The following is a 60,948-nucleotide window of genomic DNA, read 5'->3' as shown; positions in this document are numbered from 1 at the left end:
TCCGGTGATCAACTCAGCGATGTCTACACTAAGGCGCTCTAAACTTTTGTGATAAACTAGGACTTTTTGACATGTATGCTCTAATTTGATGGGGAGTGTTGAAAAATAAACATCAAGGGTATATGTCTTGATGTAATCTTGATTTTTATGTCTAACTATCTATGGTCCGAGTTCATATCAGGAGGACATGAAGAATACGAGATATAAGGAGATTAAGGTTTCACTTAATGTAAAAACATAATTATAAATTGTATTACCCAACACCCAATGCTATCTCTCTTGAGGTTTCCTCCTCTCCATCTTCTCTCTCTCTCATTTTCTCTCTTGTTAATTTTTTTAGGTTAAAACAAAGTATAAATATAATAGTAAAATCAAAATACTTGAACATATCGGATTTATGCAGAAGCTAAGACATCTCAGAATTTCGAGATGCCCACCACAGGTTAGATCGCCCGTGATAATGATTGAACTGATAAAATCGATCAAAATGTTTGGTAATGAATGCACTAGAATGGGCCCACTCCGTCTTCTTATCATCAAATATAAGCAAGCATCTTAAATAAGGATCCCTTGGACTCATGATTTCATTACAAGTTACAATACAGAATCAAATCCTCTGTGCATGTAAAACACAGGAATGAGCAGCCTTCATTTCCATCATTCTAAATTTTCCAGTTCTTGATTGGAATTCTCGGTTCAATTGATAACTGCCATTAATTTAAAAGAAAGAAAAGAAAATCCCTAGAAAGATAGGGAGTTCACTGGCGCACGGACCTGAAAATCCAAGACAGGTCAACAAACAATCGTTACAAACCAGGGTAAGAATGGGTTAAACGAGATTTGGTCAGTTCAATACATCCACCCAAAAGTTAAATAAATTAATTTTTATTTATGTTAGACTAGTATACTCACTTTTTGCCTTGTGCTGCATGCTTTGCTACAACCTGTTCTTTGGATAGAGGCAAGTAATAGATTCTTGGGGTAGATTTTGTTTTCTTGAAGAGATCATCAAGTGTAACAATAGGCGGATCTGGTTTCTTTGGAGGTGGTGGTAGAAGAGTAACCTTTTCTCTGGCTGGGGGTGACTCTAATATCGGTGGTGGTGGTGGTGGAAGAGAAGGTGGCGACGGTAGGTGCTGCCTGAGGGCATTCTGATGAGGAGTTTGGATTGGGGCCTCCGGTGTTGACGGCATTGTCAGAGTGCTTACTTGTGCTGGAGATGTTGGAGCTTCCAGATGAGACTCTACTTCCTGAGCATCCACAAATTCTGCCACAAGCAGACGTCCTCCTTTGGGAGGCCATTGCAGATTGTACAGGGCATTTCGGGTATCTATTGCTTCTTCAACTGATGAATACTACAAAAGGTGGAAAAAAAATAATTATTGAGCCTTGCCAGATTATTTAAACCACATGAAATACAATAAAAAATTAGTATGGTCACATTTCACAGGAGAATCCTAAAACCTTTAATTCATCTGCATATTCTACTTGTTGGCACAATTCTTTCAAAGAAGGAACATACCGCAAGCATTTCAGTACTAACCTTTCTAGTGGAACAGTATATAAACAATACTAAAGATCATTTACCTCAAGCATTTCAGTATTAACCTTTCTACTGGAACAGTATACAAAGGATCAAACTCTCATTGAGTAGATCATATATTATTTAAGAACTGAGTCAGACAGAAAAATAAGGCCCAAGAGCCAGTAAGTAATGATATCATACATGGCAGTCACTCATCCCCATTAGTACAACATGTTAATGACAACTTCATCGTTCTCATCATGCACTGGACAGCACTGCTCAGGCAACACCCAGACAAACCAAAAAAATTAAAAAAAAAGATCCATAAACAATAAGGTAACATTATCAAAACTCATCCAGCTGCTCTTGCCCTTTCAGACCTAAGTGGACTGCTGTAGGGATCTCACTAAAGCAATAAAAATAAAATAAAAAAGCAAGAATCATACTGTTACAAAGCAGTGAGTCTTAATATGATCCATCCAAAAGTCGGTCACAGTCCCAGTCTTTGCAAGTAGCTCCTGAACACCCTTCAGAGTAAATGGACGCAGAAAATGATCGATTCTCAAAAAATTTGTTGTTGGCTTCTGTGATGGTGGCACTGCAAGGTAAAATTAAATAAAAATGGAATAATGTCATGAGTATACACAAAATAAAACACCAAGAAATCAAAACCTTCAAAAAATAACAAAAAAGTTCTAAAAAAAATACTTTTTTGGATATTGATTACACATGAATTGAAAGAAATAAAATACTACACTTACTTACCGATACGCTCCTTTGGGGTATCTCTGCCATTTGTGGAGTTGAACCGATTAAATGTAAGCTTAGGAGGAAATGTATCATGAGGTGTACTTAATGGGGTCTGACTCAAATTTTGTGATTCAGAAAGTCTGAGTGCTTCAGAGTTCCATCGTCTCTGCCTCTTCACAGGCTCATTGTTCACCGGTGTTTCTTTATCTGTGAAAAAAACTTAGTGAGAGAAGTTCAAAAAAATGTAACATGAAACTAGTGGGACAACTCTTGAACTAGAAGCAGAAGAAGAACAAAATCAAGAACCTAACAACATGTGTTGAACATAAGCAAAACACAAGTACTACAACAATCAGACACTGCAACAGATAACTAGTTACTGAAAGATCCAGAAGTAATCGATAGTAAAGAAATTGTCTACTGTTGAATCACTATCATCAACTTAGTTCTTTGATCACTATACACCTATTATGTTTCATCAACTCAGGGATGAATACCTCTAAAAATAACAGAAATTATCAGTTCCACCTTTTTCTTGTCTATAATGCCAATCCACCATGTCAAGATCAATTGTTGATAACAACAGAATCACTATAATGGTTCTATTGACAATCTTGCCATTTATACCTTATATTTATTGATTACAACTGCTCCAAGAAACACTACTAAACCAATGACCTGAACCTCAAAACAAGCACAAAATAATTGTGACAATACAATCAGGGCAGGAATATTTTTCCGAATTTGATTTGCTAATGAGAGTTTTATTAACCTATAAACAGACACTTAGTACAGAAGCACGAGTTTTCACCCATACGATATCACAAAGAGATCTAGAAAGCTAACTACAAAGCTAAGTACATTTCACAAGACCTTTGCGTTTTGACAGACCAAGTAAAGCATTATCAATTGTTTCAGCATATGGACATCACACTTTGCATGTAATGGTTCTAATGACAATTTTGCCATTATACCTTATATTTATTGATTACAACGCTCCAAGAAACACTACTAAACCAATGACTTGAACCTCAAAACAAGTGCAAATAATTGTGTGCAATACAATCAAGCCAGGAATATTTTTCCGGATTTGATTTGCTAATGAGAGTTTTATTAACCTATAAACAGACACTTAGTACAGAAGCACGAGTTTTCACCCATACGATATCACAAGGAGATCTAGAAAGCTAACTACAAAGCTAATACATTTCACTAGGCCTTTGTGTTTTGACAGACCAAGCAAAGCATTATCAATTATTTCAGCATATGGACATCACACTTCTCATAGGACTTAACATAGGAACTAGGGGTTAAAAGCTTTTCAAGATGATATTCGTTGGAACTTGGCATCCCAAAAAAATAGAAGCATCCATATTCAAAAATCCAATTTCACTCCAAAGTTAAATGTGATGTAAAATACATGATGATGTGATAAGCATAATAAAAACGCATACAGAAATCGCCCCCACTTGGATTCTACTGATGCTTAAACCATTGCCCCCCCCCCCCCCCCCCCCCAAAATAAATAAATAAATAAAGAGATATTGACTGTCCAGCATCATCTTCAATCAGCACTCAAATCACCCCAACTATCCAGAATAAAAAAGGCAGCTACAGATTTCTTTCTCCTCCTTTCTGCTCTATAGTCATGGGCCTTCTTCATGTCATTACTCACTATTTCCAACAATATTTTTATTGGCTTTTCCTACAATCAACTGTTGTCTACAAAGCCTTACCATTACAAAGACAGTCATAGTAGTCCACAACAAGCTGGATGACTAATATTATTTTGCAGAAAGAAGACCATGACAGACAGAACAGTGCTATCATCATTAAGAAGATATATCAGATGGAAGAGTTCTTTAACTGTTTACTGGCACTAACAAACACAATCGCAATTTTATGTAGCCATAAAAGCAATTGAACTGTCACCAAAGAAAAAAAAAATTAGAAATATTTTCAATGTAAAATATAAACAGCAATTTTCTATGTAAAACATAATCATCATCAGTCATGAAAATATTCAAAAGTCAGAGTGGCAAAAAGGTAAATACATGAGACATATGTATCATAATATAGTTGCACTATGGCGTAAAAGATAAAACAAGCCTCACAAATGATACCTTCGAGTTTTCTTTTCTCAGAGGCAATCTCCTGATTGTTCTTTTCATTGAGAGCATTCTTCTTCTCAGGAGAGGAATCAGTCACCACATCAACAGAGCTATCCAACTTCAAAGCATGGGACTCGGCAATCTCACTTTTATCCACATCACCCCCATCTGCACCGTCATTTTTCTTGCTAGGGTTGACATTTGAAGCATTTATGTTATCAGTCATCCCTGCAGAAGCCTGATTTTCACCAGACTCTTGATCATCATCCAATGAAGGAAGAATGTCACCCACAGAAGGGGTCACATTGGATGATAGTTCTTGCACCACCTTATCCGGCTTAATATTTTCCAGTTCTAAACAGAAATTATCAGCATTCAAATTATCCTTTAGTTCATTCTTTTCACTAATTGATACATAAAAAGTATCTAAAACAGGACTAACCTTAGAGACCTGGTTATCATTTGGATCACCAAAAATGGAGGGCTTGACATCTTCAGAAGGGGAAGGGTTTGAAGTTTTTTCATCCTCTCTCAGGATGTCATTATTCTTCAACTCTTTTTCCCCACCAAGTTCTTCCTGGTTAAGCATACCTTGGTTATCAACTGCACTGGTTTCCATTGCCATCACATTCTCAGTTGCATCTTGAGCCACATCATTTGCATCAATACCACTACTTGACTCTAATTCTTGAACTTTAGCTTCCTGACCAGTGTCAGCATTATTAATATCTATGTCAACCATGGTGACATCATCATTAGCCTTTTCACTATTGCTTGCAACACTTCTCATAGAACTATCAACAGTTTGTTTATCAATCTTGTCTTCATTTGACATAACTTGGGACATTAAAAGAGGATTTACAACATCATTTTCCAATTTTTCTTTAACAGCTTCCATCTCACTCTGAATGGCTGCATCCAGTCGTCTCACTAGATCCTCCTTTAAACCCCTTGTCACCAGCTTCCGCCTCTTGAGCTCCTCCTTCAGCTCCGTCACCTTCCATTGATTAATGGGCCGATTGTCGAGCACCACGTAATTGGATGACATTCTCTCTTATTGTCAATGCTCAGTTCAAATTTGACCCAGATTCATCCTCACAACCCTAGCCATCAAAAGCAAACTTGATCATAAAAATGACTGAATGAATAACAAGCAGGGTGACCATGAATAATAAAAAAGAAAAAAAAAACTCAAATACAGGTTTTGACACAGATGCCAAAAGTTGAAATTAAGCAAGAGTCTGAAATCTCACACACAGCAAAGTGAAAAGCAGTAAAAATGCACAAAAGGTTACTACTAACAAAATGCTCAACCAGCCCACTATGCAACAAAGCATGCTTCATTTGCCTAAAAACAAACATAACTTTTTTTTCCTTAATGACTAAAAAATAAAGAATTGCCCGATAATAACCACAACAAGGGATATAGAAAAGAAACCCAAGGATTCATATAATGAAAAACATTTTCTATGAATTTTAAGCAATAAAAAACCACAGAAGGTTACTACTAACAAAACCCGTTATGCAACATAGCTTGCTTTGACTCCATTTCGTTTGTTTTTAGGCAAATGGAGCATGCTTTGTTGCATAGCGGACTGGTTGAGCATTTTGTTAGTGGTAACCTTCTGTGCATTTTACTGCTTTTCACTTTGCTATGTGTGAGATTTTAGACTCTTGCTTAATTTCAACTTTTGGCATCTGTGTCAAAACTTGTACTTGAGTTTTTTTTTTTTTTTTTATTATTCATGGTCGCCTTGCTTGTTATTCATTCAGTCATTTTTTTATCAAGTTTGTTTTTTATGGCTAGGGTTGTGAGGACGAATCTGGGTCAAATTTGAAGTGAGCATTGACAATAAGAGGGAATGTCATCCAATTACGTGGTGCTTGACAATCGACCCATTAATCAATGGAAGGTTGCCCGATAATAACCACAACAAGGGCTATATAGAAAAGAAACCCAAGGATTCATATGAGGAAAACATATTCTAAGCATTTTAAGCAATAAAAAAACACAGAAGGTTACTACTAACAAAATGCTCAATCAACCCGTTATGCAACATAGCTTGCTTATGACTCCATTTGCCTAAAAACAAACAATTTTTTTTTCTTAATGACTACAAAATAAAGAATTGCTCGATAATAACCACAATAAGGGCTATATAGAAAAGAAACCCAAGGATTCATATAAGAAAAACATATTCTATGAATTTTAAAATATGATACAACCTTTTTAATCGGAAAATACTACATGGTACATAATATCATTCAAAGAATATTATATACATTATATAGAAAACACGTGGTATATAATATCACTCAATAAATACTATATACATTGTAAAAAAAATTACGTTTCCATTAATGTATGTCCCTACACCGCAAAAATGCACCAAGTTAGTAAAGATAACAAAATAAGTTGAACTCAACCGACCAAGAAAACAAAGAGATAAAAGAAAGAAAAAAAGGGAATTAAAGGAGCAAATGCATTGACGTATTTCCATACTAATTTATTAATCTCCAAATCTTTCCAAATTCCCATGTACATCTGGCAAATTCAAGCCCTTCGTACAAGAAATAACCTTGGATACAACAAAAATCAAGAAGTAAAAATCTTTGAAAAGAAAGAACAAAAAGAGTACAAAAAAAAGAAAGAAAGGAAAACAAGAGAATTTCACCGTCTTCAAATGTAAGAACACTTTACAAACACCATTAAACATGCAACGAAGAGAAGCACAATCCTTAGCACGTTTCACAACACAAAAGGCAGCCATAACCTCCAGCCTTAAACAATAAAACAGAAAACGAAGAAACGCATTCAAAATTAAACAGGAAATAAAAAATGGAGACGATAAACCTCAGGTCGTTCTTTCCTATCCCTGGCACAAAAACATGGAACAACCAAAACATAAAGATAAAGGAAAATACGACACTGGAGCGAGAAGCAGGGAGAAGAGAGACTATTTCAAAACGTTTGTATAGTAAAATGAAAATAACGAGCTGAAAAGCCTAGCCTGCTTCACAACACAAAGGGAAACCACATTCACCGATCTTAAACGATAAAACAGAAAATAAAGAAACACATTCAACAAAACTCGAAAAAGCCCAAGGAGAACAAAATAACACAAACATGAAAACGAAACCTCACTTACCAAATGCAGCAAGAATAGAGGCGAGGCTCAAAACCCTGCTTCCAGAACAGAAAACGCACATTAAACCAAAAATAAACAGGAAAAGTAATTGGAGACGATAAACCTCCCCCTGTCGTTCTTTACAATCCCTGGCAAAAAAAAAAAAAAAAAAGGAACAAAGAAAAATAAACAAACGAAAATATGGCAATGGAACAAGGAGTTGAAAGAGAGTTTCTATTACCGCTCGTTTTCTGCAACCAAGCGAGGGACTCAAAATGAGCGAATGAAGACACGAGAGGGCTTTCCGACCGCCTTTGTACAAAAGTCGGGTCGGGTAGGCCGAGTCCGGTTGTCTAAACTCGAACAGAAGGAACTCGCCCAATCTGACCTGACCCGTTAAAATCCAGGTCGACCTGGTGGGTCGGAAAACCGTTATTCGTGACGAGTGAAAATTAGACAAATCAATCGCAGCGAGCCTTCAATTTGAACTGGTGTTGATCGTCAATTTGCAACTTCCACTCTAGCTAGAGGGAGAGCAGTGAGGCTTCGTCGAGTCCATTTACCAATTGGACTAGATTACCTTTAGCACACGGGAAAATATTTCTCCCCATTGACATGACTCAAGTCGATAAGTCCAGGTCAACCGGCTCAATGGTGAACTAGATGATTTGGTCACATAGGCCATTTTTTCTACTATTTTCATTTTAAACATTTCTTGACCCCATAGGGGCTCGAGTCTCATTGAACCCAATTCAACCAATTGATAACATTGAATATATCCCTCTTGTATTAGAAAAAGCCATTAAACAAAAATATTACTACTTTTTATAAGATTATTTTTTGAATATGACTTTATTAGATGTTGTACTTGCAAATGCAGCCAATTAGAAGTCATAGTTCTAAATATGGTCAAATAGAACTCTATATTGGTCCTCATAGTTCTAAACAAATGAGACTTCTTTACACATTTGATGATAAGCAATATATGAATCTTAAACTATATTGGTCCTCATTAGTAAATGTTGCAATTTTAACGCTATACTAGGAACACATAAAGTTGAGAGAAAATACAATGAAAGAGAAAGAGAGATATTTACTTTTCACGCAAATATTGAATTGCTATTTCTATTGAATGTCGATTCTCAGTTTGCAAACGGAAAAGAGCATCTGCGATCCGTCAGTTTCAAACGGCCTGGTTGAATTTCATATTTACTTGCATTCTTGTTTCTTTTTCTGTTCCTTTCCTTCTCTAGGTAACATGTTCTTTGATTTTAAGTATTTTCAAATTCAATAGTGAAATTGCCTTATACTGTTCAAGAACGTAATTTTTCTGTGTGAGTGAGCTGCAATTTCTGTTGATTTATCTTATCTCATATGGATCTACAATGGATGAAGTGATTGTGGTTTTGTTTTTTTATTTAGATGATTTGTTTAATATGAAATGTAAACAACGGAAGAAGAAAAAACAGCTTCTCTACCAAGAACAGAAAGAGAAGAAGTATTTCCCGGTAACAATTCACCTGACATGACAATTTACAAAACAAATACGAAGACGGTTGACTGTGTATTCAGAATCCACAAAGCGAGAAAGAGAAAACAGGATTGTAAGGAGCGAACCTGGGTCCGGCGTTCATGCCTGCAACAAAAGACACACAACTTGAGAAATTATTTGAAAGAATTCTCCATGGCCTGCCTCTTCCATCTCCTGATTCCGCTTCTTGAAAGTGAGAACCAAAGAATTGAAAAACAAGAAAAGCAAGACTGCGGTGAGAAAAGATTATCACCGGATCTCTTCTTTCGCATAAATTTGTTTCAGTCTCTCTTCATACACGGAGTGGCAGGAGAGGGAAATGGAACGAAGTGGCCACCATGGCCTGCTCGTCTATCTCCTTCTCCCGCCTCTCCGTGCATGGAAGACTGGAAGGCGAAAACAAGAACAGAGAAAATGCGTCTGGGAGAAATCTAAATCTCTGAGTCTGTGGTTGTTCGTTTTAATGAGCGCGAAAGTGGAGTAATTCTGTAAATATTGGAAGAGCATTGCCTCCCATTAGAATTCCGGTTTCACCCTTTCCTAGTTAAAATATTGCTTGACTAAAGCCTAAATTGCTCAACGCATGCTTAATTAATTCAATTTTCTAGGTAAAGCTGGCTAGATAGAAATAATTTAGTGGCTTTCTCTAAGAAAAATTGGTATCACTATCTAATTAAATTTTTTTGTTGACAATACACATAAAAAATAAGATTTAATTATCAAAATATCATGTTCACTTGGCATTGTCGATATGCCACACAAGTATCAAGTTGCTAGCATGATGCCTATAAAAAATAAGATTTAATTATCAAAATGTCATGTTCACTTGGCATTGTCTATATGCCACACAAGTGTCAAGTTGCTAGCATCATGCAGAGATTTAATTATAAAAATAGAAATTATCGTAAAAAACAAAGATAGATAAATTGAAAGTTTTTTTTAAAAATATGTAATACCTGGAAAATCGCTTAGGCTCTATTAGTGCATTTTCTAGGAAACATTGGAAAATTATTTTTTGTAAAGATATATTTTCAAGGATCATTAGTGCCTCATGTTTCAGGAAAATATTTTTTTAGCTAAAAATTTTTATAAAAAAATTATATAATTTTCTAGGTAAGATTTCCGGAGCCAAGAAGGTCTGAAAAACTATATGATTTATAATACTTTCATAACCAAGTAATTTTTCATGGTAATTTTATATTTAATATTTTATTTTACTAAAAATTTACCTTTAGGTTTTTGTGATGTGCTTTAGGTCAATTTTACAAGGTGAAAATGAGCATTAAAATACCTAACAAGAACTCCACCTGTGCCCTTGACTAAGCGTATGGACTGAGGTCCATTTTTTTTCCTTAATAAACATTAGCCAAGTATTTATGAGGCTTCCATCAGGACTCTCATGCGAAGTTCTTTCGGCATCATTCAGCGAAAACGAAATGAGAGGAGACTGTCACGTCAAAATTTTCCAGTCTTATTAATCTATGTAGAGCGGTTTTTCAGTTTTTCTTCTCGGAAGTCCTCTCAAACCGCCGCTCTCCCGAATCCTGAAACCAAAAACATAACTTCCTCTCTCTACGCCTCCTCCCATGGAGAGAACTAAACCTCCATAACTCCGTTGATCCTGCTGCGATCCGAACGGAAGTTTAGAAAGCGTTCCGGTTGCTTCGTCTCTATCGGCTATAGAGAGAGATTTCGGATTCTTCCCATCTCTCTGAAGAATGTCTCTCATGTGCCGCTGCTGGTGAGCATTCTCTTTGTCAAATAAGTTAAATGTGTTTGCACTGTCGGATCGCGTGATATTAACTTTGTAATCAGTCTTTAATCTCTCCTTGTTGAACTCTTTTGAGGCTCTGTTGGGCTATTATTGTTTGCTGCTACAGTTTGGATCGCCTTTGTGATCAGATGTCTGTTCGGTGAACTACTGCAATTTCATTGCATTGAGTCAATTGCTTTCCAGTTTATATTTTCCAGTCTCGCAAGTTTGCATTTCCATTATAGGAAAGAATTCTAGGGATCTCGAACTTTGTCCGAAGCTGGAACTAGAATCGTCACGTAGAATATAATCTATTGATTGTAATTGCAGCTATTTTATTTGGTTATATTTAGATATGTGGCGGTCTTCAATCTTGACGTGACATGCGAATGCAGTCTTTGATTGAATATTCCAATGTTTAAGCTATTATCTCGTTGTTTGGTTCTTCGGTTACAATACTTTTTAATCTTGTTTCATGCTCTTTTCTTAGCTTTTTTTGTGTGAAAGTTGAGTATTTTGTTCAACAGTAAAAGTTTTGGTCTTGTAACCGAATGAACCTACCTATCCTTTTTTGCAATGAGAAATAATGATTCACTAATGCAGCTCAACAAGGAGCAAAAATCATAAAAATATTAAAGATAAGAGAAAACAAAGGAAGAATAAAAGCGATAGAAAAAATGAGAAAGAGAAGACGAAGACAGTAAGATGTCATTCTTATTTTCTTATCTCATGCATATTCTGTGGTTTGCTATTTGTAGCTGCTATTGGGGCTTTACAATTTGTTGAATGGGGTTTAGCATAATGGTTTCTCCAAAGAGGGGTCAAGGACCTCATTTCCCACTATTGATACAGCAAGCCTCTGTCTACAACCTCACCCTTGATGAGGTCCAAAGCCAGCTTGGAGATTTGGGGAAGCCACTAAGTACAATGAACCTGGATGAATTATTGAAGAGTGTAATAGCTGCAGAAGACAGGCAGGTTAATCAGAACACTGAAGTTAGCACTTGTGCTATGCCATCTTCCTCTTCCACTTCTACTGTGCCTGGAAATGTAAATTTGAGCCAGACAGAGACTCAAAAAACTGTTGATGAGGTGTGGAAGGAGATTGTCAAGCAGGAAAATGGGAATGCCAGTGAGGAACCCTCCATGCAGAGGCAGCAAACACTTGGAGAAATGACACTTGAAGATTTTCTGGTCCGGACAGGGGCGATTACCATGGGAAGTCAAGGTATGTTGAGTAATCCGAGGTCAGTGATGAAAGTTGATTCTATGGATGGGGCTACACAGCCACCAGATTGGTTGCATTACCAGATGTCAGCCATTAATCCCCAGCAGCTGGCTTTGTTAGGTTCGAGTATACCTGTTGCAGGACCAGTTTTTGGGAACCCAGTATCAGATGATGTTTATGCAGAGATGCCTATGTCGGTGTCTATGCCAACTGCCAGTACTACTGCATCAGATTCACAGGCTGTGAGTGAAAGGAAACGAAAGTTTTCAGATGAGATGATGGAGAAGAGTATTGAAAGGAGACAGAGGAGGATGATCAAGAATCGGGAATCAGCAGCTCGCTCCAGACAAAGAAAACAAGTGAGTTTTTTTTTACAGTCTTAGAAGTTTTCAGGCAATTAAATTCATGAGATTGCTTTATGTATTTTCATCCTTCTTTAACCAAATATGCTGACTTTTTTTTTTCTTTGGTTAATAATTGTAGGCTTACACAAATCAGCTGGAGCAGGAGGTTTCAAATCTGAGGAAAACAAATCAAAGGCTTAAGAAGCAAGCGGTATAGAATTCAAACTGCAGTTTGACATTCATGTTGTTTTATTTTTTTGCTGTAAATACATAGACTATGGTGTGCTTTGTGTTACCAGAAGAGTGAATGCACAAACTACTTTTAGTACTGTGAAGTTGGGTCCAAGGCCTATCCCAAAATGACTAACCAACTTAAAGAAACCTCTTTCCCACCTAATAAACTCAAGATCTTTATACTCACTAATCCATGTGAGACTATTCCTTAACACTCCCCTTCACGTGTAGGCCCTCTTTTGTGGCTCTACAAGTAGATAATTTAGGTGTAGGCCCTCTTTTGTGGCTCTACAAGTGGATAATTTTAGGTGTAGGCCCTCTTTTATGGCTCTACAAGTGGATAGTTTTAGGTGTAGGCCCTATTTTGTGGCTCTACAAGTGGATAGTTTGGGTGTAGGCCCTCTTTTGTGGCTCTACAAGTGGTTAGTTTAGGTGTAGGACCACATATGAGTACCTACTTTGATACCATGTGAAGTTGGGTCCAAGGCCTATCACAAAATGACTAGCCAACTTAGTAAACCTTTTTCCCAACTAATAAACTCAAGATCTTTGTACTCGCTAATCCATGTAGGACTATTCCTTAACAAGTGCATTAGCATTGTATCTGGGAAACAACTTAGTCAACCTTAAATCTTGAATTGCACACCACCAGGTTTTGTTTGCTTTATCCATTTTAGTCATTTTAAACCATCTGACATAAATTTCGTGCTTTTCTATATCTTCTAGATGGAAATAGTATTTGAATGGAACATTTGTTTCACAGTTGCACCCTCTTTATCTTGTAGTAAAAGCATCGCTGGATCACTATGGACCTCATGGTGAAGTGGTTCCCTAGGGCTTTATCAACAGAATGTAAATATCTATCTTCTCTACAGAAAGATACAAACAATGGGCTTACACTGCTCAATCTTGTTGGTGGATTCAGCTTAGGAGATATTATTGAAGTAATATAAACTAGATAGGCAATTTTATTGGACAAGTCCCTGAGAATGGGAGTGAGTTGTGGATCAAACAAAAACTTGCTCTGAATAAATCTCTTTGGTTACCTAGACTCAGTAGTGTAGTAGAAGAGACAATTGAGGAAGATTTGTCACATTGAACAAATGCTAGAGAGCTACATCATAGGTGCATGCAAGAGGGATCAATTCAAAATGCTACAAGATTATTGTTTGACCAAGATGAGCAAATTTGTAGCAAAATAAAAGGATGATGATGGCATGCTTGAAAATGTTGAGATACATGTGTATAAAAAATAGGAAAAAACAAAATTAGGGACGAATATAGCTGCGGCATTTTGGACAATAAAACAACATAGAACCATTTACTGGGTGTCTTTAATGCAAGCATAGTACAACAGTGAAAAGCGTCTTGGCAAATTTGAAAAAACCCAATTTGAAAATTGAGCTTACCAGTGGGGAAGCAAGATGATGAAGGATCTAACATGAATGAGATAAGACTTAGAAGTTGCTCTAACAATTTGGCATCTATATTTTACTAGATATGTCTTTCAACCATATTCATCCGATATGCATTAAGTTGTTATATGGCAGAAAATATATTTAGGTAAGGATCAAGATTGTGATATTTGGATCATCATCATAATAAAAAATGACTTGGTGAAGTTCTTAGAAGCAACAGGTGAACTTTTCTTCAGGTCATGAGCTTTCATTCATGACCTGTTACCCAGACTTCAACTTAAAGATGAATTAATGAGACAAAAATTTGATTTGCAAACTAAATCGGCGGATGCTCATTTACCACAAGGACTCTCCCTTGCATTACCTTGTGTTTTTTTGGAGGGGGGGGTTTGCATGCTTACATTGATGGTGTAAAATCTATGTAAGTCAAGTCCAACATGTAACGTAGCAGCAATCAGGGCCAATGCGTTTGATGTTCTTTTGATGTAGCTGCTCTGCACATAATTTTCTTATAGTGCATTCGACCTGCAAGTTTATAATATTTATGTAAGTGAAGCCCCACACGTAATGTAGCTGCAATAAGGGTCAACGGTTGAGGCTCTCTTGGTTTAGCTGCTCTGCACATTAGTGTCTTCTCAGAGTGTGCTGAACGAGCAAGCAACACTAAAAATCCTGATTTTAGTATCTATTTACTATTTTCTGCTGCTCCAATTGAGTCCCAATTGATTCATAGATTCGCATATAAAAAACTGAGTTTGCCCTTTCTGTACAGGAACTGGAGATGCATTTTACATTGTGTCAGAGCCAAGAGCCAGCATACCAGCTCCGTCGATCGACCTCCACATCATTTTGAATTGAAGCTCTTTTCATACATTTAATTCTTTCCATTGATTTGTAGATTCCTTGAACATCGGCTTCCTGTTGCAGGAGAACTGTAAGTGAGAGAGAGAGAGAGAGAGAGAGAGAGATCTAACCAGATTATGCTCCTAGGAATCTTGTAGTTATTCTTTTTGTTACTATTCATCCAACAGTCACATTTCCAATTTGACTGTACTGAAAAGTGTGTAGGTTCTTTCCTTTTCATGAATGCTATTTAACAACATCTTGATGTATTTGTTTTTCTCCATTTTTCAGTACCACCAGAATAAAAGCTAACTTGGAGCTTACTGAAATCCTGTTTTGAGTACTTGCAAGTTCATATATTGAAGGTTACTTCCTTTTTATTCATTTTAATTCATTTTTTTTGTGGCTTATCTATAGCGCATTGGCTCAAGACCAAGCAAAGTCAACATGTTGAAGCTCAGAGAACTGGGATCGAGTCATGGCTCAAGGTGGAGGCCCAGCCTCGTACTTAAGCTTGAGCTCTGCGCAAGCATAATACCACAAGTGCAGTTTGACTTGCCAAATATTAAGACTCAGCCTAATAAAAACCATAGCTTCATTCAACTTCTTAGTTATATTTGGTTTGGTTTGATTACCCATTTTCTTTATTTATTTGTAATATTAGAGCTAAACATTATGTTTTAATGAATTATGTCCTTAGTAAGTATACAAATTATTTCAAGTGTTATCGTTATATGTTATTTATTTCTCCTAATTAGGAACTCGAACAAATCAGACAGTCGACACGTCAGACTTGCACGCCGCTCCAAGTGACAAGATGCGTCCCACAAAATATCTTACTTTAACCGAACACTCTTCTCACGTGTGAGCATCTCTGCGCAGTTACAGATCTTGTTCAAACGGGTAACATTAATAATGTTTTAAAAAGGGTTTTTCTTTGTTATTGTAGGAGCATTTAAACCGGAGAAGATGTTCTGGAGCGGCCTACGTGGACAGAGTGAGAAGGAAGACAGCCACGTGGCAAGCACTAGAAGGTGGTGGGCCCGGGTGAGGAATCATTTGCAATCATCGTCGTGGATTAGACAAGAGCACGACGCAGAGCGGAATAAGGTTCCGGGTAGAAACCCCAAAAGACAGCAGTAACGCTGCCCGGCCTCCTGCCCGGGTTTTTCTTCTCGCTCCCTCGGAAGCTGGACGTTAGAAGAACCTGCGCCTTGGCAGCTGCCCTGCGCGAGAAAAAGATGATACGTGATATTATCGCCTTGGGTACGCTTTCTCGTCTATCGTCAGACGTGACAATCTCGAAGTATCGAGTTTCTAGTTTGAGCGTAAATAGTGACTCATCAGCGTGGCATCCGGAGAGTGGGCCCATTTGAGCTCGCTGGGTCAACTTGTGAGTTGAGACTCAGTAGGAGAGTGGGGCTATCTGTGCTCGCTGAGACTCACTACATATATCATAAATTGTAGTACCTTCGTAGTAACACATATATCATTTTAAATCTTAATTAGATAGATATATTTAATTAACATTCAATTTCTCCTTATAAATACATTATCGCGATATCTGGCGAGACACTTGTTGAGAGTTCAGAACCAACAAAACAAGACGTCAACCGCAGTTCTTAACCAGAGCGGTTGCAAACTAACCACGGTTAATCACTGTTATACTCGAACCCCGCTCGAATCCATTCGTTTATTTGGGTGGATTAAGTCTAATTTCTCCAAATCATATCTTATTAAATTAATGCCCAAATTGCTCGTTTAAACTATTTGTGCGGGCGGAGCCAAACCACAGCCATCCCTCGCAGTGCTGCCCGGACTGACCGACCTGCCCGTCCTAGCTTCCCCCGTAAGCCGGAGTGAAAATCACGGGCAGTTTGCCGAGTAAAGCCTGCGTACTGAAGCTCCCTCAGCTTACTCCCTCTGAATCCGACGGCTGTGAACGAAAGGAACTCCCGATGCCGGATTAGTGACGTTTTAGAGGCGGAGTCGTCAGATCTGTTAAGGCTGCGCTCAGATCTTCGCTCCAGGTGAGTTGTGCTGCTCAATTTTGGAGTTCGGCTGGTGATTTTGAGGTGTTTGGAATTGGTTTTGTGTGAGTTTGGTGGTTTTGATGGAGTTTTTGGTCGGAAATCGTGAGAAATGGTGGATTTTTTTGTGTTTGTGTGAGTCTGCGTTGTTTTTCGAGAAGAGTAGGCTTGAATCTGTGGTTTGGACAGAAGTACATGCCGTTGCTCTGATTTAGGTGCTGTGCAGGGTTTGAAAGTTTGTTTCTCGGTTTTTTCTTGCTGTTTAAAACGTTTGAAACCTCTGTTGTTTAGAGGAACTATCTTGTCTGGGAAGAAGTTTTTCATTTTTTTTTTTTTCTGAGTTGAGGCGTTTGCACCGTTTTTTTGGGTCGGAAATTGTCATTTCTTTGGAAAAGAAGCAAAATTTTTGTGAGAAAAGTGGTGACTGTCCGGCGAGTTCATCGATTCCGGTAGGATTTTTGCTCTAAAAGTTCTATTTTTGTCCGCTTCCTACAAGATCAGCCGAACGCTTTCAGCTTTCCTATTTTTTAAAAACATTCTGGAACTTTTTGCTGAGAAAAAGTTTATTTTCCTTCAAAAAATACTCCTTTTCCGACGATTTTTTCCAGATCTTCTGCGTTTTCGCGATCTAACGGCTCTGAACTCGACACTGCTGTTCTCAGGTTCTTCGATACGAGATCTGTCCTTTCGGATGGCCACCGACGACGGCACGGTTGTGGTCTTCGCTCACCAGGGACAGCTAACGTGCGCCTTGTCTGGAATCCTCGCTTGTCTACTTGCGTGCGAACTGGTCAAATCCCAGCTCCCGACGCATGTAAGTTTGTTTAATGACTTTTCCTCCCCAACTAATTTTTAATTAGCCTGGAATATATTAAGAAAACCATGGTTTGCTCAACCGCTCTTTTGTCGTACTTTCGCTTCTTCTCGCCTTCGAAAGTCTTTTGGTAAAAATGAGGAAGAACGAAGAAGCATCTGTCGTGCTTATAGGCTCGGTGCTAACTTACGCCGTCGGAGTAACTTTGCTCCGCGATCCAGAAATGAGTATTTTTTGAGTTTTGGTATCAAATTTTCAAGGGTGACGATCGATTGGAGGAAACTTCTCGCTCAATTATTTAGTGAAAACTGAAAAAAACCTATTGGTGTGTGGTTTATTGTATCTTTTGCTAATTTTTTGGTTGAAAGATGCCTCCTTTGGGAATTATAAGCTGGGAGATATTCGAATATTCTGTTCTTTATCTTTTAAAAAGAGTTCTGTTCTTTATCTTTTAAAAAAGAGTCAGGGATTACGATATCTTGACAGTTGAACCGGTTTCGTTACCAATTCCTCTTTAGTGGATTGTTAAGCAATCCTTTGTAGTCAATGTAGATTTATTACTGACAGTTCAGGAAGCATTTGTATTCCCAACAGTCTGCTCCGCTTGGCTGTTTATGACATTATTTTACTAGACTGACGAACTGTCCTTTCTTTTTGCAAAAAAGATTATGTGAGTGTTCTTGGATAATATAAAAATGGTTTGTGATTTTACAAAACGCATGGTAATTAGATGCAAGTTTTTACATATTTCATCTATATTGTTAGTGGGTTTGTCGTTGTTCCTCCTTTTTTATGCCTTTGATTGAGGAGAGCTTGATAGAGGTGGCAGTGGTTTTGTAATTTTATAAAAAGGCAAGCTGGAAAGTACCGTCCAGAAATTTTCAGGGATGGCCTTACTGTTTTAGCTTTTGGTTCAGCCGATGTGGGATGATGGAATCCAAGGTTCTGCTCGTATTTTTTCTTGGGAATTTACAAGGGGTCCGTGGATAAACGTTCCATCCTTTCTTCTCTTTTTAAATACATATTCTAAAACAGAAAAAGCTTATGTTTCTAGAATGGCATGCACTGATTCATGGGTGGAATTAGATTCCATTTCAGCAGATTTTCAGTCCTCTTTTCGACTCTGTTGGAACTATTCAATCCCGAAGTTCATTCTGTTAATGCTACGACTTTCAATGTGAAAGAATCAGAAAACTATTTAACTTCTAACTACTGCACCTATCGTTTTGTCTGGAAGTAGTTTCAGGATTTATTTGGGAAATCAAGTCTTGATCCCAAGATGAAAGGCAGCCATGAGAAGGAAAGGGAACCCAAACCAGCTGATGCTGAAGAAAGTGATGAAGATGACGACAACGAGGACGGAGAAGGCGGCTTCGAAGGAGAAGGTGAAGACGAGCTCTCTTCAGAGGAAGGAGGGGGTTACGAAAAGAACCCCAACGGGAACAGCAGCAAGAAGGCGGCACCTCCTGCCGGGGAAGGCGAAGAAAACGGAGAAGAGGAAGATGAAGAAGAAGGCGATGATCACGACGACGAAGAGGATGATGATGATGAGGAGGAGGAGGAGGAGGAGGAGGGTGGGGAAGACGAGGAAGAAGCTGTGGAGGAAGAGGGGGATGAAGAGAACGAAGAAGACGACGAGGATGAGGAGGAAGAGGCTCTTCAACCTCCCAAGAAGAGGAAGAAGTGAGAAGAATTTTTACTGGATGATTCTTCTGGTTTACTCGCTCTCTTTTACTGCTGGCTGTAGCCGTAGGAAACAATATGTTAAGGGATGACTTCCCGCTTATGATGGGGTTTATTTAGAATCACTGTTATCTATGTAACTGGAGAGGATATTTAGAGCTTTTAATTCCCGGCAACAAGCTTAATGAGCCAAAGGTTGTTCCCACTTTTGTTAATTTTATTAAAAATCAACTACTACTGTTTAGGTTACTCTCGTTTGTTGTGCATTTCAGAATTTTCGCGTTCTTGAATTGATCAGAAATTTGCAGATTTACCCATATAATTGATGCTTAAATTAAAGCTCAAGAACTTGTGGAAGGATGGGTGAGGTAAGACTGGGTCAAGGTAGACATGAAATACAATATATTCAATTACATAAACTAGAGATATATAATCAGCAGTAGTTAGGAATAACTATTCAAATATTATATCATGTGAATCTTAAGGTTTTTATTTAATCAACTAAATATTATATAAATTATGAAAATTTTGATAAAAATTAATACAATTTTTATAATTAAAAAAAGATAGCAATCGCGACGTCTGGGTGGTGTAGTTGGTTATCACGCTAGTCTCACACACTAGAGGTCCCCGGTTCGAACCCGGGCTCAGACATGATATATTTTTTTTTCATTCAGGTCCACCATCCAATTGATAAAGAATAACGTGTATGACCCGTTTGAGCAATAAAAACTTTTAGATTCGTGAATATTTATTTATTTATTATATATCATTTTCTATGGAAATTAAGAATAATATATTAATTATTAAAATAATTATTTAGAATAGAGATTTGACTCAACTCGGTGAAATCCGGATAGGACTTGACCCATTCAATCGTTCGACGGTTGGTGAAAGATCTATTTGAACTTTTGATGGTCGATTGACTCAGTATTTAACAGTAGTTTCTCTAAAGCGGGTGAAGGACTATGCACCCCTCCCCACCCAAAAATAAATAATAATAATAATAAAATGAATTAATTAATATAGGTGGTTTAGTGATTTATTAAAAAAAAAATTTGACTAATGCCGAAGCAACAGCAATCCGTCCTCTGTCCTTTCTGAAGCTAAACAAATGTCCGTTCGACTTCGAGCAATGTTACGGGTGTAGTCGATAGTTGCTGTATCCCATTGAGGGTGAGGCTCAGGGTAATTTGGTAATTGAAGAAAGCTCCAATCGATCAAAACTAGGGAGACTGCAGGCTTCAAGTATGCAATTGCAAACCAGAGAGAGCAATTGTAGTGCTTGAATCCATGGGTTTCTTCTCCATTTGAATCTCATCGTCTCTAATTTGCATCGAAGGTCGCACATGGCGGATCCTGCTAGTTCTCCTTTGATGGCGCCGTCTCCGATGCCTGAACCGAGCGAAATTGATCTTGAAGCCGGGCCGGGCGAGCAAATTCAATGCAGAATCTGTCTCGAGACGGAGGGTAGCTTTCGCATGTACTTAACTGAGTTTGAAGCTGATGCTCATTTTATGAAGGGATTATTGAGCCTTCACTTTTTTCAAAATTCGAACATGGGGCTGTTTTCATAGTCTATATTTTACTCTTTATCGTATTTTTTAGTGAGTATGTTTATAGGAAAGCTAGAAAGATGTTCAAATTGAGGTGCATGGCATGCTAGTTACTTGCATACTCGTTTTCTACTGTCCTCTTTAAAATTTATTTTGCTTGTTGAAATGGGGGCAATGGATTACTGATAATTCTAAACTATCTGAATTTCTTTTTGCTGTGCATGAAGAATAACATTAGGCGTTTGACCAGTTATGGTGATCGCGACATTGTTTTAGAGAACCATGCCAGAAAACTGTGGTTTCAAGTCAATTTGAGAGAAATGAGTTAAGGCAATCAAAATAGAAGGGTGTACTGGTTTTATCTGGATGTGATCTCTGCATTTTATTTCGTAGAGATTTGAAACATAACAATTTCGTATTCTAAAACTTATCTAGATTCCAAATTAGAATTGGATCTCTGGCTTACTTAATAGAAACTAGAGCGTTCAAAATTGTTATAATAGAAAGAAAAATTACGGGTGAAAATTCAAAACATTGTAGTGATGTTTTGCGATGTTCTTTTTTTCTGTTTTCTTCCATACACATGCAAGTGTAATTGACTGATGGTTCTTATTTAGGCAGTTATGTTGGTTATACCTTTTTTTTTTCTGAAGGCATGTTTATTGTTCCTTTTGTTGTTTTGTTATGTTAATTTTGTTATATGAATATATTTGTGTACTTTCTGTTACTACCTTTATGAACCTACACTCTCTGGAATATGTTTCTTTAGAAATTATGTTGTAATATAGAACTTTGCTCGGTGGATAGCCTCGATCAAATGGGAAAAGAGACATGTTTTGACACTTCGTTATGAAACTATTATCTCTTGATTTCTAGGTGACCAGAGTATTTGTCTTTGTTTTTTGCAGGCAGGGATTTTATTGCACCTTGCAAATGTAAAGGAACCTCAAAGTATGTTCATCGTTCATGTCTGGATCACTGGCGAGCTGTTAGGGTTTGTACTATTTTAACTGTCTTATATAGAAATGTGTAGATTAGTACCAATTGATGGACAATATTTGTTTTATTGCATTCTGGTCAAGTCTTTGCTCATGTTTGGGTTTTGACTTTACCTGCTTGTCATCTGAAGGGGAGCATGCTTTTCTGTGATGTCTGTTGTGTTTGTTTGGTTTGCTCCCTTTTCCCCTTTGTTATTAATCAGATCACACAACTTCCATTGTGCAGGAAGGATTTGCATCTGCTCACTGTACAACTTGCAAGGCTCCTTATCACCTCAGAGTGCATTTCCCTGCGGATAGAAAGTGGAGAACCCTGAAATTTCGCTTTTTTGTCACAAGAGACATAGTATTTATCTTTGCAGCTGTTCAGTTTGTGAGTTTTCGTTTTTTTCCTTCTTCCATGTTCTTTTTTTTTTATATTTTAATTCATCAAGTATGTAACTTAGCCATTTTTTAACATGTACACAATATATATTTTATTTTACTGTTCAGGTGATTGCTTCATTGGCATATTTAGTGTATCTGATTGATACTTATCAGCAAAGCTGGCTGCGGCTAGTCTGGGGTTTTGAAAGTGAGCTAAGTTTCTACTACATAAGTGGTAAGTTTGGAGATATTGAATATGTGGCTTAATCTAATATATAATTGAAGTCTTTCTTGTTTTGAGATTGCTTTCTTTTCTTTGTTATTTTCCTTCTGTCGTTTGAAGCTTGTATTCTTTCATAATAGCTTGCAATTTATTTTTTAATGGTGATTTTTTTTATTGAAACAGAGAGAGGAGGAGAAGAATGAGAGTAAAAGAGTCCAGATAAGGACTAGGAAGAATGTTTTGTACCAACATCGTAGGGATATATGATATAGAGTTCTTTTGGATGCACACGTAACAGAATCCCGAAATTCAGACTTAAAAAACGACCTATAATGAAGCTTTGTAAGTGTGGACTTTATAGTTTTGTGACAGAATTGCTATGTAGAGATGGAGGAAAAGCTATATCATGTATAGAACTACTGATCTCGACCGTATGGGCCCATTTAAGTATAGGCTTGATATGTATATATTGTGAGGATTTTACCCATTCATATGTAATGATTAAAGATTTAATGAGCTTGCTGTTGCTGATTGTTGCAGGTGCACTGTTGTTTTTCGCTCTGCTCGGACTCTCTGGCTGCTTCATAACCTGTTATGATAGAAGAGTGCGCAGTGATCTGGCTCAACCATGTCGAGAACTGTGTCTCTGTTGCTGTCAACCCGGGTAACTTTCAGAATTCTTTCCTTCGCATATGTTCTGTGCACATTTACTTCCCATTGTCTTTTGTTTTGAGATCAATCTTATCTTTTGATTTGGTTTGAATCTTTTCTTTTAACAAAAAGTATCATTTGATTCTGGTATTCTGGAAAAGGTTAATGATTCAGAGTCTAAGCTATTATTCAGAAAATCATCGTCTTGTATTAGAAATACAAAGAGTATGAGAAATGGATTTTCCTTTGGAGTTTGGATGCTTGAATCAGTTTCATTGCTATTGGGTTACAGGACACTTTAACTTTACAGTATTGAAAGTCATTGTTGTATATTTGTCTTGCTTCAAACCACTGAAAACACTATGACGGATCATGTTATGCTTCTTATCCTGCAGAATGTGTGCTGACTGCCATTTACCTGGGACCCTCTGTATGTGGACTGATTGTACCACATGCTTTGAGAGTTGTGCGAGTGCAGCAGGTGAATGTGGTTGTCTTGGAGGAGCTGGTGAAGCCGGATTACCTTTACTACTTATCATGGGTTTAATTGTGCTAGGACTCTTCACTGTCATCGGGATATTCTACAGTATGTTAGTGGCTACCATGGTGGGACAAAGAATTTGGCAGCGGCATTATCATATACTTGCTAAAAGGATGCTAACAAAAGTGAGTTTTTTTTCTTCGTTTTTTGGAATGATTAAAGTGAGGTGGCATTGGCTGAAATTCAGTTTTGTCTTATTAAACATAGTTTGGACTTCAAAAAATTTCTTAGAGCACCTTCACTCCACTTGGAGCAAGAATGCTCTTCAACTGGTGATAGGAACTTAGCAAAGATTTTGTTGAGGTCCACTATGTCATCTAGAAGAAGCCTTAAATCCACCTACAGAAGGTTTCATTCCTAGGAAAAAATGACTGTCATTAACACTGAGTATTCCTATTGGTCAATACTTATTTCTATGCTCTTTTTTGTCATTTTACATGGAAGCACGTTCAAATATTATCAAGCTATTTGCTTTTATTGTAGAAGTTGCTCCATTTCTATCTTAATCTGCTTTCAACCCTTGAAACTTGCATTGCCTTCTATCTTAACTGTTGGAATCAATCAACCTGATACTATCTCTGTATGATGGAGCTGCAAGTATTTGTGAGCCTGGAATTGTGAAAAGTTTATATTATGATCACTTTTCACTTTCAGTATTTGCTATGTTTTAAGTTGCCAGTGTCAATACTAATCAGTTGGAAGTCCTTGAAAACCACCGATTCGTGTCAGGAGTATGTTGTTGAGGATGTAGATGGTGAGATGACTGACGGGGAATGGAATCCTCCACCTCTGGCACCAGAGCATGTTCAGCAATTGAAGACCCTCGGGTTGCTCTAATCAAGTTCATCTCATAGCATCGGCACAACTGAAGAGGTATATAGATCCATCATACCAACCTCTTTGTAGCATGATTTCATTTGGGAGGTCAATATGAGAGGGTTGGATTTCTATATACAGTTTTAAGACTCGTGTAAATGCTCCCTGAAATTAGAAACATATACACAACAGCATCATAGTCATTGTCCATACCCTTTCCTGGTGAATATTTTCATTGCAAATATCTGATTACAGATTCAAGAAAAAGTTTCACTGTCCATATCAAGAAGACTCAAAAAATGTTTATGAAATTCACTTTAGTGATAAGAGTTTACGGGCAAAGTGGTATGTGACTCTGTCCTGTTATTCTGTGGATTCTCTTTCTGTTAACGTTGAGAACATTCTCTCTCTCTCTCTCTCTCTCTCTCTAATCCATTGCATGCTGAGGCAGTTAAAGAAGTCACCTAAAAAATTTGTAGATCACTTTGCAAGAACTACTTATTCTTAAAGGTTCGGTCTTCAGTATAGAAGATACCTCAAATCATGAGCAATTTGTTCGGATTATCCAGCAGAGAGATTTGCTATTGTGGTTCCATTCTTGCTGATCATATGGCCACAGAGGCAGCAAGTTCTTAGTTAAAAATCATTGTAAACGATGCCCTGAAGACATTCTTCTCCTATAACCTACCAAAGTACAATGGACTCGGGAATTATTTACCACGTTAAAAAATGGATAAGAAGAGCAACAGGGAAAAATAGAGTATTAAAAAGGGTGCTTGATGGGAATTACAGTGGATATTGACAGAGTAAATGGCAACTGTATAGAACATCTTCAATTAAATAAGAGTAAGAGTCTCAAGAAAATTCTTAAAAAGGTGGCATACATAGGCTGAAATTGTTTAGAGCAAGAAATCCTGAAAGTTAGCATGCACATAGTCAAGACTAAGTATTGAACATGGAACCTATATGTACGATACCATAAACTTAATTTCCTCTTATACATTTTCTCATGACTAGTGCCCATAGGAGCATATTTTCATAGCTAGGTGGTTCCGTCCACCACTGATGGATTAGGTACTTAGTTTTCCGCACTTAATAAACCGGTTTTTTCTGTTGTATTGGCTAGGTAATTAACATGGTATTAGAGCTGGGCACCACGTTCTGCGTTTGAATCCCATATGTAACGGTAGGGAACGGGAACGGTGGGTGTCAGAACTAGGTGGTTCCTATTCTTTTCAGGCTTTTTGTGTAGTACTAACTATATAGTTCAATATTGCAAAAAAAGTGGTTAAGAGTTTAGTTCCAGAATTTGAACAAGCTACGTGAAGATATACCTTCAGAACCCAGAAATGACAGGTTAACAAAAACAAATCACTGTTTTTTATCTCTAGGACATTTCTATTTCCATATATCGCACTTAAATCATCAAGGAACAACATGCTAACTCAGAGAAAACTTCTATTCCACCATGTTAGCAACCCAAAATGACAAAATCCTAGGGCGATCCTCAGCGCTAAACCTACAAACATCAGGCCTTTAGGTTAGAGTTGACGAACGCCTAGCTCCTCCAAGCTAGGGAGTAAATCATCTGTCTACGAAAAAAACAAAAAAAAGAAACGGAAAATTAATCCAAAGAAGAAGATACTAACCAGGATTTGACCGAAGAAAATCAAAATGAGATGCAAAAACAGAAGAAGAAGAAACTAATATACTGTGTAATTGGCGCCGTAGAGGGTGTGGGGTACCTTGAATGGGAGGGGAAAGTTCAGGAGCTGACTTGGGGGTTTTCGAGGTAGACTTTGTTGAGTCTGTAAGCTGATGTTTCCTTCTCTCTTGGTCCATCTTGCTGACCGACCCAATGAAAGACGGAGTAGAAGTTTTGCCGAAAATCTATGACCGAAGAAAGACACAAGAAAATCTATGACCAAAGAAAGACAAGTTCGCGACCGCAAAGGTCAATCCGTCCGTTACATATCGGATTTTCTTGGGCAATCAGGTAGAGGGTTGAAGTGATGAGAGTATCGGATTCTGTTCCTATGTATCTGCAAACATAGGATGTAACAAACAAGGCAAAGTCTGATACACATCGGCAGATACATGATACGCATTAATGCTACGCCCGTCCTCTAAAATCCAAACTGTATTAGATGCTACTGTTACACCATGAATACAGCTTTCTATATGTGAGGATTTGGTATAGAATGGAAACACATATGGTTTGAGTTCATAAAACATATTAAATCAATATAGACCTTAATGTAGTCCTTAATGTGGTTCAAAAGTTTTCATCATCTTACGTAATAAAATTGGGGAAAAAAAGTGAAAAAGAGTATCCTTATCAGTCAATGTAGTATTTTCATCACTGTTATGTCATAAGCTTATTACAATGGACAAAAAAAGACTAGAACCAACTATTTTTGTGGCACAAAAATAGTGTCAATAAATTTGAATTGCAGGGTTAGTTCATGGCAAACTAATCTTTAGATGCAGAAAAAAGCACAAGGCCAAGAAAATAAGTTGTAATTCATTAGACAAGAGCTGATTTCCTCTTTAAAACAATTCAGAGATGTTTCATACTTTGATTGTTCACATTGAACGAAATGGCTTCCAGTTACTAAACGCTCTCTGGAGTGGAGAATACACCTGAAAAGATTGAAAACAATGGAAGATCAACGCTGTAAATGCTATATATCTGTGGAAACTGTACACTTTGATGATCAAACTAATAGGTTGACTAGCACGGTTGTTGTGCTCCAATCTCAGTAGATTGCAAATGCCCATCGCAGAAAAGGATCATTTATCTACAACACAAAAATGGATCGTCAGTAACATACAATTATGTTCAGATGTTAAATTTGCACCGTCTTTTCCTATATGATTTTTTGGAGGACCGTACTGATGAAATATTCTTTATTCAACTAATATTCAGATCCTAAATTTGCAGTGTTTTCCTTTAAGATTTTTTGGAGAACTGTACTGATAATGAAATTACTTCATCTTACTTGATATTTTCCCTAGAAATTGATTGCAATAACCAACATCAGAATAAGGGGAAAACCCAGCAAGAGATTCGGTAGTGGCTGATCACCTCTTAGTAGCATCAATAAACATTGCCCGCGTCCAATGTTCAATATCCTCAGTCTGAAATGGAGGAGGAGGAAAGGTAGGATGCTCCACAATATCCCACCCTTCAGTTAGGGTTTCAGCTTTCCCACCATCGGTTATCTCAGTAGCATAGAGGAAACTAGCAACAGAGTTTGAGAAGTTACTGTCAAACGTATTTTGCTGCCAAGAGAACACCAAAAGCCAAAAATGTCTGTTACCACCAATAAATGAACCAAATATATAATTAATGTACTTTTCTTCTTCTAAAGTTGAAGGATAATTGAAGAGGATGGCAATGCTGTAAGCAAAATTGGAAATATGGCAAATTCTAAATATTGCACCCTCAAAACAGTGAAACAATGGGTGTAGCCAATGTCCCCTTGTTCCCCCATCTATAAGGTCCAATAAAAATTCATACAATTACAAGAACTAATTCTTTTGGATTAAAAGAAGGAGACCTGGAGACAAAGATACAAAAGCTTCATATAGCAATCCACAAATAAATAATACAACTGGTCAGAATATACAGTGAAAATAATTTCTGTTTTTGGAAACCCTGCTATAATTTCTATCCACATACGTCTTGCTAGTTCATAAAGCCAAATAAATTTTAATTTGACTTTACTATTTTTTTGTCCCAAAGTTCAAGTTATTCATATTAACAGCTACTCTAGGAGGAATGTTTTTATTTGGTGCTAGATAGATGTGTCTATTTCTTTTTAGAAATATAGGAGTTGGTATGAGATTTTTGAAATCTTAAATATTATACATATTAGCATAGTGGAACTATGATAGAAATTATCTTCACATAAATTATGTATTCCAGGGACACTCTGAGACAGGGTATTTCTTCCCCTAAGCTTAAAACTATCGTAATAACTTACTCTGCAGACACAAAGTAAACAGTTCTGCTAGAATCATACCACAGGGGCGGTCGCATGCCCACTCTCCACCAGACTGCTTGATGAAAAGGCAGAATTGACATGGCAGACAGATCTATTGCACTGTTGAACTTGCTTACATGATCTAAAAATAGTACACCAAAGTCAAACAAAATTTAATTCATCAAAGATCTTTGAATCATATGGTGGTTGATTTCTTCTAAACATGATGTCACAAATTACAGCCAGGAGAGTAGATATTATTTGCCAAATGCATACTGTAGCTGATGGTTATCAGAAATACAGAATCATACCTCGAACAAGCCATCTTCAAAGAAGAACCAGATCGAACATCCTTGGAGGAAGATAGAGTGGTTAATAATTTTGAAAATGCTTCAAAGGTTGATGCATCAGATGGAACATCCAGACAGAGGGAGTTGTAGCAGTATGCAGTAATGCAAGCCACACTCTTCTTCAGAAGAGAAATGCCTTTCTGCAAGTCTCTGTGAGTTTCAACTGCATGAGGTGAAGCAGAAGAATAATTGAATCTACCACTTCTAGTAGCAGAATCTAGTTGTAGTTTTTTTTCTGATTCCACTGAAGCAACACCAAAGTTAATTGAACTTCTATCTGACCATGAATTTTCACCAGTGGAGCAGGAAGTTTGGTGTGGTACAAAAAGAGGATACTCATCACTGCATCAAAAGAAAAGCAAGGAATATAAAATTCATGGGCTGATAGAATGATCTTTTCACAGATAGCATTCAGAGATAACATGAAAAATATATGGAAATATCCAAGTTCCTATTAAAAGTCCTTCCACCTTTGTGAAGATGGAGGGGTGTCCCAATAAGAATCCCGTTGCCATATGCGTGACCAGGAACCCTGAAGCAACAATTTCAAATCAAACAAAATGACAAAAGAAATTGAATCAAGGGAATGGACAATTTGTAGCTAACAAGCAACAATAGACACCTTTCAAGTTGAAGCTCCAGCTTAGACTGTATTTTGCAGTTTGCAAAAACAATTATGTGTCACAAGTTGAATAGTCCAACCATTAGAGAGCTTCTTATAACAGGAGTAATTTATAGTTTCATGATAAAAAAATTCGTAGTTCCAATATCAATAAGGGACTCTGCAGCTGATGGATTCACACAGTTTGCCTGCATGTTACATGCATGTTTGAGGCAATGTATATGCTCTGGAACTTCAGCTTAATCATTATATAATAAATGATTACGTAGGGACACTAGTTGAACTTCTGTCATTCAATGAGTCTTACCGCAAAACCAGTATTATGAAGGGTTGGAGCAGCCAAGCAACGCACAACAAGATTCACCAGTAATACCATATATCTGTTAGTCAATAATCTATTGATCAGCACATAAAATATAACTTAGATCTGGAGAACTGAACTGCTGTCACATATGTTACGTGCATAAGTGTATAATCATAAAGGAAAAAGAAAAGAGCAAACCCATCTCCTAAATGGTAGACTATTTTTTTTTTTTTTTTTCACTTACAAAAAGGTATACTATTACTATGAGAAACATGTAGAGTTCTTTTCCTTTTCTTTTTTCATGACAATAGACTAACCCCAGTGACGCAGCAAGCTCCTCGGAAGGAACTGAATGAGGATCAAGACCCCTAGGCAAGCGTGCATTGCATATTTGATCATATTGACCAGTGGATCCTTCCATCCGTTCTTCTGAATTTACCTACAAACAAAATAAATTTACATGATCCAAAATTTATGTTAATAAAATCATATGAACCAAGTGTGCCTTATGATGAATTCAATCTATTCGATTATTCACATCTAATATACACATAAAGCGGGTGAGCAAGAAGCAGATAAAATGTAATGTTTGACGGACATAGCCAAGCCTCCCAGTTCATTATTGTCATATCCAAGCTTTTTATGTACTACTATCACTTAACTACTTGGGTTCATGAACAGTACACCTACTTCATAAGCTTTCTAACCACATGTTGCTCATGTGAAGTTTGATTACCAGAAGGATACAGATCAAAGATTAACCTCATTTAAATTCTTGTCTAGAGAAATAGAGAGGGCTGGTTACACAAGGAAAGAGGCTGCTTCATAAGGAATATCACAGGATGAGAGAATAGTAGATTAAATACATTAACGGTAATAATAATATTAGCAGTAAAAAGTTAACTACTTGGTTTTGTACTAGAGGCCCTTGGATCCATCTTTTCATTCAAACTAATTTGCTCAAATTTTTGAGTTAAAGATTAGCTCCCATTTCCATCCATAGATATTTCTTGCAGTGTATGTACAATGTGAGGCCAGGTAGAACATATTTGAATGGAATATAAAATTTAGGTTAAGAAGAAATTACGAAGTCGTGCAAAATGTCAATCCATATTCTTTCAGTACTAAACATGATTGAAAAAGTTTTAGTACTGTTACACTCAAAAAGATGACTAAGTTTTATATCTTAAGTTCTTGGAATCCATCTTTTCATCTAAACTAATTCAGCCAATTCATTATTTACATTTAGCTCCCATGTCCATCATAGATATTTATCTTGTACTATAATTGCCAATGTCAGGCCAGAAATGATGTGTGGAATCAAATATTTAGATTAATATGTATAACATCCTTCCACTAAATTTTCAAGTAACGAACATTTTCAGAAGGATTTATCTCTTCCACTATGCTACATGAGCATTCATTATAGTAACAAGTGCAAGAAAACAAAGTGCTCACCCGGCGCTGTGGTAACAATCTGCAGATTTGTTTAATAACCACTGACTGTTTGTGCAGAAGTTGGGAGGTAATAGCCATCTGCATTACATGCATATTCACAAGTTTCAATCCAACAAAGATAAAATAGATTACTGATCAACTAAAATATCCTCATGGTAGAGCAAGTTGTCTCAACTAATAGTTGAAATGAGGATACCAAGAAAAAGCACAATGAAAACCTTAAAAAGAAAATTAAAAGAATAAAAATAATATTTCAGGAGACTGGGTCATTTTTTTCATTTATAAGCACCAAAGATAGTTCTTACATGCCCTAGGCTCTGAGTTGCAATTAAATTAGGATAGAACTTCCCTAGTTGCTCCTTACTGTGTCTTTCCAACTGCAGAGTGAACAGCATGAGAAATAGGGCTTATTAGGAAACAGTTAATACATTGAATTTAAAAAAAAAATCATTAAAAGTACCATGGCAAGAGATGATTCCAATTGCCCATATCGTATCTTCAAATCAGTAGACCTCCTAGATAGTTCAGACTTACCTATACAGGACATTTAATGGTAAGTATAAAACCAATGTAAAGCAAAGAGTAGAAGTCAGATTGAGATTGAGGAGCCAACCTAGTGATAGGCGTTTCTCTGTCAGACATAGTTTCTCCTTCAACTGCATAATCTTTTCTTGGTGAAGTGCCCTCCAATTGAGCTGATCATCAACTTTACTCTGGGGATAATCCACCAATAAAGAAGAATTAAAAAATATAGATAAGTTCCAATGTTGAGATGCAATGCATCAACAATACCGTGATGCTAAAGATATAACTACCAAAAAGAAAATGTGTTGGAGACACTGGATTCAAAGCTGTATATCCCCCCCCCCCCCCTCTCTTTTTTTGAAAAGGTATATCCCCCCCCTCTTTATCCCTTGTTATAAGCAGAACAGTTAAAGGGTACTTCAAGAGCTCCAGGGGTCTTCAGAAAGAGGCCTCTCTCACCCTTGTTATTTAATATAGTTAGTTAGACATTAGACACTTTCTTTCTTTTTTTTTCTTTTTTTTTTTTGAAAAAATGTATTTATATTAACAAGAGAAATTACAGAAGACATTAGACACTTTCTTTCAAGTAGCTCTGCAGAATAGATGGATCTCTGGATTTGGACTCGAGAATTGGCAGATTAAGGTTCCTTTATTGCAATTGGCTGATCATACCGTGTGTTCCTGTGGAGCTACCATTGAAGAAGTCATCAGTGTTTAGATTATCCTTTCCCTCTACGAGATTGTCTTTGGCAGAGGGTAAATTGGGGTCTATGTAGATAATATTGATCAGCATATATTAAAAAGTTTGCAGGTAGCTAGGTTGTAGAACTCTGACATTCCCCTCTAGCTATCTGAGTCTCCCTTTCTTCCATGGCCGCCCCAACCCAATGACGCACTGTGGAATCCTGATCTAGAAAGAATCAAGAAGAGATTAGCCTTGTGGAAGGGCAGATTACTATCCCTAGCAGGAAGATCAACTCTGGTAAAGTCAATGAGGGCTGGAGTTCCTATTTATTTCTTCTCTATGATCCCCTGTCCAGAGAGTGTAATTAAAAGAATAGAAGTAATGCAAAGGAAGGTCCTGTGGTGGGGTGCCTTGGAAAGGTTTCACTACCCCCTGGTGAAATGGGAAAATGTTTGCAAAAAGTAAAAAGAAAAGGGAGAAGGAAATCAAAAAGCTTAAATCAGTGAACAACGCCCTTTTAACTAAGTGGCTCTGGAGGATTGCTTCAGTAAAAGAATTGTAAGGAGACAGGTCTTGTACTCCAGATATGGATTTAAGTCACCAGACTGGATCCCCTCTGACACCATGCATTACAGAACATCCAGCATTTGAAGATCTATCATTCAGTGCAAGCAAAATTCCACCCCCAACATCAGATTCCATGTCTGTTCTGGGGGCCAAGTTAGCTTCTAGTATGACTTGTGGTGAGGAAATTCACAATTTAAAGACCAATTTCCGAGACTCTACAACATAGTAAGGAACAAGGGAGCCTCTATCCAAGACTCAAGAGATTCAAGCAGTCCCGATCCTAGCTGGATCCTTCAATTCCGAAGAGCATAGAATGATGAGGAAGCTTCAGAGGCAGCAACTCTTCTGCAAATTCTTCATGCCATTTATCTCCAAGGAATGGGGATTGATTCTGTTGTATGCCCCCCTGAATCATCTGGATCTTTTTCCACTGCATCACTATCTAAGTTCATGACTAAGGAGGAACCAACAGATACTGCAACAAAAATTGACCAAAGTTTGGAATCCCAAAAAGGTCATCCATTTCCTCAGGTCAGCTGTGCACAAGAAAATTCTTGCATATGAACAGCTCCAAAAACGTGGGTGCCCAGCAGTAAATTCTGCATACAAATTCTGCCTTTCATTTGGGAAAACTGTAGATCACTTCCAGATTGCCCCTTCAGCTCCTCAGCATAGTCAGCAGTTTTGACACATTTTGGAATTCAAGCTTGCTTTCCTTCTTCATTCCAAGACCTTATTATCCAGTGTAAATCTTGGAAATTGCCAAAAATTGGCCAGCACCTCTTGAGAACTTCCGTTACAGCAGTCCCTTGGTTCTTGTGGATGGAAAAGAATGCAAAAAATTTATAGATCTTCCTCATTTCTAGGATGGTCTTATAGAAAAGTTTCTCCATTACGTCTTGATTTGGACAAGCACTTTTAAAGGGCTCCCTCCCCTGCCTCTCTCATTAATCAGAATGTGTTGGGAATTAGTTGCCTCTTTCTCATATTGAGCTCCCCTTCAGCTCCTTGCTTGGTCCCCTCTTCTGCTTCGCTCGTTCAAAATCAACTTTGACAGCATGGACCCATGATCTGAGCATCTTTTGACATATTGCAAGCTCAGTGATTTGCATAACCTGGGAGTCCTTCGACAGCTACAGGGAGAACTTTCCTCCCTCATCTGTGTCCCAGATCCCTCACCCCCTAAGATTGGTTGAAACACAACTTTAAGGGGAGTTGCACATAGGAACACAGGACTTGCTGATCTGAGTTGTGTCGTCCATGACCAAGATGGCAGCATTCATTTGGCCTTTTCTGGTCTAGCTGGTCACTATGATGTAGTTCAAGCAGAATCCTTACCATTACTCACTGGGATCAGATTATACTCTCAGCATTTTCACATTGCCAATGATCATTGAATGTGATTCAGCTTTAGTCACTGGTCAGATGTCAAAGAAATCCCACCCTCCTGGGAGGATTTGGCACAATTAAACCCTAAGAATATGCTGTTCTTTACAGATTAAATGGCAACACACTCACAAGTCAGCAAATAGTATATCAATCAGTTAGACAAACCAGGTGTATGAAGGCAATCTCTAATTATAGGAGAGGCCCTTCCTCATTCGGCTGAAGTTTGAAGCTTAGCCTCCTTTCATGCTTTGTATCTCTCTTTAACCATTTTCAAATTAAAATTTCAACTTCCAAGAGTTGAAAAAAGAAAAAGAAAAAAAGGTAGACCCCTCTCAGGAAAAAGATTTTGTTGACCGCATAAGTAATTATTTGGATTCTCTGCATCGTAGCAATTATTAAACAGATTTTTGCATAAAAACATTATGAATAGCTGATCTTATACAGAATATAGATTGTCTGGTAACCCCTGACTTCCTTTTTTTTCTAACAAATGATTGCTAAATTTTTAGCAGTTATTCAAAAAAAAGAAAAAAGAAAAAAGGAGCAGCTTCCCTATGTAAATACTTCATCAAAATCCTCATTTTATAACTATGATGAACACCCTCATAGCATTCCTGGACACATTGGCTGCGGTAGGATTTCCATAATGAGTTCATTAAGATCATGCCAACTTCTCAAGCCACCTGAGGCAAAGAACTCCACAGAAGTGAAGATTTTGGCTCTTCCTGCCGGATATAAAATCAAATGCAACCTCTCTTTTTGTATCCAACATTCAGATCAACAGGTAAGCTCTTAAAATGTTATTAGATAGGCCTTATTGTGGACAATTATAGCCTTGGAAAATGTTCCCAAGCCTACAGGACTCACAAGTTCAAAACATCTGATACAATGCCCAACATCAGGACAGAAGGGATTTGACAACCTTATAATGTCGTTCAGCAGCCTCCTAGTTGTTCCTTCCAACCACTTATACATAGCTTATGGGTCACAAGTTGTTTTACTAGCATGTTTGCCATTTTCATCTACTACTACAGATATACATGTATGTTATCATTCTTAAAACAATAAAAAGAAATTTTTCTATAGTTTACTTGACCATTTCCACATCGGCAACTCATTAACACAAATTTACTCCGAACAAACTTCTCAATAGAAAAAATCATAGATAGTGTACAAACCTTTGCAATGAGCTCTTCATTCAGTCTCATGTACAAAGAATCACGAACACTCTTTAGCGATTTCAGTGACATGTTATAATCATTTAATCTGCAATAGAGAAAACTACTCAAAAATGCTAAAAGGCACAATAGAAGATTAAACGAGAATAGAAACAAATAAAAAAAAGCAGCTAAAACTATTCCTTTCTCCGGCTTTATTGAAATTTCCGAATAAAGACACTCAAATTCAGAAGTCCAGTAGAACAGAATTAGCAGATTAAGGAAGAGATTAGAAGCCACCGAGCAATTTAAGATGCAGTGAGCCAGTACTTGCAAGTTTTACGAGCTCTTGAATGTTGAGTCTTGAAAGCTCAATACGTAACTCTGTCTCTCTCTTCAGGGGGGAAAAAGAAAACAACTAGGAATAATACTAACCTGCAATTAACACAACCGGCACAAATAGATGCGAGATTGGAATTCTCACATATATCGCAGCTACTGGACTTTTTCGCCATTAAGGAAGCAATCAGTCAATTTGTCCAATCCTATCAGCATGCAGAATCATAACGAATTAGAGACAGGAATCTCGTCCTTCTAAAAATTATGCATCATCAAATTTAAGAAGAAACAATGGCAGCAGCTTCAAAATTTTGTCGAAATCATAACAGTCCAACATAAAGCAACCAAAAAAACGAACTCAACTGCAAGGGCAAATATCCGAGCCGCGCAGCTCAAGCACGATTGAAGCACCAGATTTCAATCAAAACAAGAAAACCGTCTACAAACCCAGACTCTCCCAGAGGGCATATTTTGTATTTGACAGGTGGAGATTGCAGCTTTCACAAGCGACGTAATGGCTTCAGCCAAATGCCGTTCAGCGCCTTCGCAAGGGGTTCGAGCCGATCGTGTCGGACAGACTATCCGGAGCAGCTCGTCTATAAACGGGTCGGACATATGGATATCCGACATAGACCCATCTATAGGTCCGCTTAGCCGTTCTGCTCCACCGATCACCAATTTACAGGCCCGGTTAGTGCCCTTAGTTGGAAATTTATATCCTAAGAAAAGCTAGAAATAATTTTTCTATTATACACATTTCCAAATAACTTTTAGATAAAATCCTATTAGAGCCTTACAAGGAAATTACATGGAAAATTCTAATCATAAAAACAAATAGTAATTAGTAATTATTTAATAACTAGTGATTAATAATAATTAGTAATAACAATTTAAAATAATATTTAATAGAAATTATTAGTAATTTTAAAATATTAAGTAATGGCAATCAATAGTTATTTGGTATTTTTTATATTTTTTAAAATAAAATTTTGCTTGAGTCTCCTTATAAAAGGTTAAACAACCGGCTAAAATAGATGATCAAATAAATCGTCTATGAGTATAATTTGATGTCGAGTTGGGACTCATGATCGTTAGATACCAAGTTAGGACTCAGGATTGTTCGACACCATGTCAAGACTTAGGGTTCGACACCAAGTTAAAACTCGGGATTGTTGGACACATACCAATCCCAAATTTGTAAGTTGTGAGTCTCAACTATTAGGATTTATATTTGTATTTTTTTCTCCTACCAAACAAGTATTTAGTTAGACTTATACCCTCAACTATTAAAATCAATTTAAGATATACCCATGTTTTAATTGCAAAAACCGGCACAAAATCGAGAAAATGAAAAATCGGAAATTTTATTTTCCAAACATAAAATCGACAAAAAGATAAATTAGTATTTTTCATTTACCAACTAAATAACGCGTATACAGAATCATCTTATTTTTAAAATTTATCAAGATGTACTCAAGTTTTAATTACCAGGGCTAGAATAAAATCTCTTTTACTCTGTTCATTATACAAACCTTACTACATAATTTACATGTCAAAATCTTCGTTTACAGTGTACATAATACAAATATCCTGCTTACTAACAAAACAGCCGCCATGAATCCTAACAGCTTTTAGTATTTTGATTCAGGCATCAGAGAAGAGACCCGCTTCAGATATCAGAGTAGAGAATAACCCATAAACTCGATTCTATTACTTTTGATTTGAGTTCAAAGCTTGGCTTGGACCTGATTTGAGTGCAGTGTTTACTGTCTAGTACATGAAGCTATGCTCCACCAATTTCTTTAGTTCCTCCAATTTTTTTATGATCTTGGGGTTCATCAAATCTCTGGGACCGCCTTCCCTGCTGAACTGGTATGCATCTAGAACAGTTCTGATCCAGGTGTGTAGCTCGTCCGGAGTCCTGTAAGTGAAGAAGGCAATTAAGTGGTCGCTGACAGGCTTACATGAAGCTATGCTCCACCAATTTCTTTAGTTCCTCCAATTTTTTTATGATCCTGGGGTTCATCAAATCTCTGGCCTCCTTGATGAGACTGCCTTCCCTGCTGAACTGGTATGCATCTAGAACGGTTCTGATCCAGGTGTGTAGCTTGTCCGGAGTCCTGTAAGTGAAGAAGGCAATTGAGGGTATGGAAGGACAGCTAACAAGAAGACTCTAGGGCAATATGTTGGAAACTTACGTGTACAAGTTGTCGATATCCTTCTCTTCAAGTTCAATGCCTGGAGTGAATGCATCTTGTAGAGCACTTAACTTCTCTCCAGGGTCCTCAATGGTGAGAAGATACTTCAATATTCTGATCTCCTTTGGTATGTTACGCTGTAGGTTACCTAATGCAGTCATATACAGGTAGTACAGTATGTCTTTCACCTGTACAAATCAAGCATTTGTTTAGGATTTGTGCAATTGAAAGTTTCACACTATTATGGAAACTGACAGCATAATTTGATTGAGGGTATCATCATCAGAGTTAAGCCTCATGAGGATGGACCCTGAAGCTACCGATGTACACCTACCAATGTCTCACGCTGAAACCACCTAGTGACTGGATTCATGAGGGAACCCACGAGGAGCTTATAAAATGTCAGTAACATCTTGAAGAATTTTGAAAGACAAAATGATACTAATGCTCATAAAATTGGTGTAACTTCATACAACTGACAAAATGAGCTAGCAGACTTTCACATCAGTGTTCAATAAAAACTTCGGATCATTCATCTGGTCCACTATCTGTTCACTTCAATGTTGTTTGAATCATAGCAAGATGCATACACTACATCTAATCTTAAACCTCTATATTGTAGGTGTTTTATAGAGAACCAACTTCAACAATCAATGCCAACCAGAAACTAATAAAATAGAGAAAGAGACTTTGGCAACAAATAATAATCACACCTCGTCTTTCATCATATTTGACTCTTTTGAGGCTGAATAGGCTTTTGTAAGCATCAACATAAGTGCAGAATCAAGTTCCTTTTTTTCAGCTAAAGCATCAATTTTCTTGCAAGCTGTATCTAGAGTAGGGGAATTTATGATATCCTGGAACTTCAGTTCGGCGGTGTTTAATGCTTCAATACTTTCTGATGCAGTATCATAAGCTTGTATTGCGCCCAAGCATGTGTTCCCAAGTTTTGCCAAACCTAAGCAGTAAATCAAGTGAACAAACAAAAAGTAAAGTTGAGGTCATGTACCGAGAAAGTATTAATCTAGAGAAACATTAGAAGATTCCAACTCAGTGGAGGACCGGAGATCACACTCAGAAAGCTAACAACCTTAAAACTAGGTTCTTGTACAGATACTGTAGAATAACCAGCCCACGAATTCCAAACTGAATTGGAATATGAGTGTTTCAACAATCATCATTATGTCCGATAGTGAAACATCTACTCTGAGTGGTTTATAAACTACTTTGCAGAGAACATGTTTTATTTTGAGAAAAAGAACTAAAGAGTGAACCTTACCATTTTGTTCAGTAGGATTGTCATAATAGGATTCTGCTACGTTATGCAGGTGCATGAAGAATTCCTTTGTGAAGTCTTTTCGGCGCCTAGCCACAATCGAACTTATATCAGAAGGGGCACCTTTAATCACTTCAAGTAGTTCGTTGTGCTTTTGCACATCTTCATCAATCTGTATAAGAGAGAAGGCCCAGTAGAACTTTTGAAAAATAAAATGAAAGCAAACTTCAGAAAAGAAGAAAAGAAGAAGAAAAAAGAGGTAGTTAGCAGCAAGCCATGCACAAAGCCTGTTGGATGGGCTCTGGAATACAATCCAAGGCCCCATCAGATGGATTGCAATCTCCCTGAACTCTGACTAACAGAAAATAAAAAATCATGGTTTTATATGATTTGAATGGTTAAGTTTTGGCCTAGTACATTTTTTTCCCAAAATTGTTCTATACCTCAAGACCAGATATTAAGGCAGTCATTACTGCAAGAAATTTATATCACAGCTCATCAAATGACAATGCAAGCCATACAACAGGTTAAGTTACCCTGGCATGTCCAGTGAAATACCTCCTTCAGTTTCCGCCAAAGCCGAAGTAGTTTGTGTTGCATATCAGGGTCTTTCTCCGAATTTGCTCGTTCCTCACAGCGTCTAAAGAAATGAGGACGAATGTTGCTCCAGTCTCTGCTGAAAGCTAATAACCTCCTCCAATCAGTTGTAGTAGGTTTGTCAACCATAAAAACTTCTATTAGTTTGTTGCAAACCCTAATCATTCTCTGGTATTCTTGATCTGCTGGATCTTCTTGATGCTCCTTTTCCCTGTCTTTCTTCCCCCACTCCTCCTGAGGTGCATCATTATCTCTTTTTGATTGATATAGTGGTTGCTCCTTGTCATAATCATTAGGTGTGGTAGTGGCATCATGTACAACTGCAGCAGTAGGTGAGACTTCTGACCTTTTAGCTTGAAGAGACAAATAAGGACCTGCCAAACAGAAGGATGCCAACCCAAAGTTAGAAGAAACTGATCATCATAAAAGAGTTACAAATTGGCAGAAGGAAAGCATTAGATGTGCATCTTGTAAGCTTGTTTATCAGAAAAATGATAGGCATAGGGCACAGAACAATCCAGAAGACCCAACTAATGATGTTTTTTCAACCCAAGTTGACAACAAATGCATCTGGGTTTTGTGAACAGAAAAGGAAAAATCTCTACTAACACCATGTTATTTTCAGTGCTTTTTTTTTTTTTTAGTGCACGGAATAGGGAGGGAATAAATCCACCGCCTTAAAGATACAAGGGAAGAGTGTTTCCAACAACAAGGCGCTGCTGCAAAGCACCTTCTTTTGCTAGTACAGCAATGCTAGACTAGGCAGAGGTAATGACATAATTCCAAAATACGGAAAAAGCTAACCAAATGTCAAGAACTTCATCAAATACTTTAATCAGCCTCCAAGGAGGAGGAGCAAGTTTGAACATCCACGAGATGACAATTGCTGAACCTTTCTTCATTTCCACAGACACAGAATCTATGGAGCACATCTGTACATGAGGACAGAACACTTTTTTTCTATTGCCAAGTCACATAAACTGCGGGACCTGAGAACTATAAGAAAATGGAACCATTTTGATCCTGGAAAGCAATACTATCCAACAGGATTGGTGAAGCCAAATGCACTACCATTACAATTTAGCACACTTGATATGAGATGTCCAGACCAACCCCTCCAAGATTTAATCTAGGTTGCGTATTTTGAGATGATATCTCAGAACCCAGATCCTTCTCTACACTGGAAGATGAAATCATTGAATGTTCAGGAAAAGGCAATCATTTTAAATCTATCTCTTCTATATTCTGAGCAGTTTTAACTAACACTAGACTCCCTGTCAAGGTACATATCAATGCTTAAAGTAATTTTTTTATTGCTAAATTCACTCCCATTTTTTCAATTTTCTTTGACCTCCAAATCAAGGCAACATGTCAATATTTTTTAAGTACTTCTTTTGCTGAATTCAATCCCAATATTTCATTCCCGAATTAAATCCCATCTATCAAAGTTTCAATCAAATATCATTTTCTTTTTCATCTAAAACATCATTCTCATTAATGTATACTCATATGAAATTGCAGAAGCAAACTCCAGTGGCGTTGTTTCCTCAAAGACGCCCATTTGTTTAAGCTGAAATTCCTTCAATTCATTCGCCTTCAATAATTTCCTGCTCTGAGAGGGAATCTACGAGAATTGAAATCCCATATGCATATCCTTCAACATTTATACACAGAGAACGTTCAGTCTTAAGTAACAACAGAAAATCTTAATTTGGAAATGGCATGAGGAGATGCAGTCCAGTATATGCTTTCAGCTCCTCCTGCAAAGGCTAGGCATTGATCTTGTTCAGACGAATCTCGTGTACTTAATCAGTGAATTTAGGAGTTTCGACAAAGGTAATTAATTAGGCTATCTTCTGTTATTTTTCTCCTTTTAGGAAATACAAGAAGGACCGATATCAGCATTTACTTCAAATGCCTCCAGTAACCAAAGAGGCGATGGAATAAATGCTTGCGGACACAACTTTTTTCTGCACTAACAAACAAAAAATTCTTTTCAGCATTTCCTTTCACAATAGCGGCAACCATTATTTATCCCCAAGCGCTCTAAATTTCCATAGTAAAGCATTCTCCAGTCCAGGACAAAGGTTAAGGTTCTTAAAAATAAAATTTCCAGTGAAACTAAAAATAACCCACATAAAATCAACAAAAAAGAAAAAGAAAAAGAGAAGCTTAATCTGATAATCTACTTGAAAATTTAAAACTTATACTCCAAACGAAGGCCTACCTTCAATCTTCCTGGAACGAGAAACACTGCAACAACCAAAAACCACTCCTGCAACTGCAGCAGTCGGTTTACTGTTGTCAGACGGCCTTCGACTGAGGGGACGCAGTAGAAGAGGAAACTTGGAGTTTATGGCGACCTCCATGGATTTCCTGGTTCCGCTTATCCGGGACTTGCGATTTCAATTTCAACTAGCTTTGTAAAAGTTTGTAGCCGTAGAGAAACGCGAGAAACTCGAAGCAATGGCGTCTAAACATAACTTACCTCTTACTTTTATTAAAAAAATTTATTTTGTTTTTTACCGTAAAATATATTTTAAATATTATATTAGTTTTTCTAAGTTTTAATTTTTTTGGTTGGAGAAATTTGGGCCCGTTTAAACCAGATCTAAAAATATGCCTATTTATTTATATTTTATAATAAAATAAAATTAAAATATAATGTCATAAAATTAAAATAATAATATAATTTTATCAATTCTATTAGTTCTTAATAATATAAATAGAAGTACCGAATATCAAATTGTAGTCTGAATGGAAGCATTATTGGGCCACAATTTTATTTTATTATGACACCTAGGCCCATTTACAAAGTTGGGTAGCAAATAGATGCTGATGGGCTTTGATCTGGAATCAAATATCAAACTCTAAACCCGCACTCATTTATCTCACGCCACTCATCTTCAATTCACGTCTCATCCAAAATTTTCTACTCCAATCTTCTCATGATGCTGATGGGGCTTTGATCTTGGTCCATTTATAGTTTGCCAACTTAGTAGCGACTCGACTCAGATTTTTGAAGGGAGCGAGTCAGGTTGGGGGCCTGACTCACCCCTAGTCCAACTCTGGACTCGTAGTGACCTGACCTCAATTTGTATGATCTGAAGTGAATTTTGAGGAACTAAATCGGTTTCCAAAGCCAAGTCGAAAAAGCCTGATTATGCCGTTTCTGTACAATAGTGTGAAATTACTGATTTGTTTACTACACCTCCGTATCGTGTGGAAAAGCTCTAGTAGTAGGTCAGCTGAAAACGGCTACGTTTTTCAAATTTTAGCTCATTAGTGTGTTTCTCTCCCGGGAAATTCCCGGAAAGCCGCTGGAGATGCCCGTTTCTGCTTTTGTACAGATTCATCAATCTTATCTCGTTCACTATTCAGTTTCAGGTGTATTTCTACAGCAATACTCGCAACAGCCATCGAGAAAACCCATTAGAAACGACACAAACGGGAAGAACGTAGTCCAAGTCATCTCCTGCTCCCGTAAAAACACTCCCTTTTATAGTGAAAGTGTGAAAACTGGAAACTTCAATCCTACCGTAGACATTCAAGGTGCTAAAATCGCTGATGCTCTATCGCTCAAGCGGTTTATTGACCCCAATGTGCTTGCTTCTGTGCTTCAGTGGTCTTCGAATCCTAAGGAAGTTAGCAGCATCCATGCATTTGTCATAAAGGTTCTAGACAGACCTGTAACATTTTTAAATAATAATTTGATCAGTGGGTATGTGAGGTTTAGAGAGTTAAAGAAGGCTCGTCAATTGTTCGATGAAATGGGCGAACGAGATGTTGTTTCATGGACAGCTATGCTTAATGGGTATTTGAAAATTGGCCTAGACGAAGAAGTTCTGAAACTGTTCATGGATTTGATTGAAAGGGACTTTCAACCCAATAGGTTCACATTGGCATGTCTCCTGAACCTTTGTGCAAGGAGATCGGATTTAGCACTCGGGAAACAGATTCATACCCATGTTGTGAAGAGTAAATTACATGGTTTGATCTTAGATAGTTCCCTCGTTTATTTCTACTCGAGCTGCTGTCTTATTTCTTGTGCATTTGAAGTGTTTAATAAGATGACAGGACGTGATGTTGTTTGTTGGACCACCATGATCACGGCTTGTGCACAACAAGGGCTTGGATATGAGGCATTATCCATGTTTACACAGATGCAGCTTGATGGGTTTCACCCAAATGAGTTTACGTTTTGTAGTGCTCTGAAGGCTTGTGGTGAAGAGAAGGCTTTGAAATTTGGGAGACAGCTCCATGGTGCTCTTGTTAAAAAGATGTTGAAGCATGATGTATTTGTAATGAGTTCTCTGCTAGGAATGTATGTAAAATGTGGAGAAGTTTTGGATGCAAGAAAAGTTTTTGACGTAATGTCAAAGAGAAACACAGTTACATGGACTTCCATGATTGCTGGTTATGCCCAAAATGGATATGGTGAGGAGGCAATAGGTTTATTCAGAAGAATGAATAGACGGAGGATTTTTGCCAATTATCTGACAGTTGTGAGCATTCTTAGTGCTTGTGGCTTGGTTGGGTCTCTACACTTGGGAAAGGAAATTCACGCAAAGATATTGAAGAGTAATAAGGAGAAAAATGTTCATATTGGAACAACTCTTATATGGCTCTACTGCAGATGTGGCATATACAATTATGCTAGCAAGATTCTAGAAGCTATGCCTGTAAAAGACGTGGTTTCATGGACAGCTATCATATCTGGCCATGCTCGACTAGGAAATGGGATGGAAGCACTAGAATTTTTGAATAATATGTTATGGGAGGGAGTAGAACCAAACCCCTTCACTTACTCCTCAGCATTGAAAGCTTGTACTAGAATTGAAGCTGTAAGAGAAGGTAAATGGTTACATGGTTCAGCAAATAAGGCGCTCGCTTTGTCAAATGTATATGTGGGTAGTGCACTTATAGGCTTGTACACAAAATGCGGACTAGTGAAGGACGCCTTTCAGGTGTTTGATAATATGCCTGAACGGAACATAGTTGTTTGGAAGACTATGATTATAGGCTATGCAAGGAATAGTATGTGCAAGGAGGCTTTGCAGCTTTTGTATCGGATGCAAGCAGAAGGCGTTAAGATGGATGATTTCACTGTTGCAACAGTTCTTAGTGCATGTGGAGATGTTAAGTGGGACTCGGAGAGATCTTCTTTGTGCACTTTGAAGTCTGGCTGATGACTCCAGCAGATTTTTTTAAGTGGAAAGCTAAAAGGGAATTGCTGTGGCCACCGTTCCTGAAGTTGAAATTGAATGCCAAGTTATGTTCTCTGGTGATGACGGATCGATGAAATGTTCATTCACATTCCTTGCAGGGCCACAGATCTACATGTCATGAATTTGAGCATTTCACCTTTGGCACTCCATGGATTTGAGCATTTCACCTTTGGCACTTCATGAATTTGAGCATTCACCTTTAGCACTCCATTAATTTTGACTACAAATGAGTGCTGTATGGCTTCATGTTGGAGGTTCCAATCTATTTTCAAGGTTGCAATCCATAATGTCCACCAATTGGTAAATCCTTCATAAACTGCAAATGTTCCTGTTTCTCGTGTATCATGTGTTTTTTTATGTTTTATAAATACAAACTGGTTACCTTGACTTCGAAGAGAAGTTGCTTGTATCTATTTATCATTTTTTGGGTATCAGTATTTTTTTTTTCTTAACATCAGATCTCAGCTGGGCATTACTTTAACCAACTGCACCAATTGGAGCTTTTGCTACATCTGGAATTCTTGGTTCTTACTGTTTCCTTTCACTGGCAGTGAGAATTGAGATTTGTACCAGTTTTTTTCTTCTCAAATTTATACTTCATTCGTACCAGGTTTGTGACTCATTGGCGCCTTCCCATATAATGGATCAACATTCATTGTGAAATTTAAGTGCCCACTTATTCAAAAACTGGAGAATGAGTCAGCCCAACAGAAACCCATATTGAGTTTGCTTCCAAACTCGTCAGAATTATGAACCAGCTGAAAATGCAAAAAGTTTATGTGATTGTTTGGGTGATTATAAATTTGATATTGATATTACATTTAATGTTTTTGTTTGATTATTGAATGAAGTTATGCATACTATTATGTTGTGTTTATGTACAATTTTATGCAGAGTGTATAGACAACTTTATATAGGGTTTATGTATAAGAGGTCATGCTCAATTTTATGTAGAGGTGATGTCCAATTTTAAGTAAAATTTATGTATAATTTTATGTACAATTTATTTGATATGTATTTTATGTGAAATTTTAAATATAAGTTGGAGCTTGAACCCTCGAGTTCGATTACAATTTTAGATTCGAAGTTGGGCCGACTATCCGTTGCATCGTGTTATATTATTTGACTCGGGCAACATCAGTGTGGGTTGACACTCTGTAGTCACTCTTCTTTACTAATTTCTAAGATTTTGCATATTTAAATACCACTTTTTTATGTGTAACGTTATTTATTGACCTAGTCGATCCCGTTACCTAACCTGACTCATCTAAGTGGAATCCTAACGGGCCCGTTCAAAAACGAAAAAATTAAAATAAGTTAGTTATGTCACGTAATTAAGTTTATTTCAAGGGTTGCATTGAGGTGGGTCATTGAAAACCTAAAACTCACCCCCTTTGCAAAGTTGATCTAGAAACTTGTCTTTGTAAAAGTCTTGATTAAATTTGAAACCCTAACTCTTCTGTCTCCCTACCCTAGTGCCCTACTCTGCAATCTGACTCATGTATTATTCCATATTTTACATAATTCAATAAAAATTTTAAGAAAATTAAACTTTGCATGTTGAGTTTAACTTGACCTAGAAACTTGTCTTTGTAAAAGGTATGATTAAATTCGAAACCCTAACCCATATGTCTCCCTGCCCTAGTACCCTACCTTGCAATCGACTCATGTATCATTCTATATTTTACATAATTCAATAAAAAATTTAAGAAAATTAAACTTCGCATGATGAGTTTAACTTGACCTAGAAACTTGTCTTTGTAAAAGTCGTGATTAAATTTGAAACCCTAACCCATTTATCTCCTTGCCCTAGTGCCCTACTTCACAACCGACTCATGTATCATTCCATATTTTACATAATTCAATAAAAAAATTAAGAAAATTAAACTTCACATGTTGAGTTTGAAGCATGAACATGTTTTTCTTATGTTCATGTCAAATTCATGAAAGGTTTTTCTTTTCACCTCGTTCTTGCCCTTTGAAGTGAAGGAGAATTTTCATTAACAAAGTTGTTCGGCTAGGTTAGACCGTGTTCTTTGTTTAACCAAATCCCATGTCCATCCCTATGTATTTAACTATAAATATGATAATGTTCTAGTGGATTAGGGATTCATTAATACAAAAAGACGCGTTCTCTAAGCAAGAGGTTGTAATTAATCCCTTCAATGAGATTCAATCATAGTTTTTCATTTTAGAAACTCAAATTGTTTTTTTAGTGATTCTTAATTCATAATAAATCTATTTTTCAAATTTGAAATTAATACTTCAAATTTGGAAACTAATGTGTTAGTCCAAGATAAAATTTGATTTGAGTTCTACTTTTGTATTGATCGATCTTTTTGAAAGACAAGGTATAATCAAAATGAACCTCAAAATAGATTTTTGTATTATCGATTCTACAGCCGAATGGTTCCATTTGAGTAGTCTGTACTGGCGTCCAAACAACTAATGAATTGAACACGATTGAAGTGGAAATTTCAATCTAAATTTAAGGTTTTCATTTTAATAAATTGGAGTTTGAGGCTAGTTTAGTTGATTGATTTATTTAAAATTGTCATTGTATTCATGCAAAAACAAATCTAAAACCTACATCAAACCATTATCTCATAAGAAAAATAACAAGTGTAAACTAAAGAGAGACTAAGCTTAAGCTAATAAATCTAATTTTGGTAGCCATATGGGAAATTTGGAGTAGTTAAACCCAGTTGAACTAGTAAATCTATCGATCTAACGACGACTAATATGTTGTGTTGGAGCCCTTATAATCACAATTTCTTAAAAGCCAAATCCTTGTTTAGTTAGAATAACTTTGGAAAAAAGTTATACTATTATAAGTACAAATAATATTTTTAGTCTTCAAAGGTACTAGGTTTCACTTTCTTTTTTTACTCTCACTTGGTTTCAAAGGGACAGTTTCTACGGGAAAAAAATGATGTAAAAAAAAATTATGACTAATTTTTTGATTAAAAAATTTATTTTGATGGATTTGCTTGCGTTTGCTCCACCATAGGAAAAAACAAAAAAATAGTTATGATGTTTATATTAACACTAGAAATAAATTATTTTTTTATAAATAGTAAAAATAAGGTTTAAATAAGAGGTAATGATCAAGATCCACTTTAGTGTTTCTTGGTTTATTTTTTCCTATAGTTTCAATAGGAAACTCATTTTTTTATCTTTTTTAAAATTTCTAAAGCCATGTTAGTGCCTTTTCTAGGAAATATTGAAAATATAGTTTTAGTAGAAATACATTTTCATAAACCATTAGTGCTTCATATTTCCTGGAAACACATTTTTAGCTGGAAATTCTTACCAGAAAAATCATATAATTTTTCAGGTAAGATTTTCTAGCCAAGATGGGCTGAAAAAACATATAGAAAATTTTTAAATAAGTATTTGACAATTGATGTTTTCATACTTCCAGCACAAGGTGATTTTATATTTGATATTTTATTTGAATGAAAACTTATCAGATATGTATGGTAATGTATAAGATTTATTATTAATTTCTATTTATTTCCCTAAATAGGCACTAACATGTCCATTTAGTTTTCCTTGAAAATTTCTAAATTTTCCATGTAATTTCCTAGAAAAGCATTAATATGATTTTTTTTTCTGAAGGCTTCTTAGAAGTGTGATTCTTAGGAAAAACATTTCTAGTTTTTCTTATGTTATAAATTTTCAACCAAAGGTATTAACACGGCCATAAAAGATAAGAGGAACCAAGAAAATAAAAAAGAAAAATTTCTTGCATCCCCAAAAATAGCACAAATGTTTAAAAAGTTTAGTTGAGGCGGAAAAATTCTCCAGTGACATTTTTCCTCCTATTGGTACAAACACACCATAAACGGAATCTGTAGAGCCAAAGAGGAGGAAGCTTGATTGCTCTAAATCATAAATATGAAGAGCCATGAGAGTCAAAAGTTAATTTTATTTTTAAAAAGCAGGATATGGTTAAAAAATTAATTAAAAATAATAAAATAATTCATTATTTTTATATGATTCGTGTATAATATATGTGTCATGTATTAATAACTATAAAAATAAAATACAAAAAGGCATTTACATCATCCACATATGCCATGGACATAGCCTTGTCACATGCGTCATGCGTCATGCGTTTTTATAACTAAAAAAACGGAAGACAAACCGACATTTACGCCGTGTCAGAAATGGCATGCACACAGCTACGTCTAATGAGTCCACGAATTGATGATGACCTGCCCCCTTTGCCTCTCCTCCACGTGACAGGACATTGCGTCGGAGGGCATTGTTGGGTCCGTGCGCGATCACAGAAAAAGCCGATGACGTGAAACTGCACTGTTGGGTCCGTGCGCGAACCACCAAAACCGCCCCTCTAGAACTTTTTCCCAAGTTGAGCCGCCACCAGCACCCACGAAATTATTTCAATTCTGCAAATTCTAATCCATTACGCCCACGTTAACAGTCATAGAACAAGCCCGAAGCCCCTCCCTCTGGCTCTATAAATTCCCCTCGTCAACTCTCTAATGCTTCAGAAACTCTCCAACCCAGAATCCTTTGCTGGCTCTAACTTTTAATTTCTTCCTCGCCTCCGCGTTAGGTTTTCCGGCGATGTCATCAACGGGGTTTAGCTACGGCCAGCTCTACGTGCAGCAGAAGGGTGTCGAAGAGAGGAGAAAGAAGGGAGAGGGAGAAAAGGGAATAAGGGAAGGCGGAGGGACTGGGACTGGGACTGGTTCCTCCGGGGGCGGCAGCCACGGGAAGAGAGTCCATCCGAGCGCTTCCGCGTCGCCGGGGTTCGTCGGAAAGGCGGGCGGAGTGTGATGGTTGTGGTTTGCATGGGGGAGGTGATCATGATGTCTGCGTGTGCTCACTTAGTGTTTCTGTGTACAAGTGGGATGTGAAGAAAGGGTGATCTATAGTTTACCACAATGTGTATCATGTAATCAGATTTAATAGACTGAGCTCGTATTTTTTGCTGCTTCAACTAGCTAATTCTCTTCTGTTTTCTTTACGAAACTACTGCTTCTACAATTTTACCTTACATTGCTTCATCTTATTGGTTTGGATATATGTGTTATAGCCCATTTCGGATCATCCACCGAACAAATGTTAAACACCTAACCAATACTACCCAAAAGACCGGCCTATTAAGAGCGGAAGACATAGGTACTTAACGCCCAAGACCTTAACAATATGTTAGCAATTTAAGTATAAAAGATTAGAAATATAATCGGTTCCATCGAATGAAATTTATTCACGTCCAAAAAAATAAATTTTACTGATTCTTATAATTAATTCAAGGTTTCAATATTTAGATATTTCGATATTTTAACATTTGTAGTTTTAGCAAATCCCAACACAAAACTCTTTCAAGTGTAAACTAAGAATTCCTTGTCAAGCAAAAAAGAAGAGGTAAGGAAAATAAAGCCTCCTCCTTCAGTTGCAATTGTAGGGGGTTAAGAATAAACATATATTAGGACATTTCAAATTTTTGGAGTATTAGGCTCGATATATCATAGGCAATACACTAGGAAAGTTTTGTACATATTCTCTCTTTGTGTGTTAGAAGGTTAATAGTCTCTTCACATGATTCAAACTATTGTCGAAGGTTGTGAAACCACAAGGGTGCTCATAAAACAAAGATACTAGGCTCGAACTAATTATTCATTAACTAAGCTAGATAAACACAAATAAATTTATGACAAAATTGGAGTTGAACCTCCAAGAGGTCTACAATCTCATTACAAATAATACGGACCGAATAACCACTATAGAGGTCGTATAAACAAGAATTTACTCCCATTACATAAAATTAAGTAGGCTTGAATTTCATTACTAAGTAATTTGAACTGATTAACCAATAGTCCCCCTCTCCTCCCCCAAGTGGTATATATTGTTACGGTGGCTCTCCAATCACTAATTAATATCCTCTTGCATGGGAAATGTTTATGTGGGGCTTATCTAGTTGCCTTACCTAAACATGACACTTAAAAGCAGGTTCCTAGCTTGATTGGTGCCTTTGTAGTATATAATAGAGACATGAAGTTAGTTAATTAGTTAGTGGCTCACTGTAACAAAAAAGCTAGAGGAAATGAAATGCTTAAATTATCCACATCCTGTTCTTTCCATGCCAAAACTTTACTTGTAGGCCTCAAACCTGATCAAACTAACAACTCATATAAAAAAGGGCATTAAGCTCCACTGATCTCTACTTCTCATTAAATATATGATGGATTGAGTAATAGAGTTTCTAAATGAACATTTCCTAGAGGGTGGAAGGCATATGAGCTTCCAATAATAGAGTTTCTAAATGAACAGAAGACATCTGAACTCATCCACTACTTCAAATGGAAAGGTGGCAAAACAGGTTGTGGAAGAACAACTTTATTTCTTTTCTGGTTGCTTAGTGCTCAGCTGCTTATTCACTTGAGCAAATTCTTTAAGAAGCTTTGGTGATTTGGAAGGCTTTGTCTTCTCAGGTTATTGGTTCATTGTGTGCATGAGGTCTTCAGTTTACTATATGAAAGTTGAGATAAGAAAGAAAACTTTCTTAAGTAGAGGAATGGGCCGGAAGGATGCAGGTGAAGTTTCCACAAGGAAAATTTGAATTTGGAAAGGATAATTAAGAGCTCACATGAAATAGTGGTTGTCATCAATCTACTTTGCCTTATTCTACATAAGATACAAGATTGAATGAGGTGAACTTGCAATTGGAACAATCTCTGTTGAAAATAGATCCTTGAATTAGTGTATTTATTTATTATCTGAGAAAAGTTAGGTCGAACTTTATCATGTATCAAAACAAGTATCCTATATCGGTCTCCACTCAAATTATTCATAGCCAAGAACCATAAAGATGGTCCATAGGGAAGGAGGAGGTTTAAGAATAGTTTGATCAATATTCTTGATTAGAAATATCTTGTGTTTATTACTGTTGAAAAAACACAAAAGCATTAACTAGTCATTCTTGGATGGATCGAAACTAAACTTTTAAAGAAATTGATTCAAACATAACAGAGTTTAACCAAAATGTTGGTTCCATATCATACTTAGTCAATGTCTTCAAGGAGCTAATACAATCCACTTAGTCTCACTTCTTCCAGCTATAATTTTGTTAAGCTTGGCAAGATGTTTGATCATTCTCTCTTCCGAGGGAGATGGGATCCCTTGAAACGCAATAAGCAGGTGAAATTGGATAGATAATGAGCAAGGGTGGAATATCAGCATTATATAACATATAACATTTGATATGTCTGAAATTAGAGGGGAACATTATGCTATAACCTGAAACTAAGTAAAAAAGTTATCAATGTCAAATAGATATCAGGTAACTTTTGTTAAATTTAGGGTTTTGGGCAACTCCAGTAAAAATGTCGGTACCGTTACACCCTACACCTGACCATGATATCAAAAGCAAAAAATCAAAATTCAATGAATAAGTTACTGAAACACTGGCTATTTATTCAGTTTATCATATAGCATTGTCCTTTATCTGCTTACCTTTTTAATTCACCTTCAGGAAACCCATGGTAGTACCTATTCTATACCACTGCCCCCTTCTTGTCGTCCTTCCTGGCCAGACCACTTGCCAAAGCAGTGGCTGATGCTCCACTGACCTCAGCTCTATGATAAGGAAGGTGCCATGGAACAAAGTACTCTTGATGGCTTCCACTCTTTCCATTACTAGGTGCCAGAGAGCTGTCTTTTATTTCTGAAACAGAGTCCAACCCTCCTCCTGAGGAACTTTTGCCTGGCTGTGGTTGCATAAACAGTTTTCTTCGGTTTCTGGGATGCTTTCTAGCATGACATCTGAAGGGCACTGCACTCGAGGACTGCTGGGTCTTATCCACTCTTCCTCATATTTTACAAGCAAGAGGAGTCCACTTTTTAAGGAGGGACAAGTCTTCTTGTTCCACAGCCCAAACTGTTATTAAGACTAATCCATCCTTCGGATGACCCACAATAACTCTTCTATAGCCTTCCTCCTCCTTCCTTCTGTACTAAGATCATGCAAGACAGCAATTGAGATTGCTGCATCTATAAAACCAGTTCTGTAAGGAAGATTCACTACATCTATAACTAGAACTTCTTGACCGCTTCCACCATATATTAATTTATGGGGCATTTATATCACAATCAATGTAATAACACAGGGGATTCAAGCCACGGTATTTTCCATTTCCACATCCTGCATCCAAGATGATAGAGCATGGAACCAAGGAATGCAAAAAACTAGCAACTCTTGGCCATTTAGCAGAACAGGTAGAGCAGAAATGAGGAGCAATGGCATCATAAACGTGATGAACATATTTCTTTTCAACGTCTGAGGGGCATTTGACACTTGAAGGGCATCCACTATCGTGGTTAGATGATTGCAACTTCTTGGCTTGAGGTGTTTGCTCCACTTCAAAAGAAATTGTCTAAGCACCATCAGATTAAATGGTAGAATGGAGTTCTTAGTGCAATTTGAGCAATCCTAAAGAACTTGACATTTGGCTACACAAAATAGCACTCCAAAGACCAGTATTAGGTACTATATTAGAACAGGAAAATGAACTATTAAGCCTGAGGGTTTGTCCATTGGAAGTCAACTGAAAATTGATTCCAGAAGAAACTCTTTGCTGTGTTTTAAATTCCTTTCTTCCGACAAAAGTATCTTTTGAAGCTCAACGCATTAGCATACATATAAAAGCAGCATAGCCATAACAAAAAAGAATCCAGCAGACAAGCAAATGAAAGAAGAGAGTTAGAATGTTAAAATCATTATAGAATTAACTACATAAAATGGTAATGACAACAGAGAGGACCTCAAAGCACAAGAAAAACGATCATTCCAAAATTAAAAAGCTAAAAATGTGGTAAGTCTTCAATCTGGTTATTGACAACCAACATGCTATCAACAAAAATTATGTCATCAAGGCCATCTTAGCCATCTGATGCCAGAAATAAATGATTTATGAATATGACCCAAGATCTTCCTAATTTTGAATTGCGTAGATTTGAAATCATCCAATTACATGTGTTTTGGATGTCTTCTCATGCATTTGATGCCCACCTGATCAGTAGAGACACCACCACGCATACATACCATATGCATCTTGGGTTTATGATGCAAAAATACTGCCCATTTTGAAGGATTTTCAACTTAGCCAGAACACATGCTTTACAACTTAAAAGTCATAATTTTCCAATTTTTTTACACACAACACAGCCATATTTCCTTCCTGAGCTGTAAAAGCCACAAAATTTCGTAATGAAAGAAAGTTTCCAACTCAACAAGCATTTTTTCTTCATTAAAAGCTACAAGCTTGAACACAGTGCACTATAGTGTCACTAACTACTGAGCAGAACTCTTAGATTATTTTTACATGAAAACAAAAGTCCCAAGTCCATGTCTCAATTACATTTCAAAAGTTATAAATGGTGACAGCTCATCAGAAACAACTTAAACCAATTTATAAAGATTGACATTCTACTTTTTGAGATGAAATACAGAAATTTTAGTGTAAGCACAGTTCCTAAAGCCTTAAGCAGTGAGCAGCAAAATTTTTATCTTTACCTAGTCACTAGACCTCGAAGAGAGTACAGTCTAAGGACTCGCTATTCCAATCTCAATATAAATTCGTGAATATAAAAAAATCAATAAAACTGACGTATGCAGCATTCATAGTTTCTAGAAACGTACTTCAACATCCTCTTTAACCATTGAATGCTCCAAGTCCATGGAAAAAAAAATGATTCAGCAGATACCCAACCCAACCCAGGGAAGCGGCATTTTGACTTATTTCGAGTAGCCTTAGCTTTCACGGAAAAAAAACAAAGAACCCAGCAACCAAAAAGTTTGAAACTTCCCTGCGATAATCGTTAAAAGAAAAAAGGAAACAAATCCCATGTCCCGTTAAATTAGTTCATCTAAGTCAGGTCAAATGGAAAATATAGGAGAGAAGAAACTCAAACCTTTTCCAGTAAAATCTTCATAGTCCGAAGGGCAAAAATTTGAGATCTTACCAAAAGAGAAGTTCAGTTCTCTCAAAGTTAAAAGAAGCAGGCGAATAATGCAGCGTCTCTTTCAATCGCGTTTAGAGGTATCTCAAGCTGGACAGAGAGAAGCGTAGTAGGCAACTCGCTGAGTGACAGACCACGTTTCCTTGAAAAGCAAACCAATATTCTTCTTTCACAAGCAAAGAATTAGTAGCTTCTACAAATTTCAAAAAAATAATTTTAGAAAGTAATTGACAGGAAAAGTTAACAAACATTTGGGAAATGCTTAATTTTCTAATTTTATGCATTCCTAAAAAATGCCTAACAAGTTTTTTTCCCTTTACTTGTTCATGCTATAGATTATACATTCAACTGGTTGGCTATTACAAAGGAGAATGCAAAAATTATGATGGAAACATTCTCTTCCCTTCACAACCTACACTAGCCACAATTCACCATATGTTTGGGTCCATTTCCTTGGTAAAAATATCATGGGATGTATATGATGAAATATTGGAGAAGGCACATATAGTCACAGTTCCAAGTAGTGAATTTGGTGTAGGTGGTGATGGGTTCGATAGGTTTATCAAATTTTATGGCTAATTTAGGAATTACTTACACAAAACACAGTAATAATTCAATCAACCACAATACCCAAATTTTTTTTTTTTGGTTCATAATCAACATTTCAGATTGTTACTCCACTCCCAGGGAACCCTTGTCTGTTATGGTCCTGGGTAGTATTGGCTAGGTGCTTAACATTTGGTATCAGAGCGGGCTCCCACGTCGCGAGTTCGAGTCCCGGGGCGCGCAAAGGCTGGATTACAATTACTGGTAGGTTTGGAAGGGGCGACCTAGCGGAGGGGGCGACCTAGAGAACTGCGAAGGGGCACTAGGAGTAGGGCGCCGCTAGAGTAGGCCACCGGGCTGGGCCAGTGTCGTTACGCCTCCTTGGTCGTCGGCTCGCGAAGGTGGGGTGTGATGTTATGGTCCTGGGTTAAGTACCTATGTCTTCCGCTCCTAACAGGCCGGTCTTTTGGGTAGTATCGGCTAAGTGCTTAACATTGTCCTAGAGTTAAAAACTTTGCTAAGATGGCATCTATAACTTCAAGTCTTAAGAGACTCAACTTACAACACCAGTACAAACACCTTGGGGTTCATGGTCAGTAACTCATTTATACAAACTCAAAGTACCAATTCAGGGATTTTACACCACTCAATTAAAATCGACAGTTTTACAAAATATAAAAATAAAGTATCGATTGATTACACCACTCCTATGGTGAATCTACTAGCAATTTTTAGCAATATTATAAATATAAAAAATAAATATTACTAAATGCTTTAGAAATGCTGGATATATGGAAGGATTTTTTAAGTCAATTGATATGAAAATCAATCTCAATGACGAAATCAACTTCCACAAATCACCAAACAAGTATTCAACACAGATCTAAAACTCGATGCTCATAGATTCTTAACTTTCAATGGCAAACTTACCTTAAAACACCCTTTCTTGGCTTTTAATGGCACTCACACTTAGAGAAATCACTTGGGAGTTTTGAAATTCGTGTGAACAAGTATACATTGAAGGTTGGGTTAAGTTTTACATTTGTAACACATTTTTTATGTTAACGGTTTTTGTTGTTGAACATGTTAGTAAGTCACTTACAAAATTTGGAGATCTATAACCCTTTGAAATTATCTCTGACATTTTAAAAAAGTTGAGTTTTTGTAACAAAGAGTTTGAATCGGGTGGCGAGGATTCTTGTATCATCGGTCTAATTGGTGTCCACTGCCAAAGTTACTATTTCTCGGCTTTGCATCCTTGTTATTGATTTTGCTTTAGATGGGTTCCAATCAACCCTATGTCCATTAGTTACAGTTTGTGTTCTTTATACAGGTTCCAATCCTCTTGATTCAAAAGTTTTGTAAGTCCGCCCCGGGCCGTGCATGCCGGGCAGGTTTACACAAACGAGGACTCTCGCCGCTGTTCTCTCTTTCACATATAGTCGAGAGTAGCCATGTGTCATGGCTCTGAAATGTCTCCCTCCATATGCTAACTACGCTATTAACCCCACACTGCCACGCAATTACGCTCCTCTCTGAATCCCTTCTATACATATATATATATATCTTCGTCTTCCTCCCACTTCTCTTATATTCCGTCCAAATCTCTCTCTCGATTCATCCTCTCTCTCTCTCTCTCGGCCGGTAATTGTTCCCTCTGCTCTCTGTCACTTAACCCGGTTTTCGTTTCTTAGATTTTTCTTCTCTGGATTGATCTTCTAGCATACCCATTTTCTTTTTCCTCCATTTTGCGACGTAGAAAGTCATCTGTCCTCTCTTTTCATGACTGTTCATAAGCATGATATCTTCTCTAACTTTTTTTATTCTTTCCTGTAGGCTGCAGCTTCTCAGGAGGATGAAATCTGAAATACAGGGGGCGGAGGGTCCTGCATCGCTGGAGGTGGAGACACAGAGCAACCCGACTGTGGAGAACGGCGTGGAGTACCCTTTCGGCACTGAAACCGAGATCCTCAGAATAGGCGGCACGGAGCTGTCATTGTTGGACCGTAATCGGAGGGTGAAGATCCTCCGAACGGGAGACTTAGCTGTACGGATCGTCCGCCAGTCAGACTCGCCTCTAGGGATCTCCGTCTGCTCGGTCGACGACCACCATTGGCCCCTCGCCAGGGACGGACCCGTCATCCGAGTCGGATCTCACCGCTTCTCCTTCGCGTTGCCCGGTTACCTCTGCGGCCTGAAACTGCCTCTCACGTACTCGGAGAACGGTCTGAAGAAGCTCGAAGGGATCTTCGTCGCGTTCTGCGCATACGCGGATCATTACGGGAAAACGAGCGGTACGTCACGTAACCTTCTTCTTTCCTGTTTGTCGCAGTCGGACTCATTTGCACCGATTAGGCTTAGAATCCTCTCCTCTCACCTCCCTCCTGTTTGTCTGGGAGTTTTTTCGGTAACAAATGACGAATGTCACTTGGAGATGAGACCTGCATTTGCATGCTTGCGAGGGCATTCGTGTCAACAGAGGTATGAAGGGGCACAGATGTTATTTTGAAGAAAAATTAGGACCAACGCTTCTTCTTCTTTCTTCTCCTTCCTTCTTCTACTATTAACTATTAAGAATGATTTTAGTACCTCATTAGTCTGTGAAGCACCTCGATGAACACAGCTCTTATGATACACTGATATATGTACTTCATGTTTCCATTTAAGAAAAAGAACTGCTTCCCCTGGGATAATTCGATGATTGAGATTGAAACAAACAAAACAACAGCACTCTAATAGGAGAAGATACTTCGAAGTTCGAGCTGAATTCCATAAATAAAAAACATTTCTGCAGAAAGAATGAGTCAAGAGTTCAGAGGTGTTGTCAACCAAGAGCTGCAGGCCAAGCTTCCATTGGGATCTTTGGCTCACTTTTGTAGACAGAACAAGTCCTCCCTTGTCCTTTTCAACAAAACGAGTTCTTTTGAAATGATAGTGCAGGTTTAAATAGCTTAATTTAAGTGATCTTCTTCTTATTCGCAGCATTCAATTTTCCGAAGAAGTCAGAAACGGGTTTCTGGGCTCGCGACTCGACGATGATCGAGAACGTCAGCAACGAGATGCCGGCCAGAATCGCGACCAGAGACTACAGAAACCTCCTCCGCAGCCCATCCGACATGGCGCACACAGTACTGCGTGCCATCAGGATCTCCGCGATAACAAAGCTGGTGACGCAGACTCTCCTCCGCGGGGTCATTAAGTACGACTCGCACGTACAGATGATGGGACCCGGAACCAGAGCAGTCTTCCCCAGCATCAGCACCTTCGCGGATGTGCTCGGGGCCGTGGAGACGTACGGGGAAAGCATTGGCAGGAGGCCTCAGGTTGGGTCGAGGCGGACCAGGTGTTGGAAGATCAACAGGGTGGGGCTGACGCTGCTGCTGCGGATTGTTTTGGACCGGTCTGCTAGGAACCGAAATCAAGAACCAACGGCGCCAATGCCGATGCCGGTGAGGATGAAGGAGGAGGTGAAGCAATGAGCATCACCATGGCTGGAGTGTAGGCGGGACTGGTAGTTAGAAATATAACTGATTTAAGAGGGGTTTTGTTCAGCTTTACTAAATAGAAAACCCGGAGGAAATGGATTAGGAGGTGCGGCAAGCGTCTAACTGAAGCTAAATACATTAAACTCGAAGGAAGCCTTGCAAATCAATGGTTGAACGTTCACTGCTGACGAAGGAATGGAAGATCGCCTATCCATGATTAAACGTAATAGCCGATTTTATATTTTTTTACTTTTTCCCCATCGTTGAGCCACAATAATCCTTGCCAACTTCTGGAGCTCCGCAACGATCTTAAATGGAAGAGAATTCTTAGTTCCACGTTTAGTGCAAAATTTTCTTAAACATCAGAAGTTGAATAAAAATAAGGAATCCTACCGTGCCGATTATAGCAAGAGCAGCACGAGCATGCCCGTGCATTTTACTCTTTTGAGTTTCTGACAAGGATGATATCTCCCTATTGGGTCGAATTTGGGTCCTAATAATCATCTCTTGAACAAAATAAGCTGCTTTTGAGATCACTTAAGCCAATGGCTGCAACTGATGATAAAGCCATACTCTTGTAGGACTGATTTGCTAACAGGATGACCGCCCTAGGCATAAACTCGGCAGATAAAAACATGCCTTTTAATGTTGTCAAAATGATGGTTGAACTTGAAAGTATGCCCAAGAAACCAAAGCCACTCGTTCAACTTCTTTCTGAGTTCATGAACAACAATAACATTAAGCTACAATTTCTTCCCCCCAGCTTTATTACTGAGGGAATGGAAGAAAGAAAAAATAAAGAATCGGTCAACTCAACACAAGCAAACCCTAAAAGATCCCTTTCCGTTTGGCAGACGGCAAAAAACTAAAAAGGAAAAAAGAAGAATCTGACAAAACCAAGCTCCTCCACAAGCTATATACATAGACAAATACATAGGTATGTGTGTATATATATATATATATATATATAAGAGATGGAAAGAATAATTATTTTCAATTTCTCCTGATTACAATTACAATTTAGGGAAAAAGTACCTCGACTTCATGTTATTTGTTTGACCACTGGAATTCAATTTCCAGATTCCGTGAGAGTCCACTCTTACTTTCTGGCAGGAGTGTATACTCTCCAGCAACAGCTCCTAACATTACCACTCGGTCGATCTGAATTGTTACTTTGCCAAATGAGCTCTGCCATGCAAAACAGGAAGATATGGCTTAGCCTTTTGCAAACAGTTTACCATTAAGATGAATCAAATTTCTTACCTTTCCGAATTTGCTCTTATTCTTGCAAGAGATGTGAAGTTTCTGCCCCTTGGGAGGACTGTCAAACGCCCACGCAAAGCTTTCATCCCACTCGGGAGTAGGACCAGTAGAAACAATCTGAGAAATAGACAGCAGATTAGTAACGAGTAAGGAGAAATAATAAGGATGTGTGATCTCCCTTTCAGATGAGAGAACAGAAAGATAAGATGAAACTGGTTAATTTTTATGAAACTGTTATAAGAAATAGATAAAAAGCTGACATAAATAATACATTCCGTATGAAGCAATCTCTGCATCAACTAGAAAAAGGCCCATTTTACCCATCATGTCAAATAAAACAGTTTCTTCAAACTTCATTTGATGTTCCAAGGAGGAAACAGAAAAATCAGAACAGCAGAAGAAGGCCCCACCCCCAAAAAATAAAATTTTAAAAGCCC

General features: G+C 37.5%; 8 protein-coding genes, 1 non-coding gene and 1 pseudogene across 13 annotated transcripts in view; 5 read left to right on the top strand and 5 right to left on the bottom strand.

Moving 5' to 3' along the window:
• Window positions 1–541: 541 nt before the first annotated feature.
• LOC137941247 (uncharacterized) lies at window positions 542–7,784 on the bottom strand. 2 transcript variants are annotated; one of them, XM_068786572.1, is made up of 8 exons: window positions 7,756–7,784; window positions 7,536–7,663; window positions 4,829–5,489; window positions 4,399–4,624; window positions 2,291–2,482; window positions 1,972–2,123; window positions 913–1,355; window positions 542–774 (listed from the first exon to the last, which is right to left on the bottom strand). In XM_068786572.1, exons 3-8 carry the CDS (start codon window positions 5,432–5,434, stop codon window positions 759–761), a joined length of 1,635 nt encoding a protein of 544 aa, XP_068642673.1. In that variant the 5' UTR covers window positions 5,435–5,489; window positions 7,536–7,663; window positions 7,756–7,784; the 3' UTR covers window positions 542–758. The 2 variants fall into 2 exon arrangements, with proteins under 2 accessions (XP_068642673.1, XP_068642672.1); XM_068786571.1 differs by having other exon boundaries at window positions 4,399–5,489.
• A 2,804-nt stretch (window positions 7,785–10,588) lies between these two features.
• On the top strand, window positions 10,589–14,973 carry LOC137942155 (ABSCISIC ACID-INSENSITIVE 5-like protein 2). The gene is made up of 4 exons (XM_068787847.1): window positions 10,589–10,786; window positions 11,557–12,385; window positions 12,510–12,581; window positions 14,795–14,973. The coding sequence occupies exons 2-4, from the start codon at window positions 11,585–11,587 to the stop codon at window positions 14,873–14,875; spliced, it is 954 nt and encodes a 317-aa protein (XP_068643948.1). The 5' UTR covers window positions 10,589–10,786; window positions 11,557–11,584; the 3' UTR covers window positions 14,876–14,973.
• A 1,661-nt stretch (window positions 14,974–16,634) lies between these two features.
• On the top strand, window positions 16,635–19,641 carry LOC137941884 (uncharacterized). 2 transcript variants are annotated; one of them, XM_068787493.1, is made up of 3 exons: window positions 16,635–16,895; window positions 17,558–17,709; window positions 18,950–19,641. In XM_068787493.1, the coding sequence occupies exons 2-3, from the start codon at window positions 17,587–17,589 to the stop codon at window positions 19,394–19,396; spliced, it is 570 nt and encodes a 189-aa protein (XP_068643594.1). In that variant the 5' UTR covers window positions 16,635–16,895; window positions 17,558–17,586; the 3' UTR covers window positions 19,397–19,641. The 2 variants fall into 2 exon arrangements, with proteins under 2 accessions (XP_068643594.1, XP_068643595.1); XM_068787494.1 differs by lacking the exon at window positions 16,635–16,895 and adding an exon at window positions 17,256–17,344.
• Window positions 19,642–19,972: 331 nt separating this feature from the next.
• TRNAV-CAC (transfer RNA valine (anticodon CAC)) lies at window positions 19,973–20,046 on the top strand. Its single transcript has one exon. It is a non-coding gene; the product is annotated as a tRNA-Val (tRNA).
• A 614-nt stretch (window positions 20,047–20,660) lies between these two features.
• On the top strand, window positions 20,661–24,885 carry LOC137942001 (uncharacterized). Of its 2 annotated transcripts, none has more exons than XM_068787661.1 (7): window positions 20,661–20,862; window positions 21,857–21,942; window positions 22,173–22,319; window positions 22,439–22,547; window positions 23,076–23,199; window positions 23,582–23,852; window positions 24,457–24,885. In XM_068787661.1, exons 1-7 carry the CDS (start codon window positions 20,742–20,744, stop codon window positions 24,562–24,564), a joined length of 966 nt encoding a protein of 321 aa, XP_068643762.1. In that variant the 5' UTR covers window positions 20,661–20,741; the 3' UTR covers window positions 24,565–24,885. The 2 variants fall into 2 exon arrangements, with proteins under 2 accessions (XP_068643762.1, XP_068643761.1); XM_068787660.1 differs by having other exon boundaries at window positions 24,430–24,885.
• Window positions 24,886–26,930: 2,045 nt separating this feature from the next.
• On the bottom strand, window positions 26,931–36,396 carry LOC137941464 (uncharacterized). Its single transcript, XM_068786896.1, has 14 exons — window positions 36,292–36,396; window positions 36,025–36,134; window positions 35,611–35,698; window positions 31,880–31,979; window positions 31,727–31,800; window positions 31,572–31,643; window positions 31,267–31,344; window positions 30,126–30,247; window positions 29,812–29,884; window positions 29,353–29,414; window positions 28,844–29,224; window positions 28,572–28,674; window positions 27,632–27,828; window positions 26,931–27,344 (listed from the first exon to the last, which is right to left on the bottom strand). The coding sequence occupies exons 2-14, from the start codon at window positions 36,102–36,104 to the stop codon at window positions 27,341–27,343; spliced, it is 1,434 nt and encodes a 477-aa protein (XP_068642997.1). The 5' UTR covers window positions 36,105–36,134; window positions 36,292–36,396; the 3' UTR covers window positions 26,931–27,340.
• Window positions 36,397–37,425: 1,029 nt separating this feature from the next.
• Window positions 37,426–42,423, bottom strand: LOC137941411 (uncharacterized protein At4g37920-like). Its single transcript, XM_068786805.1, has 6 exons — window positions 42,227–42,423; window positions 39,961–40,373; window positions 39,406–39,574; window positions 38,840–39,084; window positions 38,127–38,314; window positions 37,426–38,048 (listed from the first exon to the last, which is right to left on the bottom strand). The coding sequence occupies exons 1-6, from the start codon at window positions 42,366–42,368 to the stop codon at window positions 37,889–37,891; spliced, it is 1,317 nt and encodes a 438-aa protein (XP_068642906.1). The 5' UTR covers window positions 42,369–42,423; the 3' UTR covers window positions 37,426–37,888.
• Window positions 42,424–43,357: 934 nt separating this feature from the next.
• LOC137941441 (pentatricopeptide repeat-containing protein At4g18520, chloroplastic) lies at window positions 43,358–45,668 on the top strand. The gene has a single exon (XM_068786853.1). It carries the CDS (start codon window positions 43,770–43,772, stop codon window positions 45,186–45,188), a length of 1,419 nt encoding a protein of 472 aa, XP_068642954.1. The 5' UTR covers window positions 43,358–43,769; the 3' UTR covers window positions 45,189–45,668.
• A 6,926-nt stretch (window positions 45,669–52,594) lies between these two features.
• Window positions 52,595–54,294, bottom strand: LOC137940151 (tRNA (carboxymethyluridine(34)-5-O)-methyltransferase-like; annotated as a pseudogene).
• Window positions 54,295–59,924: 5,630 nt separating this feature from the next.
• LOC137941989 (protein CELLULOSE SYNTHASE INTERACTIVE 1-like) overlaps window positions 59,925–60,948 on the bottom strand; it is a 12,297-nt gene continuing 11,273 nt past the window's right edge. For both annotated transcript variants that reach the window (XM_068787645.1, XM_068787646.1), the window contains exons 7-8: window positions 60,512–60,628; window positions 59,925–60,436 (exon numbers count right to left, since the gene is read on the bottom strand). In XM_068787645.1, coding sequence (XP_068643746.1) covers window positions 60,296–60,436; window positions 60,512–60,628 — 258 coding nt within the window. In that variant the 3' untranslated portion in view covers window positions 59,925–60,295. The remainder of the gene's footprint in view (window positions 60,437–60,511; window positions 60,629–60,948) is intronic.

This window comes from Aristolochia californica, unplaced genomic scaffold (assembly GCF_029961685.1).
Source record: "Aristolochia californica isolate CCGP_79_NKW_82.1479 unplaced genomic scaffold, dmAriCali1.0.hap1 SCAF_9, whole genome shotgun sequence".
NCBI lineage: Eukaryota > Viridiplantae > Streptophyta > Magnoliopsida > Piperales > Aristolochiaceae > Aristolochia > Aristolochia californica.
This window is presented reverse-complemented; position numbering and strand designations above follow the sequence as displayed.

What these genes read in the sequence shown, in the direction of transcription:
- LOC137941464 (XM_068786896.1), bottom strand. Translation starts at nt 36,104, where the DNA reads ATGGCGAAAAAGTCCAGTAGCTGCGATATATGTGAGAATTCCAATCTC. An exon ending in GATTGTTACCACAGCGCCGG is followed by an intron (nt 30,248 to 31,266) that starts GTGAGCACTTTG and finishes TTTTGTTTGTAG; the next exon opens with GTAAATTCAGAAGAACGGAT. An exon ending in GGCATGCGACCGCCCCTGTG is followed by an intron (nt 27,829 to 28,571) that starts GTATGATTCTAG and finishes TTCTCTTGGCAG; the next exon opens with CAAAATACGTTTGACAGTAA.
- LOC137941441 (XM_068786853.1), top strand. Translation starts at nt 43,770, where the DNA reads ATGGGCGAACGAGATGTTGTTTCATGGACAGCTATGCTTAATGGGTAT.
- LOC137941247 (XM_068786571.1), bottom strand. Translation starts at nt 5,434, where the DNA reads ATGTCATCCAATTACGTGGTGCTCGACAATCGGCCCATTAATCAATGG. An exon ending in TGAGAAAAGAAAACTCGAAG is followed by an intron (nt 2,483 to 4,398) that starts GTATCATTTGTG and finishes TTTTTTTCACAG; the next exon opens with ATAAAGAAACACCGGTGAAC. An exon ending in TACCCCAAAGGAGCGTATCG is followed by an intron (nt 2,124 to 2,290) that starts GTAAGTAAGTGT and finishes TTTACCTTGCAG; the next exon opens with TGCCACCATCACAGAAGCCA.
- LOC137942155 (XM_068787847.1), top strand. Translation starts at nt 11,585, where the DNA reads ATGGGGTTTAGCATAATGGTTTCTCCAAAGAGGGGTCAAGGACCTCAT. An exon ending in GCTCCAGACAAAGAAAACAA is followed by an intron (nt 12,386 to 12,509) that starts GTGAGTTTTTTT and finishes TAATAATTGTAG; the next exon opens with GCTTACACAAATCAGCTGGA. An exon ending in AAAGGCTTAAGAAGCAAGCG is followed by an intron (nt 12,582 to 14,794) that starts GTATAGAATTCA and finishes CTTTCTGTACAG; the next exon opens with GAACTGGAGATGCATTTTAC.
- LOC137941884 (XM_068787493.1), top strand. Translation starts at nt 17,587, where the DNA reads ATGGCCACCGACGACGGCACGGTTGTGGTCTTCGCTCACCAGGGACAG. An exon ending in AATCCCAGCTCCCGACGCAT is followed by an intron (nt 17,710 to 18,949) that starts GTAAGTTTGTTT and finishes GTCTGGAAGTAG; the next exon opens with TTTCAGGATTTATTTGGGAA.
- LOC137942001 (XM_068787660.1), top strand. Translation starts at nt 20,742, where the DNA reads ATGGCGGATCCTGCTAGTTCTCCTTTGATGGCGCCGTCTCCGATGCCT. An exon ending in AATCTGTCTCGAGACGGAGG is followed by an intron (nt 20,863 to 21,856) that starts GTAGCTTTCGCA and finishes TGTTTTTTGCAG; the next exon opens with GCAGGGATTTTATTGCACCT. An exon ending in TCTTTGCAGCTGTTCAGTTT is followed by an intron (nt 22,320 to 22,438) that starts GTGAGTTTTCGT and finishes TTTACTGTTCAG; the next exon opens with GTGATTGCTTCATTGGCATA.
- LOC137941411 (XM_068786805.1), bottom strand. Translation starts at nt 42,368, where the DNA reads ATGGAGGTCGCCATAAACTCCAAGTTTCCTCTTCTACTGCGTCCCCTC. An exon ending in TCGTTCCAGGAAGATTGAAG is followed by an intron (nt 40,374 to 42,226) that starts GTAGGCCTTCGT and finishes TCTGTTTGGCAG; the next exon opens with GTCCTTATTTGTCTCTTCAA. An exon ending in GATATCGACAACTTGTACAC is followed by an intron (nt 38,049 to 38,126) that starts GTAAGTTTCCAA and finishes CTTCACTTACAG; the next exon opens with GACTCCGGACAAGCTACACA.